This window comes from Passer domesticus, chromosome 2, assembly GCF_036417665.1.
Source record: "Passer domesticus isolate bPasDom1 chromosome 2, bPasDom1.hap1, whole genome shotgun sequence".
NCBI lineage: Eukaryota > Metazoa > Chordata > Aves > Passeriformes > Passeridae > Passer > Passer domesticus.
In genome coordinates this window covers 23,593,017-23,665,105 of record NC_087475.1, presented here as the reverse complement: position 1 = coordinate 23,665,105, position 72,089 = coordinate 23,593,017, and the positions used below count along the sequence as shown (strand labels likewise).

Sequence of the window (72,089 nt, the reverse complement as noted above, 5' to 3'; positions counted from 1 at the left end):
TGGCAGATGCATCCCAGTGGTAAAATTATCTGCAAACAGCCGCTTGTACACGAACTTGTCCATGGTACAAGAGCAGTCCACAGAGTGAATTCAACACAAAGACCTCCCTGAATCACTTGGATGTTAAGCCCTTACCTGTTTTGCTTTACAGATGGACAGTTCTTGCCAATATAGGCACAACCATTCTTGTTCTGCAGTCAGTCAGCAGACTTCACACGCAGAGATATGTACAGCTTCCCCTTGGGTCAGCAGCCATGACTCGCAGTGCAGCGAGAAAGCATTCAGTGGGTACACCTGCATTGGTAAGGACCATTTTCTGTATTATTAAGTTGTAAGAATGTTGTGAACACCCCATGTGTGGAGACGCAAGTCTGGACTCCATGTTCTTAGAAGGCTGGTTTATTATATTATGATATATATTATATTAAAATGCCACATTAAAACTATACTAAAAGAATAGAGAGAAAAGATTGGTCAGAAGGCTTGAAAGAACAAGAATAGAATGCATAACAAAGACTTGTGACTCTCAGTGTCTGATGCAGCTGCATCTGTGATTGGCCGTTAATTAGAAACAACCAACATGCATCAATCACAGCTGCACCTGTTGCATTCCACAGCAGCAGATAGTTATTGTTTACAATTCTTTCCTGAGGCCCTTAGCTCCTCAGGAGGGAAAAATCCTAGCAAAGGATTTTTCATAAAATATCATGGTGACATACGAAGGATCCCTAGAATTGTTTTCCTGCAGGCCAAAGAGCATTTCCCAAGGCTTTGAGGATGTTTCAGGATTTAGCTTAAAACTCTTGATGTTTGATTTTGAGGTGCAAGGATGCTTTGAGGGCAAAGGCAAAGAGACAAGTCCATTCAATAGGATGTATACAGACATTCCCATTTCAGGTGGTGTCAATGCCTGTTACAGGGACAGTTTTTCCTTAGGCCCTCAGAGAGGGTCTGTGACTGCATTTGACATGAAGTTTTAAAAGAATTTTTTGATCCAGATATATAATGTACAAAAAAAAATCATTGTGATTTCTCCTCTCTTTCCATGTTTATATGGTTTCCCTCCTTTAGAACTTCTGTGAACTTTACAGAAAAAATCTTTTGCTATGTATGGGTGATGTGATTGCGAAATTTTTGATTGCATTTGCTGGAGACAATTTTCTGGTAGATGCTACAATCTTTTTCTTACAACCTGATTTAAGGAAAAAAAAAGTGAAAGGATTTTTTTTTCCCACGTCTTCCCATTTCTTCTTTGAAATCAACTAATTCACATGTAATTTACTAATTCACAGGTCCTTAATGTGATTTTTTTGGTGCAAATCATTTCCTCAGCTGCCTTGGGCAGAAGTGCGACACTGGCATAATTAAGGAGACAAAACTTATTGTTCACAGTTTGCAAATAATATGACATGTTTACATTTAAAAACCAGCCAATCAAACTGCACTTCCTTAATGGTTACCTAAAGACCACGTGCTAGAACTAGCATTCTGCCTCCCATTTTAGATACACTAGTGTTTTACAGTTAAATGATGGACTCCATGAACCAGTTTCAGCTAGAGTTTTCTTTATGGAGAACATTTAAAGTTTTATTGCTGTTGGGTATTCTACTAAAAAAAAATCTGCAAGATTATTTTACAGATCTGACACAGCTGACCAGTCCCACACCACAAAAACAATATAATATTGATACATTAAACTAATCTCCACTAAGAAGTTATTTAATTAACATAACTCTCCTGCATCCCAAGATTTTAATATTAAATTCACTTATGGTTCATATATTAAAATGATGAAGATATTTAACTCCATATTTGCATATTCCCATATTTTTGCTTTTGTTTTTTCAGCTTCTCCACCAGTTAAATCAGAGAAACAGTTAATAAAATTCTATGTGTGAACTAGTGTTCTACACATTTAAGTTCTGCAGTGGAGGATTTCATATGGATAGATATATTCTTCTGTCTTTGGCAAACAGCAGAGACAAGGTATTAATTTGTATATTCCAAATATACTTGGTCTATGCATACAAAACAGTGCCCTCAAAAAGCTTCCATTTTATGAAATCTTTTAGCATTTCTTTTAATTCCAATCTAAACTCACTTTTATATTTAATCTTGTTGATCATTGTGATTATGGTTTTGGAAACTTATTTCCAATAAATTATTAGGAATCAATCTGTAAGTACTAATTCTAAGGAATGCGTTTCTAGCAGGTAACATGCAAACAATAGAAATTAAAAGATAAAGGTTTTAAAAACGTTTAAACCTTTAAAAAGATTCAATTAAAAATGTTGTAAGGCCTTTTATTTTTGTTTCTTCTTTAATGATAATGATAATAATAAATATTATTATTATAAGTCTCTGTTCATTTATTCAAAGCTTACAGTGTTTCAGGCATTCTAAATTTGGCCTGAGATATAAAGCCAAAGTGATTTGATTATGACACAAGAATTTTAGGTCTGTAATAGTGCTGGTTTTCTGTTTCAAGTAAACCTTTACTTTCTAATGGTTTATTTTTTTTCCCTTTATACTTCTCATCAATTTACCTAACATAGAAAGATAATTTACTAATGTTATGTTTAAAATAAATAATATATTTGGGTGTCATTATTTTTATCAACACTACAATAAAACATGAATGACACAATAATGAAATCAAGTAATGATCAGGAAAAGAAATCTTAGTCTCAATTACACAGTGTTAGATATCTTTCTTCTAGAAGATAATGAGAACTGTCATTGACCTTATTCAAGTCACTTCTCACATTTAAGGTACTTTTTCATTTAACAGGTTGGGTCAATTCACAAGATTTAATATTGACTAAGATGTCTGTTCTTATTGGCAAATTAATAAGCTCTTCAGTGCTAAAGGTGACAATAGAAATGCTTGGATTCCTCCAATTTCAGATTTAGAAACCTTCAGTTACCACTTCTTACTACACTCATTAGACTTAATTGTGGTATTTGTTTAAAACCTCAATTTCATGTGCAAACCTGTCTGTTCTTTACTGCCATTCTCAAACTGCCATATATATTTACTTAAGTGTATATTTACTTCAGTATTTAGTGTAAGCCATGAAAACTGGTAATGCACAAATATGGTCTTCATATGACCAACTAATTTCCTTTTTTATCCTAGTGTGCAGAAATCCTCTAAGTGAACAAAGCACCAAATCCAGTTAGCACTGAAATACCTTTTGCTGTCTTAGATATGGAAAGCTGAATCAAAAAACCTGCTGAAAAAGGACAAATTTGTAAATTGTTCCTAAATTTCCAGTCACGTGCCACAGCCATTGGTCAAATAGGGGCAAATATATTTGGAGACAAAGGCTTTCTGTTGTCCCAGAATCCTCAGTCCAATGATTTTAATAGTTGCATAATAGTATCCAAGATAAATAAACTACCAATCAAGTAATACACTAGCAGGTTTATTTTTCAGTTTAAAAAGGAAGGATTGTGCAAAATATGGAATAAGGAATCCTATAAGTGCACCAGAGTATTTTCCAAAGAGCATAACTGAACAATAGTTCTGTGTTTTAAGAACAGCCATACCTGTGAATCCTTCCTACCATGGATGGCAATGCCGTAGTAGAAGGAGCAAGGGTCAAATTGACTGTATAGAAGCAAAGGTTAAGTGCAGGTTTGCAGAATTCAGTGCATGAGTTGTTCACCTACTGGCTGCTTTTAGCACCTAACTTAAAAGCAGTTCTCAGATCCTAAAGTTAGAAGTTAATGTTCCTCATTTAATGAATGGGAAGAAAAAAAAAAAAAAACGGAAAAGATAACGTGTCCAGAAAATGAACTTAGTAATAAAGGCAGGTGCTTAAATTTAAACTGTAAAATCTCTCTGCCATTTTACAACATTTTATTATTGAGTTTAAATTAGTTTTTTGAGTCTAGTCATCTACATAGCTACAAGAACAAACTTTGTTGGCAGCTGAACAAACTGTTGGCAATCTGAAACATACAGTCAAAAAATTTATTCTTAAAAGAGAGGTTTTACTTCAGAAACATATAGCTTAATTCTTCTATCACCTATTCTTCTTAATCTGTTCCACAAATATCTTAATGTTATTTGTATTCAGAACATACATCCTTGGTGTTACAATTACACAGTGTCTTGGTTTAGGGCAATTTACACTCACAAATGTGAAAAATATGAAGTATCTTCAATAACCAACCACAAAAAATCTCTGAAAGTTTTTAATATTTATATCTTTTAAGATGAAGAAAATTAACTAAAGAGAAAATTTGTGTGCTGACTATTCTGCTAGTTTTTTTTCTGCTGTTAAGGAAAAAAAATGATAAAACAGTGCTGCTATCACACAATGTTTCAAAATATGATTTTTTAAATATTAACAAACATAAATTCGGATTCACTGCTATTTGCTATTTCTGTGGATATGAGTATTTTATATAAATAGCTTCCAAAGACTAATTTGATTGTCAACGTAGAGACAAATAAAGCAAAATTTGTGCAGCACTCAGATGATAGCTTTCTAACAGCAGTTTATGCAGCTGACAATAAACGATGGCTGAGATACCCTTAAACTGCACATGTGGGGCAAAGCACCTCACTGTCCTGCTCAGCCTCCTGGCAGACTTCAGTATTCACCATCCCAACATGTAATTTTGTGGGTGGTTGTGATTCAAACCACAGCTGCACAATCAGGGTTGGAAACAGTGCCTCATCTCTCTTGCTATAGCTGCATGGCAGAAAATGAGTAGGAAGGAAACCTAACTCAGACTATGCACGTATTCAAGAAAAAGTTCTTCTAAACCAGATCCCTTTTAAGACTGTTCTGGGCAGCATTACACAGTCTGCATTCATGTAGGATGAGGACAGATTTTACTGGGACCTGAGGTTGGTTCTCTGCTCTTCTTGCAATCCAGTTAACAGGGTATTTCACTAAGGCCACAGGCTTTGTGTGAATCTAATGTTGTAGGATTTAGTTCAGCCCTTGACTTTAAAGTCTTGGCCTGAGCTGATTTTAGATTGTTTTAAGATAAACCTAATGTAAACCCAGCTTTTTATAAGCAGTGTGTACGTGAACCAAGCAGTGCAAAATCTCTATGTCCAGGGATTGATAATTGTCCCCATTTGGTTATTGTCCCTGTCACTGGAGAAGACATGGTATATGTCTCTTCAATGACATGTAGATAATTTTGCATTAAGCTGCTAGCATACCCCCTAAGACAAAACTCATGTTCTCTGTCTAGCTTATCAGAATGTCAATATCTCAAATAAACTCAATGACTATATGAAGGACCTCACAGGCCACGTCTGTTTTGGGCTATAGAAAACAGCTACATTTCAATACTATTGTTACTTACACAAAAAATTGTTATTTCAAATGGAACATACAGGGTATTTTCAGAGTTTTGTGTTTAAACAGGTCAGAATTGAATATTTCATTGGAATTTTCTGTCTGTGTATATAAAATGTGAGCTTTTTTATTAAAAAACCCATAAGTTTCACTGGTGTTGATATGTTCCTCTTGGATCAATTGGCTCACTGACAAGAACAGTTTTAAAATAAGACTTCAGAGAAGAAGTTTGGGAGATGCTTATATAATGCCCAATTGCTAAAGAAATGCCAAAGTAATTTTTAAATAGTGGAAAATGAGGATGGAAAGAACAGATGGTTGTCCTCAAATTTGTACCCTTCTCACAAGTGGCATGGAGCTGCCCTTAAAAAAAAAATTGAAAAAAAAGAAAATCAAGTTAAATTATTAAAAATAGATCTAGAAAATGAAATATCAAAGTACCAAAATAACTCAGATTTTGAAAGCAAAACCTCTGAAATTTGACTCCATAACTTTACTTTTTTCCAATTTTCTAATTTCACAAACTTCACTTCGTAATTTATTAAATCAATAATAATGTGTAAAACTTCTAGTTCCTAGAGCAATGAAAAATGGGGGGAAAAAGTTATTCTAATAACTATTAGGTAAACATTAATGGAATTAGATAATCAATGAAATATTTTATTGTAATGCACTGAGGCAAAGATATTACTCATAAAAGGGCATGTTATTTTTATCATAGACTACCATAAGTGAAGGCAGAAAGGGCACAATTCAAGCATTTTGAATTGTAACTTCATGTAATACAGGAGCATTTACAGTACCTAATGCATCAATGCCCAAAAGCAGATAAGGCACTAAAGTTCACACATCCAGCCAATGGCAAATTTGATTAAAAGTCAATTTTAACAAGGTTTCCATTTCTTTTGCTGTGCCTTGAGGACTGCCGTTCCATTTTAAATTAACATTTTATTATGCTATGTGGTTTTTACAGTGTTATTAGATTAATTAGCTGATCTTGTTTACTTAGATTGAACTTTTATTTGGTTTTGGATTCAATATTGAGTTCTGTGGATAGAAATTCCAATTGTAATTTCAAAGTGAATATGCCTGTTCTTTTTAAAAGTAGTTCTTTACACTATATTTAATCTATACCAATTGTATTTCTTAGTGAACTCTCACATTCTTCTAATGAGTTATCATGGTCTACAGCTGTGGTTACCAAAGCAGTCGCCTCCCTAGTCAAGTGGAAAAGCAAATTAAAATTTTATAGTCCACATATATGAGATTCAGTCTATTCAGTCTAAAGGAACTATTTAACACAGTTCCTTTTAGCAATTCAGAAATTTTATTTTCTTCTCACCATTAAACATTGTGCCATTGCTTAGCTGCTTTAGAGGCAATTAAGTACAAAAATATTAAAGCTACATCACTAGCACACTATTTGTACTTCCACTGCTGATGCATTAAAATAGACATTCTATTCCATGATAGTTGTAATCTTAATTTTCTCTTAAAACTTACATGCAATATGAGTATAACTGCATTTTTTTCATAAACTAGAGGTAGACAGCCAATGACACAGGACTAAAGAGAAAGTAAGATGTGGTCTTGTGGAAGGTATTCTGTTCACTTGTCAAGCAATAGGAGATGTGGGGACATAATTTTGATCACATTGAATTATATCTCTCATACTTGCCCAAAAGACTGATACCTTTGACTTTCCTGTGGACATTTGAAAACTAAGTCTGTTTTGTCTATTTATTTTCACTATTTTAATAAGACAGAGAAGGATTTAAGTTATAGCTAGCACCAGTAGGCAAGTTAGAATTTTATTAACATATAAACTAGTGGACATAAAATCCCAACCAAATAAATTTACAGTGTATTTTGTTCATCATGATTGCTGCAGATTTTGTGGGTTTTCTTCCTGAGAAAACTATTGTCTGCAAAAACCTCCAAATCTAAACCTTTTCAACTGCTATAACAAACTCTGGAGATGGCCGTTTTATACCAGACTTGTGCAGTTAAACTTTAAATCAAATACCTTTTTTGGAAGTCTGATCTTTACAGAATAAATTAGAAATTTAAGTATAACTTTTTCAGTAAAATAAAAGGTATATTGGAGTTGTCTTTTGTTCCACCTTTCATTATATGGACATAATAATATAGGAGTTATTCTGCCTAATAGCTGTCACAAAAAAATAGGTTGCAGTTTGCCAGCAGACCTACACTTCATTGAAGATCAGAGAAATCAAAATTATTGATAAGTCCTAAGAAAACAAGAAAAAATGTAGTCTTTCCTCCCTCTGTTTTCAAAAAGACAATTCTGAATACAAGAGGAACAAGAACAAATAGACAATGTAAAATAGAAAAAAAAAAGGCAGAAATAAGCAGTTTTCACTTTCCCCCCTGGATTCCCAAGGAAAGCAAAAAAAAATCCTGTTCATACAGCTCTTCCTGATACTGTTTATGTCAGAATACCTAAAATATGATAAACAAAGGGGAAAAAAAGATGTAAAAGTACAAAGAAGGTGAGAAGATGAAAGAGACATCAACATAACTACTTTGGTGCTCTTTGGCTGTTTAGAGATCATATTGTATTACCCATTCCCATAACTTGCTGAGAACATGCTATGGCTGAGACTGTCATTGCCCTGCAGCATATCACCATATTAACAAGAAAGAAAATCCATCACTTATCTAGATATGGGATCAATATCTGTGAAATCTGACAGAAAAACATAGTATGGAACTGAGTTAATTTAATACAGAATGATTTGGTCTTGGATTACAGTAACAGAGAAGACAATATCTATCTTAAGATTTTGTTGTGCAAAGTATTTTTTAAAATAACTTTGAATGGCACAATTGGCTGTTGATTTTTGCTATTATCAGTCAGCAGTAAGATTCTGAATTCACCTCTTAGGTTCTAACAGCAAATTTATACTTTTGGTGAACAATTGCAACAGCCAAAAATTCTTCTTGACCTTAGGTGGACATTCCAAAGTCATTCCAAAATAATCTGGATCATAAAATATTGCACAGCCTTGCCAAAGAGCTAGATCTTAATAGTAGTTTATGGAATCGCTGAATTGTTTAGGTTGGAAAAGACCTTTAAGATCAAGTCCAACTATTGACCCAACTCTGCCAAGTCCACCACCAAACCATGTCCACAAACACCACATTTACTTGGGTTTTTTATATGCCTCCAGGGTATGGTGACTCAAACACTTCCCTGGGCAGCCTGTTCCAATGTTTGGCAATCCTTTTTGTAAAGAAGTTTTCCCCGCTGCCCAATCTAAACCTCTCTTGGTGTAAGTTGAGGCTACTTAATTTTGTCCTACACTACACTCAGGCTACAGATCCCTTCCTTTTTGGGAAAGCAGCCCTAATTCCAATGTGGCCATTCTCAGGTGCTTTGTGGTTTTTTAACACATCAGTCACTCTTGTGTTGCCACCTGGATCTCCATCCCTGACCTTCACTGAGAGGGCAGGTTGAACCACCTTGTTCACACAAATTGGATGAATAAGAAGTGAGAGATCCTCATGTAGTAACAACTTGAACAGCACTTTTTGGTTTTGGGTTTGTCATTTGGTACTTTTAGGTGATTGGTTAGCATGTGCTTTTAGAAAGACAGAGGTATGGAAATAATGTTTATTATTTAATCATGCCTGAGTTTCATTAAAGATTTATTTTAAGTTCTGCTTTTTCTAATTTGCCTATTTGGTACTTCTGTAAACTTTTATGCATAAGTGAAGAGGACAAGGTTTACCCCACCCCACTTCCTCCTTATTTCAACAGAAATTTAGAACACTGGAAAAGACCTTTACAGAAGTTCAATTAAATGTACTTTGACACAAAAAGTGCACTATTTTCATAAGCACATACTGAGCCCAGTAAGGACAAAAGCTAATTTATTTTTTTATTTATTTTACTTCAGAGTTTGCTTTTAGGTAATTTTTTTGCTTGTTTTCTGAAAGAACAATTAAAAAGTTTTGAACAAGCAGAGTAATAGTTTGCCCTTTCATGGAATGCCTCATATCTGTTACAGATTTGTTAATAGATCTTTTTTTTCCTTTTTTACCTTAGAACTCACACAAGACAGAAAATTAAGATGAGGAAGGGCCATGTACAAATGCCATAATCCACAGTCTTTAAGTTACTAAAAAGTGTAGCTTCTTTAAGTAGTAACACAAGCCACTCGAAAAACCCAGCATTCTGAAATACTTACTCACAAAATCAATTTCTTTTTTGGTATGCTAATCCTTGGGCTGAACAAATTTAAGAAATATTTCTTAATTTTAAAAATAAGATGAGGGAAATGAAGATAAAATCTTAATTAGTAGTAATAGCAATAATAATCCCGTGAAGTATTTTTCTGATGTATAATAAACACATCTGTTTCTTGTTGTCCATGCATTCAGTGTGTATGTGGGGGAGTATTTATTAATAAATCAGCTTCTCATTTAGTTTTCAATGCCAAAAATCCCTTTTAACAGCTAAGTATTTCAAACAACATACACATGCTAGAAGCTTGTTATGATTGGTCTAGTAGTTTGATTTATAACTGAACTTCATTTGATATACTCAGTGGTTTGAGTCACTGATATCTACATAAAGTAGTGACTTTTTTCAATGTATGCAATCATCAATTTAATTTACCTCACTCCTTTTATTTGTTTAAACTTTGTTGCTAAAGAAAACAAACTTTGTCCTTTACATAAAGGACTTAATTTTACTTACATCCCTTGTAATTGTAATAGACCAAATTACCAATGAGTTAGAACGGGCACTTGAACTTAGTGTTTGTACAAGGTTTTTAGGAAGCTGAAGTTTTTAGGAAACAATATTATTTATCCATTTGTGAAATCCACTTATGTGTGGATTTGGTATCTGCTAGTCTTTTGGTATCTGCTAGTCTGGCTGTGGTGCAATACACAGATAAATGTCAAAATATTGTTTTAAAGAGACATGTCCAGTAGATACTATTTACATATCTAGGGTACACCACAACTGGTGAGAGAATTAATTGCTACAGGCTCTTTTACACAGCAACTAAAAATTAAAGCATTGATATTACTTGCTTTTATTTTATTCAAACTCTTCTCACTCAATCTCTCTTCTTCCTGGCTTGCCTTCTTTTACCTCATGTACCTCCAATTCAGACTTTGGTGAGTAATTTGGAAACAGTGAAAACCAGACAAAGTAAGCATGATGTGATGTGAGGATGAATAGACATTTAATGTGACTGGATGTAACATGGCATACCCTGCTTCTTCTGTAGTTTCCTCCCGCTCCAGCCATGAAAATTCTTTTATAGCTCTTGAGTGCTTATGAAAGAAAAGAATAAAATGGAATTAAATTTCTTGTCTCACAAGGTGAATTTGCAAGATAAAAACAGTTCAGTAGCCTGCCATCCAATTAATTTATCTTCCAAAATTATTTCAGTGATCTTTCTCTTAAATTTTGCATATAATCATTCTATAAGCATAGTGATACTAAAGAAATTCCAGCTGTTGTTTAATATTAATATTCAGTTCACCACTGACTGCATCTTTATGCATGTTCTTAAGATGCAGAGATATCCAGACCTTCAGCTATAGTACACTCCCATTAAAACAATCATCAGGAAATTCTAAACTATTGGTTAATGATTTTTTTCTCTTTGAATATTAGTATAAAACTTTTACAATATTTTTTTTCCTTTTATATATCATGAGGAGATGAGTGAACTGACTTTCCCTGTCAATGAAAAGGAAAAGTGATTTTCAAAAAAAGAAGAAAAAAAGCTGCTTTTAACTTCCTTTAGGGGGTACCGCAACCTTATTTTTACTGTCATTTCCCGAAGGCCTTCAACAATTTTCCACAAAGGCATTTTAGAAAAGTAGTAAAAGATAGTCTTGTCTGGTTTTGTCACATTTATGACTTCACTTGTTATTTGATTTCTTTTTTAACCTTTTGCATTATGGCCTTTGTTTTAGCTTGTGACAAGGCAGAGAGGAGAGAAGAGATAAGAGGTTGAGTTGCAAGTCTTCTGAGCATTGTGAGACTTAAACTCAATGCATGAGGGTGTTATTAAGGCTACATTTGGATTGACTAATGTTTTTTTTATCTGTAGTATCCTGAAAGAATTCAGCAGGAAATTAAGTAAAACTGGTGATTTTTAACTCAGTGTTTTCAGGTGGGAAATAAAGCGCAAGACAAAATTGGAATTGTTAATTTACCTGACCCTAACAGAAACATAGAAACCAAAATATGGATTATGAACAGAACACAGAATGTTTCACTACATTTAGGTTTATTATTATTATTATTATTACTATTTTTAAGTGGTAACATGAGAGAATGATAGATATATTATTTCAGTTTCTTTTCTATAGGACTGTGATAGCAAAATTACTACAGTTCTTCATAGAAATATCCATTCAGCAAATAATTTATGTACATTAAATTTTCCTTCTTAAGGAGAATAAGACTTAAATTCAAACTCCCTTTCACCCCCCTTTTCATTCAGGGACACAAAGATAAAGTTAATTTCTAATGGAAATACTGGCAGGTGTTCTTTCTTTAGGTAATAAAAAATTATAATACAAATTATTCCATCACACTGGCCCTGAATGCTTATTTAGCATGCCAAGATTTCTCATCATAAAGCTAATTGTCCCAAAATTTAGCCACTTAAAAATAAACTTTGAATCATTCCTCTCTAGTCACTGCCAATGGGCTCTCCTATCGTAAAACATGAGCTTGTCCCAGGTGCCCTTATGCAGATACTTGAGCCACCCCAGGTGCTGCTGAGTGCGAGGTGCCAGTGAGTCTCTGGCTGTGCCACAACTTCTGGGCACCTCCTTGCAGTGTCTAGAGGTACTCTGTCCAGGCATTTAAAAGCATCTCAGTGAACCAGTGCATATTTGTAGGCAGCTGGACTACAGGCTGCCTCTACCTCACAGACACTGCATTAATTGCTCTCAGGGAGTGTGTATATTTTTGCATTGTCTATAGCAGAATAATAGATAACTCAATTACCTTGAATATTGTACCACATTATTAAAGTTGTCATATTCTTGTGAATTATAAATATAAATATTGAATTGGACTTTCAAGCACTGCTTACATCTGAGTAATCAAATAGGGGTCAACAAGGTAGAATAAAACTCAGTTCTCTTTCTGACTAGATTTAAATTTAGAGACTAAACAGAATACCTTAAATGAGAAATTTGAACCTTATACAAAGTCTTCAATGAACAGTTTCAGCACATTTTAACAGTGCTTCCTTAATCAATGATAGATAGTGAAAAAGTTGCTTCGTCTAGTCTCCAAATTCAACTAAATGTACATGTAAAATTATTTATTACCTCCTTCAGTGTAGCAAACTTTAGACTCCAGTGATAGTCTAAGGTGAATGGATTTCTCCTATTTATAATATATCTCTTATTTCTTTCTAAAATAAATTAATTTTATAATTTTAAATTTAAAAACTTTTAAACCTTTCTTTCATCATTATGTTCCATAGGTTTTTTTGATCATTTTTTGTCTCAGGTAAGTCTAAAATATGAAACCTTTCAACAGACAGCTTCAGAATACAATTTAATAAGCAAATTTATAAAGAAGAAATAAAATAACACATACATGAAGTAGAGCTTCATCCAGCCTGCCCTTGAACATCTGTAGGAATGGGACATCCACAGCTTCCCTGGGAAAACTTTTCCAGGGACTTACCACCTTCACAGTAAAGAATTTTTTCTTAATATCTCATCTAAAACTACTCTCTTTAATTTGAAACCATTTCACCTTATCCTGTAACTTCATGCTCTTGTAAATAAGCATCTTGCTCCATCTTTCCTCTAAGTTCCCTTCAAGTACTGGAAAGCTGTAATTAGGTCACTGTTGCAGGGTGTTCACCACTACAGGAGGGCTTATCTTCCTGCCCATCTGCTGGTGCAATAGCTCAGGGTATCTTCCCCCTCCCATGAATTTGCTAACTGGTGAAATATCTCAAGCTGATACCTGTCTGCTAGTGAGTTATTTCTGGTACCATGGAGGTAACATTCCCAGCTGACAATAAATATCTTGCCTTGTGAGCAAGATTGAAGGAAGATGAGCCTGAATTTCTGACTGACAAACACTTCACTTTACAAACTATAAAAGATACACAAAACTTTTACAAGCAGAAGTTTTCTTCACATTCCCTGGAAATGTGTGGGGCTTTCCCCCAAAGTCAGGACTCTGTACTGTGATTACTCTCTCAGGAACTGAGTGAAAGGAATCTGTATATCCCATCATCAGTTTGGTGGTGAGTTACGTTGACTTCATGCTATACTATTTCAATGCTAGCTATAATAACACCTTTATGTCGTGCACTGTCTTATGCAATCACTAGTTGTTTGTTTTAACCTGGGTAGTAAGTAACTCTGTTTGAGGCCATTTATCTGTTAATCTCTTACCTGTTCAATAAATAACTCATAACAGACCTTATTGGCCATCCTTAAGAACTTGTGAGCCAAAGTGGTTTAGGAGCGGATCACCTGGATAAAGCTGCTGCCAAAAATCTGAACCTAAGGCAGGCCTTAGGTTAGACCATCACTCAATCTATAACAGTCACCCTGAATCCTTCCTTTTTCCAAGCTGAACAATGTCAATTCTGTCAGGCTTTCCTCATAGGAGAGGTGCTTTATCCCTCCGATCAACTTTCTGGCTCCAGCCTTTCACCAGTTTTGTTGCCCTTCTCTGGACACACTCCAGAACCTCAATGTCCTTCTTGTGAGGAGCTCAAAACCTAACACAGGACTCAAGTGCAGCCTCACCAGTGTCAAGAATAAGGGGATGATCACTGCCTTGGTCCTACTGGCCATGCTAAACTGATACACGAGGAGATGCTGTTTGCCTCATTGGCCACCTCAGCATATATTTCCTTACCACTAGTTGCCCTTCTGGTCTGTTTCAGGAGGAATGACTCTCTTAACCAGATGTAGAAATTGTTCATTGTCTTAGCAGAGTATGACAATATAAGTTAGCAATAAGTAATATCTGTGAGAAAGAATTTCAAGACAGAAAGAGACTGAAGAAAAACTGAAGAATGTTAATAAAAAAGTCCACTAGTTAATGTTTTGAGTTAGCTATAGTGTGTACTATAACTAGTTCCTTTCTCATAAGACTGATAGTAGTATCCTATGTAGTTTTCAGTATGTAAAACAAACAAATTAAAACCAAGGCAAGACCAAGGGGGGAAAAAAAAACAAAAACAAAACAAAAAACAAGGGGAAAAAATCAATAAACAAAGAGGAAGCATCTTAAGAAGCAGGGATTACAATTACAGTGTTCCTCTTTCTAGATGAATACATTAACAAAAATTAAAAACATACATACATATCCATTCTCTTTCTAGACCTATATGTTTCTACTGCAGAACAATGCATAAGATGCTTTAATTTGTATCTATACAAATTAGGTCATTACCCATTCTGGTTCCCTAATGATAGAAATAGCAAAAAACTTTTACTTTTTGTCAGATCTGCAAGTGCTTTATAATGAAAAATGAAAGCTTAAGTTACACAAAGTAATTGCAAGGCTTTGAGACTGCCTACAATTGTTGATAAATTCCTTCTGCTGGAAATACTTGTATTTTTTATTGTGGGTTTGTTGTTTTTTTTTTGCTAACCCTACGCCACAGGTCTCTTCTGCATAACAGGCAGAAATTATGGTTTGTTGTTTTGTGCTGTCAAAACTTTAGCAACCTGTTCACCTGATACTACTCTGGGGGATCAGTAGCTGCAATGAATTAGAACAATGTAGTTTATTTGTCAGAACTTGTTCTGAAACATTGGTATAGCAAACAAAATGAATAATAACATGCATATTGAAACTTTGGGGTTTGAATTTTATAAATATTTTAGAAGCTTTACACAAAATCAAGTTCCTCATTTTCACATGTTGCAAATTATGGCCACATCGCATGCCATCATGAACAGATAAAAAGGGATAAAATTCCTCTTTTGCCAGTGAGCACGACAACAGCTACAATACAATTTGATATTTGATGTTTGTTGTTGTTGTTTTGTTCAGCATTAGCTTAAACTTCAAGTAGGTAGTAAACAGAGTAAAGACTGAATTATAGAGGTGAGTTAATTAGGAGCTGTTAGGCAGCAGGTTTGAACAGATGCTGTTTTTACAATTCACTCTGGCAGATACAGGTGTAGAAGGAATAGATGCAGATTACAGGGATTCATTTTCTGTAACTACATGAGATATATGCTATGTTCTACTTCTGCCCTATTCTGTCATCTTACTACATTAATTTGCATTCCTGACTACATTTTGTGCTAAAAATAGCAAGTCCCAGGACAGATAAAGCCTGTAGAGAGACTTGGCAATTGGTTAGATCTGATTATTATATTAAAATGGTAAAATTCACCTCATTACACAGAGTACTTGCCTCAATTATTTATCCCATTAACCTGAGGCTAAAGATGCTGCATATGATACCAGCTTTTCTAGAGACTAATCTCAAGGGATCTTTTTCAAGGTTAAAGGCTTGCCATAGTATAGACTGCAGAAATGCCACTATTATCAAAGCCTGACATATTTTTTCCTGGTTTTTAAAATTAAATTTAAGCTTCAGCATATACTGTTTAGAAATAATGTTTCTACAATGTGTTCTGTTAGAATTTTAAGTATTTTTAGATGCTCATATTATGAAGTCACCATAGAGAACAATTTAGACAGTGGGGCTGGAAAACTAGTGAGGATATTCCAAGGGTTTGTGGTGAGGTGCTGATGTTACCCTGTTCTAATTTTGTCAAAATTCTGTTTTTCTGCCCATGTGAGAACTTTGACTCAGGATTCACATACCTCCTTATGGCTTTTTTCCATTTTTCAACACTACTTTCACCATTTTAGAACCTTCGCTTCCTTGAAACTGTCTCCTACCAGATAAATGTCCTACTCCAAAGGCTTTTTTTCTCATAGGTCCCAGTTTTGCCACCTTTGCCTCCAATTTTGGTATTTCTGGTATACCTGGGTAATTTCATCCTTATATTTTATTACTGTCAAGGCTGCAAAGCAATGTGTTCCTTGCATGGCTCTGCTTCCTGAAGCTCCTCTTCAGTTTTCTATGAAATTGGAGCTTTTCTTCCTTGAAAGGTCCCCTCTTCCTGCCTTGACAATCTATTCCTAACAGTGCTGTGTGTAATTTTAGTCAGTTTATCACACCATGTTTGTCACTGTTTACCAGTAGTTTCCCATGCCTTGTAAGTCCCCAAATCAGGGCCTAGTCACTTAGTAAGTAATTTCCCTGCAGTGCTGCTAAATTCTAAATTAAAATTGCACTGAATAGAAGAAGCATACCGGGCCACTTTTGTGATAAAAAGTCACTTAAAATTAGAAAAAAATATTAAACCAATGAACACCTTTTGTCTATTGGTTTAAATGGCATGCGACACTGGGAAAACATCCACACACATTTAAAAAGTATGCATCCGCTCCTTTCTAAAGAGCAGACAAGCAGATAGAAGCAGAAGACAAAAGCGAATAAATGGAAGAAAGCAGGAAGACAACTAGAAGATTCAGAAATGAAGAAGACAGTGGAAAGATAAGAATGAGAATGTTTCTGCTCATAATTTAAGAAAGACTCTTCCTAGTTTGGCACTAGTTGTATAATAAATCATATTAGTCCATTTTTTTGCCTGCAAGTAACATATGAAGGTTCTTCTGTGCAATTAAGAATTTCTTCCACGGCTCTCTTGTCTTACTAAATAATTCAAGTTCCTTTTTTAACAAGGCTTGTCTTGTAGCAAAGTACAGAAATCATTCCAAAAGGTGATGGCCTGATTAAATTATCCTCTGCTAATTTTTTTTATAACAAGGACAGAAAAAGTACCTGTCAGGCAATGGTGGCCAAAGCCTGATCCCCACGCACAGGGGTGGGGGAGCCCTGGACCAGCCCCTTCCCACTGCCAAGGGAGCCCCAGGGGAGAGAGAAAGGATGTTAATAAAAGGCTGGGCCTGACCCATGAAGAGTAGGAGATGTTCCTTGGTGTGGGAATGGGTGACAGAAGGGGCTGTTGGTGTAAACTGGAGCCAGCCAGTCCTTGTGCACAGCTGTGCCTGTGCTGCACTGGTCCTGTCTCCCCTAATTAAACTCTCTCTGTGATACCTTTCCGGGGCAAGGGGTGGGATGTCAAAGAGACATAAGGAAAGGGGAACTATTTTACTTCCAAGTTAGAAGTAATCAATTTGTTCAGATAGTCCAACATAATGGACTTAATTTCTTTCCAAAGATGTAAGCATTTGCTTTAAACAAAAATACAGAATATTAACTTTGTATCATGATAACCATAACACTGTCTTATATGCTACATTCTTTATTCATATTCTAATATCTTAGAAACACAATAAAATGAATTTTGAATGTATTTGTGAAGTAAAAGTCACTATTAAAGGATTACAAATAAACAATACAAATCTTTTTAAAGAATGCTGAAATTTTATCTGAGGCTAAATGCTAAACCATTTTAGAACTCTAAAAAATTTTCTTGCTTAATTCTGTTTTAATTATTGAAAAATTTAATCCATTGATCTTGCATTTTCCCATCTGCATGGAGCAGTTTCTAAATAATGAAATGGAGTCTATAGAGTCCATTCTGAAAGCAAAAGATAATTTCTTAATTTTAAATATCAAATTAGATATTTTTTAATATTTATTAAAAGTCCAAAAGCTGTTGAAGACATATTACTGTATCAGTTGATTTCAGCAGGTTTTCAATCAAGTCTTCAACAACAAGAAATGATTATAGTGTCTGGCTGAAATATGAGTCAGGCACCCCTCAAAGATTTATTACGGAGTCTGAATAAGACTTGAAAAACTTAAAATCATTTCAGTAGAGGCTTAATCCGTAAAAAGCTAATTTGGTACCGAATTCAAAAGCATTGCAAAATGTCTGAATCAAAAAAGTAAATCTAAGGAACTATCTACAAGATAAATGTTAGAATATCAGGCTGAGGTTCAGTTCTATATTCAGTCACATAAACACAAGCTTGTGTCTGTGTAGGGTGGGTGGCCCTGTTATGGAGCAGAGAAATTGTCAGTGCTGTTAGTAAGGTGGAAACCACTTTCCTAAATGTAATCACATTTCTGGCCTCCTTCTGCTTCTACAGAAAAGCTTGGGTGTCCTGTGGGTCATGTATTGCATCTCTTAATGCTCACTTCATCTATCCCTCTTCTGGCACATCCCCTGCATTTATGCAGCAACATCACAATCTTATTAGAGCTTACAGGTCTTGCAAAATACCCAATGCAGGCATTAGCTAGAAGAGAAGTTGAATAAATCTCTAGACTCCAGAGACAGATTTGACTCTGTTGTCATTTGAGACCTACATGGTACTTTCAAAGAGATTTTACAGGCTGTGTCCCATCCTGAAAGAAATTTAATACTGCTGTGTTCTGTGTTAATGTGATTATTTAGTTGTTTCATTAATGAGTGCCCCAATGTAGAGGGATATTCTTGTGTATTTCCTTTTGAAAAGAGAGATCTGGCATTCCTGTGCAACAGCTGAGAATTAACTGGGAGGAATGCACATAAGGCTTATGATAAGATAAAGGCAACACATTTCTACATTGCAAAAGTTTCACTTAGGTTAATGCTATAATGAGTAAAAATTCTGGCCATCAATCAAGGCTTGACTAAAGCAATCATTAAATGGCAAAAAGCAGTTGTTTCTTATAGGTGCATATGGTTCATTGCACCAAAGATAAATAGTGCAATGAAAAAAATATAATAGTCAAGATACTTGTATAGACAATTGTGCATAAAGTACATGTGAAAGTGTTTAATTAATGTATAAGGTTTTCTGACAAACACACTTAGGAAACAATGTATTATGCTTCTGAAAGGGAAATAAGACACACGGGGAAATTTCCATGTACTAAAACTCAAGTACAGAGTTCTTTTTTTCAGATCTGTATTTATTATTCCAGATAGACACTCTCCTAAAACTGGAGAGATGCTGAAGCGGGAAGTTCATTAATATGTGATCTGAATACAAACTGCCATTCTTAAATAAGGGATTGAGTCTGTCTGCATTCTGGTACTCTCTGGGAGCAGATACAGCTGATGAACTTATCTTGCAATGTAGGGTGATTGTGCCATTGCATTTAATGAAGCTGGCTGAAAAAGTTCTATTTTTCATACTGGAAAACCTAATACTTACAAAATAAAGAGGTTCAGGCTCTAGGAGGTTTCTGTAGAATGGCACACTTCAGCTAAAAATCTGGCAAACAAAAGGGGGTGTCTCTAAAATTTCAAAACTGATTTCTTTTATACTTTTAAGAATTATGAGTTAGATACTGTATTTTTAAAATAGAAAAAGTTCAGAGGTTTGCTGAAAAATCTGGGCTGAATATTTTATTTTATTTTAGTTGCTGGCAGGTAGTATATTCTAGTAAGAGACTATTGCAAAATGTTATTAATTTTACTTTTGGCTATCAAAATCTTTAATCTTACTCTACCACTTGGTTTGACAGCAAAACAAATTCCAAACACATTTATAGTTAATTTTTTTTTTTAATATTTGAACCAAATTCATCTGCTTGCATATTAAAGACAGGAATAAAGCTGAAATGCCTTAGTCTGTCACTTCTGAGATCTCTAAGGTTTTCATCATCCATCTATTTTTTTAATGAATTTTTTTAAGATATTTCAGTTAAGATCTTTCTCTGCTTCCAGCTTCTGTCCCACTAGTGTTAATTTGACATGATTCTTTATAGTGTCTCTCTTGGTCTTAATATAAAACACCATTCATGTAGTGGCACCAATAAACACACCTCTACACCACAAAAATAACTAGAAAGCTCTCTTAAGTCCTCTTACTTTTTTGACCAAAACAGTTATTTCTAGTCTTACCTTTAACTTGTAATGGTGTTGATAAAATTTAGAAATAATCCAAACCAATCCAAATCATAAATAACATGGGAATAGGAGTTAGAGGAAGAAAAAAAAATAGTTTGAGTCTTCTTCTAATGCCAACACCAGGACTAAGGAACAGAAGAATATGAGAGATAAAAATATCTGTTACTCCAGACAAGCTCGTCTGTTGCATACATCCTTCAAAATTCAGCTTAGGTCCTTGGACCAGTTTGTATAGCTGGGATTCACATGATACAAATACATAAACACAGGCAGGACAGAGAAAGGAATGAGAGCAGCCCTGAGGAGATCTTGGGTGTGTTGGTTGGTAAGAAGCTCAACATGACTCAGCAATACATGCTTTACAGTCCAGAAAGACAACTGTGTCCTGGGCTGCACAAAAAGCAGAGCAGGCAGCTGATCAAGGGAAAATATTCTGCCCTTTTATTCCACTCTGGTGAGACCTCACTGCCAGAGACTGAAATATTATGGTTTATGACTTATACATTTTCATGAAAGACTTTTGCCTGTTACAGCAGAACTGTATTACAAAATCTGCACAGGAGACCACCATGCCCTGACTGAGGCCCCACACTGCTCACTGATGAAAGTGAAATAAAGTAACAACTCAGGTCTGGGGACATTCACAAAGCACAAGCTTAGCTGGAGACCACAACCCCAGGGCTATCAGCTGCCAGGCTGGCACAGACCCTCACAGCACTGGGTGGGGGGAGAGGGGCTTTGGGTGTGTTTTGGAAAGTCTCTGGTGAGAGGCAGTGACTGCCCATCCTCTCCTGTGCAGAGGAGCTCATCTGAGGGGCATTTCAGCCCTGGAGAAGCTTATCCACAGCAGAGGGGTGTAATGGCCCATTAAAGAGCCCCCCAAAGGGGTCCCCGACCCTATACCAGTGATGATGCAACAGATCCCTTGCAACAGTGCTGCAAGGGACCGTGTCCAACTGGACCCCTGCAAGGGAGGTACATGGGCGTTCCCACCTGACCCAGAACGTATATTGTTCCACTGAATTCTCTACTCTTCAGCATTGCATGGGGTGGCAGCTGCAATGGGGGACACTCACCACCAGAAGACCAGATGGAGGGGAGCAACAAAGTGTTTTTGGAAGTCCTGGAATAGTGATTTGCTTCCACCTAACCCCTGTCACTCTCTCCCTGTCCCCCCAACCCCCATGCACACTTCTTTTTCTATTCCTTACTTTCTTTTTTTTTCTTCCTATTTGCCTCTTTTGCTATTAAATAAATACATCAATGTATTTTTGGCACCAACATCTAACTTTATTTGATTTTACTCATCTTTTTTGGGTATATTTTGAACTTTCAAAGTTTTTTTTCCATTTTATATGCAGAGACTTGGTTTTCTTTGCTCTTCTGGGTTTAAACCAGATCATAACACCCACCCACAGTGCTGCATCCAGCTTTAGGGTCCTCAACATGAGAAAGACTCTGACTTGCTAGAATGAGGAGGAGGTCATGAAGATGATCAGAGGGCCAGAGAACCTCTCCTATGAAGACAGGCTGAGACAGAGGAGGTTGTTCAGCCTAGAAAAGAGAAGACTTCAGAGACACCCTTTTGTGGCCTTTCAGCACCTGAAGGGAGCCTGCTAGAAAGATGGGGAGGGACTTCTGCCTGGGCTGCATAGGGACAGGACAAGAGGGAATGGCTATAAGCTGAAAGAGGGCAAGTTAAATTAGATATTAGGAAGAAACTCTTTATTGTAATGTTGGTGAGGCACCATAAGAGGTTGCCCAGAGGGGCTATGGATGCCTCACCCTTGGAAGTGTTCACGACCAGGCTGGATGGGACATCCTGGTCAAGTGGAAGATGTCCCTGCTCATGGCTGAAGGGTAGGAATAATACGATCATAAGGGTCTCCCCAAACTATTGTTCTATGATTTGGGCAACAATAAAAGTGTGGGCATTGCTGCTGTTCTGTCAATATTCACTAATTTTTTTATTTTTTTTAACTTTTCTTGTCTTTCTAGTAATTGCTTTGAAGATTAGTTTAACATGCCTGGAATTTTTGATGTTTTAGTTACCACTAACCCAACCATGTTGCTTAATTTTTTTCTTATCAATGAGGATATAATTGGTTTCCATTATATAATAATATATAATACATATTAAGACACATTTGTCTGGTTATTTGTCAGAAAAGCAGGCAAACGATGGTAACAATTTGGCTGCATACCATCTGTATAAGAAATTCAATAAAAAAGTTAACCATTTTGACCATTAAGTCTAACATACAGACAGAATATGGTCAAACACAAAAAAAGAATATTCCTCAAAAGAGCAATTATGGCAATATCATCCTCACACAGAAAAGAATTTATGACTACTTTTACTTACTAGTATTTTCACTTACAACTACTATTCAAGCTGAATAGCTTTTGAGATTTTAAAATTTGTGACTGCTGTGTTTTAAGCTCATCCGTTTTCTCCTCTAACATAGATAGATTCATCAGTAACTTTGACTAATTCACATCGTTTTCCCTGAATTATTTTGTTAAAAAATTGTATTAATAGTATATCTTATTTCCATATTACTTGCATGAAGCTGTGCTCTGAAAATTATTTTAATCTAAATGTTTTAAAATTGTGACCTGAAATACTCAAAGAATCAAGTGCAACTTTTTTCCCACCCAAATTATTCTTGATGCTGTAGTATCCATTTGCTATTTTCTTTCAAGACATAATGATGAGGCAGCAATAATTATGAATTCTGGTTTAATTTCATTTGCAAATTCTATGTAGTTTGACATGGAAAGAGAAATATTTTTCTAGTTCTTGAATTCATTAGTATATTTCAATAGCTATGCTATAGTATACATTTGTGGGTTATGTGGTAATCCATTAAATTATCATTATTTTAAAATGAGATTTTGAAAAATATTAAAACAGTTTAAAAAGGAAAAAAAAGTCAAAAGGTTTATCAAGATGTTTTATTTCTTAGAGTTACTTTCCGATTGCTTTTCTAGTCTTTGTAAACAGAAGTGCGTATAAATGGCCATTTCTGATGAAATATTTCTTATTTTATTCACTTATTGTTTGATGTTGTCCACTTAGAAGTTGCCTTCTGCTGTAAATTCTTTATAACATATAAACTTTCAAAAAGTGCAAAATATATATAGGCTGAGCATTTTGACATTCCCCTTACACATTATGAAAGCTCTGGGCAGAAAACTATAAAAGGTGCTAATAAATCAGAAAACAAACACCGAGAAGGTCACAAAAGAACATTTTACAATTGTGATTGCTAAAATATATGAGGCATTAAAATTTGAATTCTACATTTGTATGACAATGTCTGTAATGAGAACAGAAAATACTATGAGCCTAATCTATTCTCCTGCCAATTTAAATATTACTGTTACCCAGTTGTTATCTTGTACTTCCCCTACAGTTCCATAAATAGGGAAGGTCATAAAGATATGAAAATGCATTACTGAATTTAAACTTCTGACATTTTCCTAAATTGGCAGACTGAGAGAATACATGAAAAACATGGTATAGCTTTCTTTGAAGGAAAGAATTTGGAGTAACAGTTAACCCATCCATTATTTTTGTGAGATTTTCACTTCCCTGTTAATTTCAGATCATATTATCAAAACATGTAATTCATTTCGCATTTGACAATTAGTATTAAAAACACCCCATAACTTTTCTCTGATGATTCTCTTTATATGCTGAGGCCATAACTCTGAGTTAGTTTTGTTGCTGTTTTAATAAAGGACATATCTTGCTTACTCAGGCTTTTAAGTATTTTAAACCTGGAAGTTAAGTCTCAGTTTATAAATCTTCAATGAACTGGGACTACATCCCAATATTAACACTCAGAAAATTGGTTCTCTCAACTAATATGTTGCTTTGCATCTGAAACAATTTTGTTAACTGAGTTCATATATTTGAATATTTATAAACCTGGAGAAATGTTTAAGTCACCCATTAACAACATCATGGATTCATGCATTAACGCAATGAAACTACATGAAGTTATATAAATTACAGTCCCTACATATCGTACACTACAGAACCATTTTTTCATATTTTACAAGTTCAGCAGCAATCATTTCTCCAGGGCCTGATCTCATCCATATCCATTGTTCTTTGCTTTACATCTCAGTAAGTACAGTCTCTTTCTGAACATGGTGGTTATATGTTTACAAATAATGAGATGTGTATGCAGAGAGCAGTTGTTGCTATCCAGCTGTTTGTGAGACAGGGTCTGACTGCAGAAGTTGCTTTGTTCTGATCACTGTTATTGTGGAGATAGATTATTTTGAGATAAATATAAATTAACTGTAGCATTGTATATAGTCAAGGAGAATTGCTGTTCCTCTCTAAGCCAAGTTATTTATAGCTCACTGAGAAGGTTAACACACTAACAAAATCTTCTTTATAATGACATTTTAACTCCAAATGTACTCTCTGAAACATTTACATGGTTCAGTTATCCTTTACCAAAGTTCTCATCTAGTCTGAACTGGAATCATTCTACATATTTTCTTGGATTTTTCTCTCATGTTTTACTGACTCTTTTATTTTTTTTAATTGTCGTGACTGTTTTAAAATCATTTATGAATTATATTTCTAAATTCATCAGGGTAAGTGTAAAGCAAATTTGTAAGAGGAGCTACTCTGCAACAAAATAATTAATTTCCTCACTAGTATTATGATGATATTAGTTACCTTCATATATTTGTTTTCCAAATTTCTGAGGAAGTGGGAGGCAACAAGGATCTCCATAACTGTAATATTAGAAGCAATTAATTAATTACAAGAATACCTAAGCCAAAGTCTCCAATACGTTTGACATGCAAGAGCTTTTTTTGTTACTTGGAATGCTAATTAGAGCCAAAACATGTGTTTCATTCTCTTTGCATTTGGATTCCAGTCCTACAAAAATTTACACAAAAGAAAAAGCTTAAATGCATCAGTATACAGCTTCCCTTATACCATCAAGTTTTCAGTGTCAGAACTATAATTTCACTATTTAAAAAACAATACTAAAAAAACCCTACTCTAATACACTTTCACCATTTTTTTAGCATTTACTACCTTCAGTATTTTTTTCATATTCTTTTCAGAAAGAGAAGTTTATTCTTTATATACTAAAGTTTAGGGCTGCCTTTTTTTTTTCTTGAAAATATTGACTTTTGTAGACAAATATCTTTGCACTTTCAAGATGGCTGGTCATTTCTTCACTCAGATAAAAAACATTGATTTTGTACGTAACATTCCCTTCAGGACAGAGCCAACCAAAGCAGTATCAGTGATGTGACAGAATTTTAAGTGCAATACAATTGCTCAGTGTAAATGTATTCTAAGCCATTATTTGAGGACAGCTTAAAGTCTGTGTTTCATTGCCCACAGGGCATGGATAGAGTAAAATCCAATCAAACACCTGGAAAACTCTGTTCTTCACAAGATCTGAATGATAGAGGTTAGATTCACAGTAAACCCATCTTTGACATAAATATCCAGGCAGGATTTCAATTACAGTGACTTTACTATACTATTTGCAAAATTTTTCCATGATTTCCTTACTTTTGTTCCTTTTCAAATGTAATTTTGAGTAGAAGAATTTCAAGTTACTGATGACTATCACATTGTCTCTGGTAATAATAATACAACTTTGAAAAATTTTACATTTTTGACCCTCATGTCATAATGAATTGGAACATTATGTTCATATTATTTTATGACTTCTCTAGTAAAAGGCTAAATTTTTTTCCTGCTCCATCTGTAAACCACAGTTTCAAAACATTGCTTTTAAAATCTGAGAGGTAAAAACAAAATACTGATACATTTTTTAAAAAGTTCCTCATTTTCCTATAAAATCTGCATCATTTAAAGGCACCCAGTAAGTGATTGAGGTCAAGAGTTTTATGGGCAGTCATTTGAGCTGACATCAGGAGTTTGAGCAGCATTACTTGTGAATAATATGGTTATTTAACATGCATTTCAATAAAATCCTCCATGCAATATATATGACACCCATAAGAAACCTAAAGAACAGAACAGATATTAGTGTTGTAATTTCTTTGATATGCTGGTGTAATTTATTTGGTCACCCAGATAAGTTTTTTGAATTATTTGTAACTTTTCTGGTTTTGTTTCATGCCATTGTTGGTAGGTCTGTTAAGCAATTGCATTCTGAAAGTTTAGGCTGTTGCAGTACCTTGTCAGGTAATATGATATTCATCAAAGAGTATATTTATAATACATTTTACTACTTCTTTAATGTACAACAAGCAGAACAAGAAATAATACAAAAGATTATATAGAAGTGACTCTTGCTCTTTTGAAAGTGTTTTTAATTCAATCATTGAAACAAAAATAAAGATTCAGGAATTAATGTTCAATGCATTTTTTTTCCCTGCAGAGTTCTCTCAAGTTTTTCTATTTTCTTATAAGATTGAACAGAGAATAATCAGCCTTCTTCTTAACAACAGATTTCATGTACTGAAACAAATGAAAGAAGTGCAAAGTCTTAAGATAAGTACATAATTGTCCATGAGAGATTCATGTAGGAGGTTTTCCTAGTGAGATATACCATCTAGCTGCCTGTCATTACAATTTATACCTTTTTTCATATTTGATCATAAGCTCTCAGAGAGAAAACGTATTTTCCAAATATATGCATATGATATGAAGCAAAGCAATCTGTGGGCATGATGAAACACTGTACTTCATTAAACATTTTCACAGATGGTGAACTTTGTTAAAATTAGATTTTCTAACATAATAGAAAGCAACATTGCTAGCCAAAAAAGCAAACAAAACTGTTAATTGAAATAGTTAAATTTTTCAATTGCATTAAATAATACAGTTGTTTTGGAAGCAAATATATTTGGAGTCTTTTTATGCTACTTACATATATTGCATGTGTTTGGAATAAATTATGGCTTTGTTTAAAGGCTTTTCTGTCAGAAAATGCATTAAGCTTTAAGCTTCCCTGTGGCCTCCAAACAGACTGATGGTTATCTCAATAGTCTTATCACTGTCAAATTGTAGGAAGGATCAGAAAATCCCTTCCTTGTGGTATAGTTATAGAAAAAAATATAGGACAAAAAGGAATTGTGTCATTTTTATAGATGCAAGAATGTATGTTTTGCAGTCCTTGTCAGTATGACTCTTTTTGCTTTTGTCTTTCCAGATACAGAACTCTATCTTTCTTTTGATTTCCCTTTTTTTTCCTTTTGTACAATCAGTTATTTTCAGAGCACAAAAATCATAAAAAAATAATGAAGTGATACCTCAAAGGATGGCATTTTTATGTGTTGCAGGGAGAACAGATTGTTCATTGGCTTCATATTCAATACTATTCTTCCTTTTCTTTCAAAGTGTACCCATGATGCTTGTAGCAATCAGTGCTGGAATGAACTTCACTCTCCTGCTCCCATGTTGAGACAGTCTCTGCATAGAATGATATGTACTTTCCTTTTTATCTCAATCTCCTACACTATTTAAATTGTTTGAAAAAATAGTTGATGCTTGTTATACAATATGATAATAACATTAGTTGTAGTATTACATGATGACTAAATATTTTTTGTAAAAGAAAAAATATTTAGTCATCATGTAATACTGCAACATTGCATAAGAAGAGGATATTGGGCAGAAAGCACAAGCTATAGTCACCTCATTTTCAAGTACATTTTAATATGTTTTTTCAGAACCAAATGCCTTTGCAACTAAGAGGGTTATTATTTTCACTGAATTTTGGGTCCAGTACTAATCAAGTTTTCTTTTAATGAAAGAGATACATTATTTTAATGAGATACATATTTAACCATTTTTTCCTTCAGTAGTTTGATACTATCATTGGTTGAATGAGTTGTCCTTAATGAATGTATGAGCTTGCTGTCATCATGTCCTTATGCAATTCTTTCCTCATGACTAAAATCTTTTCCAGAGAAGACACTGTAAACTTGATATTTGGTCACTCGTGGTTACTAACACCTTCTAGAATTCCCATCAGATGCAGCCCACAAAGATCACTGAGTTTGGAATTCCGAATAGACATAATGAAACGGTTTCAAAATGTTGCTTGGAAAAATACATCTCTTATTGTGAAATATCTAAAGGTAGATTTTTAGGACAGCAGTAGTGCTGTTATGATCAGAGGGAATCAGAAAGGAAGATCCTCTGAAGACATAATTTTATTTTCTGTATGCAATCGATGAAGTTTTTTCAGATTTGACTGAGTTTACAGTGAGATATTTTGAACACTCGAAAATTGTTACCTAAAGTTCACTCCCATTAAGCATAAACAGAATAGTTTAGCATTTCTTGTAGGCAGTGAGCCAACAGATCTGTTCAGTTAATCTGTCTCCAACAGTCCCTGTTTAACTGTACTTATAATGAGATGAAAAAGGAAAAAAAAATAACAAAAATATTCCTCCCCTCCCTAACTATCAGAAGAAAGCCCTAACAGTCATGGAAAGTTTATTCAGCAAATTTGCTGCTGTATTAAAGACACTGCTTAAATAACCAAAAATTTTCCCTGTCGTATCACCTTAGAAAGACTGAGCAAAGGTGTAATTTCAAAATTTATAATGTGCTAAGTATTTGAGAGAAAAAAAAATGCCAGTAGAGGTAATGTCAAATGCCTGTGCTCAGAGTTGTAAAGCAGTAAGATGCACTGTACTGAAATAGTTCTTTAAAGCATCTTGGTATTCCTGTGTATCAAGATAATCTTTACAAGGTTCAGATTGCTGGTTTTAGTAAAATGGAAGTGAGGAATAGCAGAACAGGAAAGCTGAATGTTTCTTGGGGTAGGAAATTCATCTCATTGAATATGCATACTTAGAACAGATATTCTGCTAGGATATTTTTCTGAAAAATTAAGTACTTTGAGAGCTTCATTCATCTTACCCTCACACAGATGTCTAAAACAGGTCAGATTAATACCTGGCAGGTGTCTCTTGAGCATAAACACAAAGGAGAAACTTTGATTTAGGCTTCTCTATTTTAGACATTGAGGATATTCCTCAAACAAAGAAACAAAGAAACAAAAAAGACCATGAAGAAGGTTTGAGATTATGCTATATTTTACTCTCATCTTGCTAGCATGAATCCTGCTTTACTATATCCTAATTTGATCCCTCAAAATACATTTTTTCTAGCAGGTATGATTTGATATTCTGAGGGAGTTTTCCCCAGCAGTCTCAGCTTTGATTTTGGTTATGTTACATCTGGTTAGATTCTATTTATAAATCACTTTACGTTTGCTGGTTCTCCATTCCCCATTCATTGTTTTTCCTTTGTAAGTGAGTGAACTGCAGTTGTACTAAATGTTAATAGCTATGTATTTCCTTTTTCTTTCTTTCCCTCAGTGAGTACTGTGAATAAATGTAAGACATTCTGCCAGTGGCATTGGGGAGGACAGGAGCTGAACAAGATTCCATGAAGTATTCTCTTTGGAACAGCTTGGATCTCTGAAATCAATATATTTTATGAAGCAATAATACTGAAAAGAATTCCCTCCACAACTATGCTCAGGCTTCTTTGAAGTCTGAAAAAGTAGTGGGGTTTTTTTGATATGAAATGTTATATTTCTTTATCAAAACATTCTCTTGAGAACCGACCATGTGCAGGGTAACAAGGATCTATGAAGGAAAATGAGATTTTCACTGCAAAACAAAAGTTCATTTCAATTTCTTGAGGGAATAGAGTGAAAAGAACGTCAGCCATTTGTCACCATTGCAATTTCAGGAAAACAGTTTACAAAAAATTTACAAAAGGTTAATTACCTATGGTGGGAGTGATTTTGACAGCTACCTGACATAAATCAGCAACAGTATATAAATGTGTGCAATCGATATTTGATCTAGAAATCTTAAATAGTGATCGGACACATTTTTACTGATTTTAAGTAATAAAATGTGTTGAAATTATAACATTTCACAGTAATATAAGTATTAGTTGTGACAGTTATTTGTGAAGAGAAGCTAAACAATGGTCTTTCTCTCTGCATAAAACAGCCAGGATGTAGGGATTAGAAAGATCTTTCACTAGCTAAGAATGGTGCAGGCCACAGAGAAGGCAGTTATTCATTGGAGAAAGGACTGAAAGTAACCATAATAATCTGACATGAATTATTAAATTCTTTCTTTGAATTTAAGCTTAGTGTGCTGCAGCAGATTTTTCTAGGTAAAAGATTTCAACACATTGGACAATGGGGGATATGGAGATTTTTTTGCTTGATTTTCTTCTGGAGGGACTTTTTTATCAGTTTGAAAATTCCTGTTTCATTCATGATAGGCAATGGTACAACAGACAGGACAGTTTCCCTCCATGTACTCCTACCACTCTTTATGAACCACAAGCCTACAAGAAGGGGAAAGAGTGCTTGAGTTTAATTTTAATTTCAAAATATCTCTTTATAGAGATATAATAGTGTGTGTGATAATTGTAAGAGGGAATTTTGAATAATAAAAGTTAGTACTTTTAAAGAGCACAGAAACTGAAATGATATTGTTCTGACGTGAAAATGAGATTAATGCAAAAAGACATGAATCCTATAAATGTTTTTAAAATGTTTCTGTGGTCATAAGATTTCAGTGAAGAAATTTGTTTCATTAGCAGCACAGCAAGAAGAAGCAGATTACTTTCAGTTTTGCCTGGTTTGCTACCTGTCACCCTTTCCTTAAAGCAAGGGTAACACTAATTCTCCCTTCTGCTCTCTGCTGTCACCAGAAATTCTCTCCACTAAAGAAAAGATAACAGATGATACAATTTGGCGAGAGTTATGTGCATTTGTCTGGCCAGGAAAAGAAGCTGTTCTTTTGACACAGCCAGAAAAAAATAGGCATGAATTGCATTTCCTCTGGTTTCTTCCTCAGTGAAGGCACAAATCTGAGACTCCTCCAAGATGCCAAAAATTTTCAACAAGATTATAGGGACTCAATTATCTTTGAATTATCTTATAAATACAGTTTGAATTGTTTACAGTCTATCACAAGGGGGATCTATAGGCAAAATGGATAGACACACAATGGTATTGAATACGCCCGCTGTTCCTACAAATTTTGCTAAAATTTCATTTTAATTTTAAAATTAACACATAAGTATCTGTAAGTGAAATTTGTAAATCTATTTAATTTAGGGTGGTATCATTAGTCTGTCAGGAAACATTTATTACGCAGATCAGTTCTGACTGAAGTCAGACCATTTGACTATATTGCCAGTGATGCAAGAAATTCCTTGGCAAAGCTTCTTAAAATTAACATCAGGAAGGTTTCCAAGCTTGTGTTGATTTTGGCCTGCTACTCCACTTTGCTCTTTTGGCATGAGAGACTTACAGGCCTGATCTCAGGTCCCCACACTAGAGGTTGTCACTGTTGTAGCAGCACATTTGCACAACAATGAAATGCTGTTTTCATTCCCTTTCTTGGATTTGTTCTTCCTTTTTTTTTCTCTTTTGTCTTTCTAAATTTTATTTCAAATTATAAATTATTGTCATTCTCTATACAAATTGTTATTATACCTTCCCTGAAACATCTTATGTTCCATATTAATTCAGATATTGACCTTGGAGCTGGTCCATTTCCTACGTTCCAATTTTTTTCTTGTTGAACTAACAAGACTGAATAGTTCATTCTCACAGGGAAAAAAAAGAGGTTAAAAAAAATCCTCACATAACAATTGTTCTTTGGCATGGAAAGAATGCCAGAAGACAAGAGATTACAATGGTACATCCCAAAGGATTAGTCTAGAGAAAAGAACCCTATTAATGTAACAACAGAAGAGGTCACATTCAGTCTAGCAGACCAAATGCAGTGATTGAGACCAATTGTACTGGTTTTTAGACTAAAAGAAGTACTGTTTACTTAAGAGAATATGTTAGTGTTTGCATTCTCATTTAGATGAAATGTCAAAACAAGGTCACTTGGTTTGTTCATCCGGAAGGAGACTGAGGGGAGACCTCATTGCAGTTACAATTCCTTTTTAGGGGAAGAGGAGCGGGAGGCACTGATCTTCTCTCTGGTGCCCAGTGACAAGACCTGAGTGAATGGCCTGAATTGTGTTGGGGTGGTGGGGGGGGGGTTAGGTTGCATATAGGGGGAAAAAAACTCTAGAGGGTGGTTGGGCAGGAACCGGCTCCCCAGGGAAGTAGTCACAACACCAAGCCTGACAGAGGTCAAGAAGTGTTTGGAAAAATGCTCTTAGGAACATGTTGTGATTTTTGAGGCTGTCCCGTGCAAGGCCGGGAACTGGGCTTTGATGATATTTGTGGGTCCCTTCCAGCTCAGGATATTTTATGACTTTATCAAACATTTGATTTTCTGGGCAAGCAATGGCACACAGACACACATTTATAAGAATTAATGTTTATCTATGAAAACTGTTGAAATCACAGTTTTGTTTCAACAAACTGAGTTTTTCATGGTTCACTGGCATAATTCAACATAAAAAGGGTACTGACTGAATTATCTGGAACAATCTGAGCACTTGCAACCATTTTGCTATTGTTTTGAGAGAACCAAATTCCTTACGGCTTTGATACCAATGAACAATGACTACCAATACCCCCCAAAAAGAAAGTGCCTGAAGTAGCACCCTTAAATAAGAGAAATAAGTAAAACTCCAGTCCTTCATGTCAAGGACTCACTTCTAGGTCCAAAAGTTACAGCATTATCTTGGCTAACATCTCTCATCACAGAGTTACCTTAGGGCTAGCATAAGTCTTGCTTAGAGATAGCAAAGAAATCAAGGAGAGAACTAATGCTAATGTAGCATGGATGATTATTGCAATGTTTGATATGGTTCAGTCTCCAATCTTCTACTGCATAAGGACTCATGAAAGAAAGAAGAGGAACAATCTCTCCTGGCTAAAAATAGTGTAAAAACTACTAAATACAAGGTACTGAGTAGCCAGGGAGCTATGCTGACAAGAGTCTCCTGTATCTATGAGAATTACAACATGGCTGCAATCATCATGAGAACTGAGGTTTGCACAGCCTACCATCTTGGCATTGTTCAGCAGGTTCAGCATGTCTTTCCCCAGCATGACTTTGGGGAAACCCTGAGTATGATTAGAATTGAATGTGATTGCTTTTTTCATATTCTACATTTCTGTGATTTCAAAGCTATTTATCTTAAGATAGAAACTATAAAAGAAGAATGGATAAATGCTAAAGTTAATTTTGGCTCTAATGAATTCAAATACTTCAGTACAGGCAGCACTGAAAACTTTTTAATTTTATTTTTACCTTTTTATTTAGTATTTTTTTCCTGAAAATCATGTAATGTAATTTATTTTATGTCACTAAAACTTAATAATATTTCACCAATTTTACTTCAGACCATATGAAAAGTCTATCATTTTCATCCCTCACCCCATCCTATCTCCTGCCTATCTGTTTTTGTTGTTTTTTTAAGAAAACCAAACACAAAATGTATTTGATAAACTGGAATATCTGTATTAGTCAAATTATACAATAATGATTATGGCAATATTTACTCATTGAATTATACTCCTAATTCTCATAATTACTATTCAGTATACATCGCACCAAATATACAGAAGAAATATGACATTTTTGTTTCACTATATGTGCTTCAAAATATAGAGTTTGTGATAAAACTCAGTAATAATTAAATAAAACTGGGCTGAGCAACACTGCCTGAAAAATTTGTAAATGAGCAGAGCAGAGATTTGTGATTTCCACGCACATTGCAGATCACTGAAATGAGATAGATGAATATCCAAAATGTCGTACTGTCAGCACTTGACATGTCAAGCCAGAAGAATATGTGAGTATGAAAACTGTAAAATACCTTAGTATCTAAATTATGGTTCATAAAACTGGGGAAAAAATTCCAAAAATAAAATCACTTTCAACCTCTATGCACTGTTAAATGAGATACCCTCTGTAGCATCCCTCCATATTAATGCTAGGAAAACATTGTCTTACCTCTATATATATTAACAAGTTTGAATTGAGTAATCTAAATAGTTCCATTGAAAATCTAAGAAAAACCTCATGGGTGTCATATAAATAACTGATCATAGAAAATATTGGAATAAACAATTTATACCTTTAAAAACCCCAATCAAACAACCAATCAAATTTCATCTGCCCCCTCCCCCCAAAAAAACCCAAACAAAAGAAACCCCCAAGAAAACCCCTAAAGACATTCACTTGAAACTTCCAGATGATCTACAAATAAATTAGATTTTCCCCACCTGTTTTCTTCCCATGTTCTGAAAGGTTTAAGTACATCCTCATCATTTCTTCTGGTTTTCACTTGTTTAGCATTTACTTTGTGTTTGCACACATGAAAGGCTTTGTTCTGTTCCAACTACTTACAAGATGGGCACTTAGCATGTAGGAAAGTGAATGCAAGAGAGGAGGCTACTTCATATCCCTGTCCCAGTTCCAAACAGTACTGAAGACGTAGATGGATTCTCAATGTAAGCATAATGAACTTTTATCACATAATCTACTATTAAAATATTTTCCACAAACAGACCTGGACTGTATTAATGCCTGGTTCTGTTTTCATCAGCCAGTGTTTTTCACTTGTTTCAAAGCTGTTTGGCTTATCATTTCAGCTTTTCTAGAGAGTAGTGGGGACTTGATTTTGGCATGAGAACCTCATGAAGTTCCACAATCCTAACCTGCATTAGGGCAGTCCCAAACACGAGTACAGACTGTGAGAAGAATTCATTGATAAAAATCCCCAAGGACTTGGGGGTTCTGGTGGATGAAAAGCTGGACATGAGCTACCAATGTGCACTTGCAGCCCAGAAAATCAATATCCTGGGCTGTATCTAAAGCAGCATGGGCAGAAGGGTGAGTGAGATGATTCTGCCCCTCTGCTCTGCTCTTGTGAGATCAAACCTGACATATGGTGTCCAGCTATGGCATCACCAATAAAATAAAGAGGTGGGACCTAATAGAGCCAGTCTAGAAGAATGCCACAAAGCTGGCATTCAAGCATCTCTCCTATGAAAACTGGCTGAGAGTTGGAGTTGTTCAGCCTGGAGAAGAGAGTGCTGCAAAACATTTCAACCTTTCAGTACTAAAAGGAAGTTTATAAAGAGAAGAGATAGTGATTTACACACAGGCAGATAACAACAGGACAAGGAGGAGCAATTTTAAACTAAAAGTGGAGAGATTTCGATTAGATGTTAAGCAGATGTTCTTCGCTGTGAGGGTAGTAAGGCACAGGAATAGGTTTTCCAGAGAAGTTGTGGGTGACCCATTCCTAGAGTGTCCAAGGTCGGATTGGATGGAATCCTAAACTCTACCATATCTGAAATCAGCACAACGGTGAAAGTAATTAACCATGTATAATATTTGCCAAAGTGGTTTGAGAAATCCCCATTCATAGAGGTATTCAAGGCCCAACTATAAAAGGACTGGGGATTCTGGCCCATATTAGTATTGACTCTATTTTGTACACAAGGCTGGCTTGTGGAGCAGAAACCTCCAGAGAACCCTTCCCCTTTGTTTATATGATGGTCCTATAAAACGGCAAGGGAATTTGACAGAATGTCTAGTCCTGTGATATTGAGGTATTTCTTAATATTCTGAATAATATTTTTGAAGTATTGCAGGTAAAATTATAACATGGCTGGGTTTTTTTATGGAGTTTTTGATCAAGTTACAAGTAAGATAAGATCAAAGAGAGTTTTGTTACTGATTGGAAAGTTGTGGCAAGAATGGGTAAAATATCTTAGCCCGTATTTCTCACAATAATGCATGTTTATTCATATCTACCATCCTTTCTTAATCACAGCTGGAACACTAAAAAGGCCGTACACTGTTGAGGCGAACACCCCATGTGTGGGGACACGAGGTTTGACTCCATCTTTCACAGAAGGCTGATTTATTATGTTATATATTATACTAAAATGCTACATAAAACTATACTAAAAGAACAGAGAGAACAGAGAGATCAGAAGGCTACAAGGAACAAGAATAGAATAGAATAGAATGCATAACAAAATCCTGTGACTGCTCACAGCCTTAGCACATGTGGCTGTGATTGGTCATCAATTGAAAACAATCCACATGGACCAATGAAAGATGCACCTGTTGCATTCCACAGCAGCAGATAGTTATTGTTTACATTTCTTTCCTGAAGCTCTCATCTCCTCAGGACAGGAAAAATCCTAGCAGAGGATTTTTCATAAAATATCATGGCTACATTACACATCTCCTATTTTGAATGAAGTTATCACATGCAGCATTGACCATATATATGCAGTTATATTTTTCATACATTAATATGCAGTATTATGTAATAAATTATTGATTTTCACTTAGTGGGGAATATTTTGCTCATTGGTATTGCTTTTTAATAAGCAATCTTTTAAAATTAGAGACTTTGCATACTTTAGGTGGCACTGGAAACTTTTGTAGCAGGAGTACAGCACTCACAATGTTGTGAGAACCACTGGGGAAGGGAATCTCTTTCCAGCTGAGGAAGCCATATTTTATGAGAATATAAACTCTGCTTGTTTCTGTTGCTTTTCATTAAAATTCTTCCTTGAACTAAATGCAAATTGGACAATAACTTGAGGAAGTTATCAAAAGAGATTTTCTAAGAGTGTGTGTATATATATATGTATATATATACATACACACATAAGAATAATTCTAACCTACTTATACATAGTTTCTGGGTTTTTTCAATGTGTTTTCTGTGATATATGCACATATATTTTTCTGAAGATAAATTTACAAGCTATTTTGGCTTTAAGAAAATTCAATTCTATTCTTCAGTATATAGTCAATATAATGTGCTCTGAATGACAAAATTGTAGCATTTATCCTACTCACTACTACATAGGAATTTTTCAATATACTTGGAGATTCTTCTTTCAAGTGCCATTGCATATACCTTTGTACATTCATATGCCTACAGATGTAGAAATGAGAGCATCATACTTTTAAAATTGAAAAGTGTGGTCCCAAATGAAACAATTCTGCTTTGTGCTAAATATGAATTTGTCAAAAGAATATAGATTTAAAAAGATAAGTTATAGAGATACATAGTCTATATGTAGCCCAAGCCTTCAATGCAACTGCATGACTAAAGCTGTGTTATCTAATGAGGAACTGAATGTATCTGTATATAATTGCATCATCAGTGACAGAAGAGAACAACCAATCTCACAGGTCTTTACTGTAGGTAGGATCACTCAAAAATTAGGTTTGGTTCAGTTATTCAATATACTTGCTAATGTGTTTTTAAAAAGTAATTGATGATACTTAATTGTGAAAGCTGTGACTTTAAAAGGGACTTAGGGTTCATAGTGAATAGTTACAAGACCAAGAGTTACTGCTGCAGGTTCCTGGGTAAATAAGCTGATGAGCTCCTTTTATTAATAACAAGAGAATTTCTGTCTGCGCAGTGGTGATATATTATTTGACCTGTGGAGTGACAACCTTAAAAAAAATAGAAATTAAAAGGTAACATTATCCTGGTCTGTGAAGGCTCAAGCATTATTTTTACGGAAGGCCAAAAAAAAAAAATAAAAGTCTATAAGAAAGAATTTTTCAGAAAGCACTGCGTTCTTTAATCATCCCTTGGTGGACATCATTTCCATCTGCAAAATTTTAGATATATTTTTATTTCTTGTATTGTATCATTAAACTCATTGAGCCATTTGCAATATCCACGCTGAGTAAAATATAAGAATACAATACTGTCACTAAACATAATACATTATAATGTATTTCATGCTTTCCAGTGAAAATACATTTTAAATAAATGAATTAATATATATATTAAAATGAATATATATATAAAAATTCAAATGAATTTATATATATATTAAAAGAAAAAATACACTAGAAAGCATTGGATAGCACATTAGAAAATAATCACTAAAAGCAATAATAATCCTTATACATTGGAAGAAATAAGGCTGTCAATTTACGATGGAGTCATGTTACATTTGTTGCCTGAAACAGTGACTTGAGTGCTTCAGACTTAATGTGAACATGTATGATAGCATTCAGTATGAGGCCTATATTTTCCTGATTTTTTTTGGCAGATGATGTACCTCTTCATGCCCCTTTCTTGTAGCCCTTAATATCCCTTAATGGTTTCAGGTCCAGGTGAGCTTTGGCTTTCTGAACTCCATTACTGCCCTCAGGAAGTGTTCATTTATTGCCCCGTCCCTGGTCATCTGAGCCTATTTCCAGTATACTTCCTGTTGATGTGTGACTTTAGTCAGGAACTCATTGTGCACACACTGGGAGCTCTTGCCACCTTGCCTTGACTTCAAGGTCTTTGAGGCAGCCTGTTTTTGAGATTGAAGGAGATGATCCTTGCATGTCATCTAGGTCACTCAGACCCTATTCTCTCCATGGTTGTATTCCTTGGGACATTTTCAAGGAGGTCTCTTCTCTCCTTAAGTCCAGGGCTGTGGTCATGATATAGCCCTGCTCTCTCCTCACAGGAAACTGAAGTCCTCTAGGACTTACGGTTGTTTTTTTTTTAGCATAGAGTCATATAGCATAGAGCTATATAGCTATAGCATATATAGCATAGAGACATATATTTCATAAAATTTCAGTGACAAAGGAAATATATAAACATCTTAAGACATATTTTCTATAATGTGACTATAGGAAGAGTGTATAATAATATGCAAGAACAGAAATATGTAATAAGTATTAGGAAATATAATGTAGAGTAATTAATTTTAATCTGATTTTTTTTCTACCAATATATAAAATACACAGCTATGAATCAGTACAAATGTACATAGACCTCTTTCAATCATACTTGAATTCTAATCTTTCAAGCTACTCCAACTCTAATACAACAAAATAATATGTCCCAAATACCTCAATAAGAAAGTGCTTTGAAAAATTTGAAGAATGTGAAGATTTTGATACAACTGTGCAATATCCCATTGTTCCTTATGTTGTATGCTTCATCGTGAAAAGAAAGTAGCATTAAGATACATGAGAGCTTATTCTTAGGAAAGAAGTTCTCGGAAGGAAACTGGAATATTAATTCAAGCAAAAGAAAGTGAAAACAAAGAGTGAGGAAAAGCACTATGTTTCAACTACACTAGCTGGAATACAAACTGTAGTATATAAATGGAATTTGTGCATGAATTATTTTTTGGACCTTTTGTCCACTCCATGCATAAAGAGAAGAACATTAATATAAATAATATACACACTATTGTGTATATTGTTTATATTAATATTCTTCTTAATTAACAATTAATAATTGTTAATATACACAATCAACAAATTATTCAAGAAGACTTCATGAGGTCATCTTTTCAGACATGCACTTATTTATAAAAATAATAGATTGAATGTAGACTGACAGAATGGCCGTATAAAGTGGCCATGAAGAACTTCTGCATATTACTTTACCAACAAAATAATCTTAATGTCTTTGTATTGTCACACAAAATTAACTCCATATTTACAAATATTTAATGCTGTGAAAAATGGATCATTGGCAGCACTTACTTTGAAGCATCTTTAGTCAGACCGACTTGTATAGTGTTCATAATCTCTAAGGTAAAAACATGCTGAAATTAAGCTGCTCACTGAATTCCACCGGAGAAACCTTAGCAAAAAAAAAAAACAACAAAAAAACCAAAAAAAAAAAAAACCCAAAACAACCAACCAAAAAAGTCAAAACCCAAACAAACAAGTAAAAGTAAACCCACAGAACATCTCTAAAAACAACAATGTGAATTTAGGACTGGACAAGCATGAGGGAAAAAAAACTTTAAAAATGTTTTACCTTCCTTTTGGTTCCTGTAGAGATTGATATATAAATCTTGTTAAGATAGAACAATGAAAGACTGACACTGAATTTCTTCCAGTGTTGTTTATTTTACCTCGTAATACAATTCCATTAGGCATTCTTAAAACCTGAATACATTGTTTCACTATCTGAGAGTCCAATGCATTCTCTGAAGACTTGCAATGAAATCCTCAAAAGGACAAGGTGCAGATGTTTGGGATATTTTTTAGTGCTATTGCTAAGAAATTGTTTGGGGTAATTGGAAATTTACCATGGCAATTTATTTAAAGTTCAAATGCTGAAACCATTACCCACACCATCATCATATTACATTTTGATTAGTGATTTGTATTTCTGAATTATTGGCTGACTAATTCTAAAACTGTAATTCAGCCTCTGTTGCATGTACTTGTCTGAAATCAGTATGAGTTTAAACTGCATAGTGAATTCAGCAAGAAGTCTTGATTTTCAAACATGCTTGGAGACCTATCCAGCAGTGTACCCAGTCAGAGACTAATTTTTTTTTCTCTCATTTTTAAATTTGGTAAGCTTTTGAGTCATATTGCCACTGAAAAACTTTTTTCTCCTCTTTCTGCCTTTCTCATCATCTTTCTCTTCTGTGTCTGCTCACAGATCTTCTCTTTTATAGTCTATTTAGCTTTAATCTGCCAATTAGTTTTCTCAAAAAAAATCTCATTCTGGGGTCTGAAAAAAATTATGTTTATCTGTGAGCAATTTCACCGTGTTAATTAATACATGAATCATCTCCTGAAAAAGTGATGTAGCTATTCAGATTTATTTTGCTTTGCTGTGGGTTTTTTTTACAAAGAAAACAATTTCCTAAACTGCACAAAAATTTTCTCAGTTTAGGAAATATGAGTAATTTAAGTGCTTCAGAGCTTATCTTCATACAGTGCAGAAGTTGCATATTGCAGGGTTAATATTCAGCCTATTCTATTCTGTAAAGATAATTACATTTTCTGTGTAATGAGAACAGATTTTTAATAAAGTTGTGTGAACATAGATTAACAAAATTACCTATATAAATTGCTATCTGATGAGAAAATATGAACAATGGAAATTGTAGTGGTTGAATAAGAACTTTCAGAATTTCACTTTTGATAGTTACTCATTTCAGAAATGACCCTTCATTTAGAACTATTTGGATATTTTTGGTATGCTACACTATCTCTTTTTGAACTCTTGGATTATAAGGCATTATGAAGCCTAATATAATCTTACTTTATTCTTATTTTGTCTAGTGCAATTTTATATTTTATGTTTCACTGTTTAAACAATGGTTTGTCTTGACCAAAAATCTTGTATGTAAAACCAGCAAATCATTTTTAAAACAGACTTTAGATGTGACTCTTTCTGAACGAGTGATTAGAACCTGTTCTATACTACTTTGGTTTTTTTCAGACATTATGTATTTTGGAGAAAGTAGAATCTATTTTATCATTGAGAAGGCTTTCCAAGTGGAAGTGAGTTAATCCTTTACTTTGACTGCTACAATACATTGGGGTTTTTTAAATAAAATATAAGAGTCTGAGATTTCAAGGAAATACCTAGCAGAGAAAGGAAAAATTGGGACTCAGCGTTTCAACAGTTGTGTTAGTAAAGCCAAAACAGTTCTTTTGTAACTTACTTTTAAATTCTAAGATCGCATAAAAGATATAGAAGAGCACTTTTTTGGCAGCTCCAATGTTTTCTTACTGATGTTTATATAAATCTTCATGATTACCTTAAACAAGGCAAATTTGTCAAACTGTCTGGATAATCTACATATTTTATATATTAAAAAAGAAAAACAAGTTGTCTCAGACATTTATTCTCAGACAAAGTTCAGATAAATCCAATATATGAAATGACTAATGCTTTTTGTCATGAAATCTCTCAAACTATCAAAGACCTGAAGTTACTAGCTGAAGTTAATAAAACACTAACTTTATATAATGCATTGTCCTGTGCTGAGCATTGGGTGTATAGTTGAATTGTGCAATTTCTGTCTATTACTGAAAAGTGTTATTGTTTAAAAAGTACAACACAAACTGTGCCAAAGATGATGAGTCCATCAACGTTCCCAACAGCTGAGAACTAAATGCTACACCATCTGCTTGCTGAAATAAGATGGCATGCTAAAATGTTCTGGTGGAATACAAATTGACTGCCAGTTCTGATTGTTGCCCCTAGTAGTCAGGGGATTTTTTATTATTTCAATGCAGTTTGGTCCCAATCATCTTTGTAAGAGAAAAAGATCTTTTGAAAGCATTCCCTTTTACTGTACCTGTGAGAGCAGAATAGTCAGAGATTGATTGAATCTTTTTATGTACTTGATTTCCTTTTCCTTTCAGAAAATCAAATATAAGAATGTAGTATATAAATGCAAGTCAAAGTCAAATTAGCTGGCACAGATAACTGTTTTAATAGTAACAAAAAGAAAGAAATTAAGACTGATAGAAGAAAGTCAATTCCCTTCTGATGTGAATTATGAAAAGCTTTTGGGTTTGATTAGTTTTCTGAGAAAAGAAATAGCTAGCAACAGATAAAATGAGAACATGTTACTGCCAGAACTGCCTTTTCTGCATATATGCATTATACATTACACACTATATTGAAAAATTATGTTAAAAGAATGTCAAAGTTCGAAAGTTAGGGATTTCAGAATTAAGGATGACAGCATTCTCGATCTTCCTGCCTGTGCAAATACAATTTGATACAGTCTTTGCATACAAAATTAGATAACATTTTAGCCCACAACTCCTGTCTCTTTCAGTGAATATTAATTTTGATACAGTCATTGCAGAGAGCTTCCTTTTCTATTCGTATACACACTTTGTCTGCTGCCATTTGACGAAGCAGCTCATGCTTTTCATCTTCCAAATACTGTTTACATCTCAAATCTCTAGTAACCTATGAACTGCCTCTTCTGTTCCCAGTTTATGAACTGCCAACAGAAAGTGATCTTTATAGCCCGTACCATGATATTTTTCAAAACCACCTTTGTAGCAGTGTAAAAAAAAAAACTGAAATCATGATAAAGAACTCGATTTCTCCAAAGGTACTGCTCCATTTTTTCTACAGATATTTTGTCCTCAAAACAGATTTAATTTTATCTGAAGATCTCATGTGTATGTTTTTCTTTTTTTTCCAGCAGAAAAGACCTCTCAGATCACGGAGCTCAACCTGTAGCCTAATACTGCCAACACCATCACTAAACCATGTCCCTAAGTGCCATATCCACACATTTTTTGAACTCTCCCAGGGACAGTGATTCAACCATTTCCCTGGGCAGGTTGTTCCAATGTTTGATCACACTTTCAGTGAAGAATTTTTTCCTAGCATCCAATCTAAACCTTCCCTGGTAGGCTAATGGCTGGATTCATTATTGTTAGAAGTCTTTTCCAACATTAATGGTTCTACAGCATTGTTGGTTTTTTCAGGTTTTTTTATTAAACTTTTCATTTTTGCCTACTTTCTATGAAATGTGGATCTATATCACTTGGCTCAACATACACATAAACAATAAAAATGAGTAAGTAATGAAACAAAAAAACCCCAAACCACTAAAATCCAAAGTTGATAGGTTTTGCAAAGTTCATTCCAGAAGAGTTTTTTGAATGTGAACTGCAGTTCTTCCAATTGGCTACTATTGTATGCCAGGAAAAATCAACCAACCAAAGTGGAGCCTCTGCCTTCAGCAAACACTGTCAGGGAAAAGAGGAAATTGGATTGGGTGTCCCATACTTTTGAAGTAACTGCCACCTCCCAACTGCCCCACAGCTCTGGATGTGGCCATGTTGGGTCTTAAATGGAGAATAACATTTTTTGGACACAGTTCGAAATGGCATACAATAACGTTTTCAGTTACTCATGACACCATACTATGAATCTACTTTCATAGAAGTAGATATTAATGCTACTGTTCTTCATTGCTTTATAATGTCACTAGTATCTGAAAATATAGTAGAAAATAATTATCTCAAAATTAAGCTGTCCACTGTTTTGAAATTATATAGATAACTTGAGAAAATTTTCTATAAACTACTCTTTTGAAGTATTACAATGATCTGGAGTTGTATGCAAGCCCTGATAATAAATTTCATTTCAGACTATCAGCCATCTCTCAACCAGACTTCATCATTACCTTTCAATACAAGGATAAAATAAAGGTTTCTGCTATAGATATAGCTTTTGTCCAGCTGGTGATCAGGGAAGTGTAAGTGCATAAGCAGTGCACTTGGGTATGTTTTTCCTGGCTGCTGAGGAATTGCACAGCGAGTTTCTGTGAAGATTAAGGTAATGCATTGACTTGGGTTTGATAGAAGTCCCATTCACTTTGCAACAAAATGTTTCACTCACTGTTGCAGAATATCCAGGTAGGAATCTCAGTTCTGGAGATCATAAATGGAAATGCCAGGGGAAAAAAAAAGTTAATAAAAATTAGAGATTAGATTTAAATATTTCCAAGTGATATTTTAAAGTGATTTTTATCTGAAATATATTTATATTTGTTGTTGGTTCAAACTTCTTAATTAGTAATGTGTGAACACCTTATTTGTCTCCCTGAGGACTATTACCCAAAGAAGAGCTAATGTAGATTTAAGAAAACACAATAATTTTTAAAAATTTATTGTTTCCTTTTATGGCATCAGATGAAAATTGGTTGACAAAGTGCAAGCAGGAGAAAAACTTGGTTTTCACACCTCTAAATTGCTCTGGGAAAAGGCATTCTTGAATTTGTGCAGCTTTCCTTTAAACTAAATATCTTCCTCCTTTACATACACATCATATCACTTGAGGAAGAAAAATTCATAGACTTCAAAGGCACATTTCAAAACAACTAAACCACCTATTTATGTAAGTTTAAAGTCAGAGTGGCAAATATGGAAAACATTTTAAGCCCATTATCTAAGGATATAAGGGTTATTTTTCTGTATTTTTGCATATGCTTTGTATATGTTATCCTATATTGACTAATTTTTATTCCCCTCCTGGGCCACCAACCAGCTCTCTAGGAAGATTTTTTCAGGGTTTAACTATCCTCTTTGTGAAGAAATACTTCCTGAAGTCCAGTCTAAACCTCCCCTCATGCAGCTTGGAGCCACTCCCATGCATCCTGTCACTGGATCCCAGGCTGAAGAGCTCAGCACATTCCTCTCCATTTCCCTTTCCCAGGAAGCTGTAGAGAGCAATGAAGTCATACCTTGTCATCGTTGACTCAGAGACGACACACACTCATATCAGAAGGCAAATAGCAAAAGCCCCATTTATTTGATTCTCTCCCTTTTTATACCCTAGTTCACTACAGGTGGACCTAATTGGTCATTTAACCAAAACACCGTCACCTTTGGCTAACTAGGAACCACCCTTTTGGTAAACATCCTTATGGGAAAACAGCTTGTTAAAAAACACCACCTGTGGATTGTTTCCATTTGGTTATCATTATGTCTTTCCAGCTCCCTAATACCTCAGCCTCATTTCCTCCAAACTACACAAACTGAGAGTCCTCAGTCCTCCTAGGACTCTAGTCCTAGTCCTCCTAGCCAGCCTCTTCACTAGCTTTGTTGCTCTCCTGTGGATGCATTTAAGGACATTCACTGCCTGGTTAAATTATGCAGCGCAGAACTGCACACAGCACTCAAACTGAGGCAGCAGGAATGCTGAATGCAGTGAAATAATCACATCTTCTGAGTGGCTGGTGATGCTCTGTTTGATGCACCCAAGGTGGGGGTTTGCCCTCTTGGCTGCCCAGGCTCCCTGCTGGCTCTTGCTGAGCCTGTTGTTGACTAGCACTTCCAGACCCCTTTTTGCAGCATTACTCTCCAGCTGCTCCTCCCCCAGTTCTACTTGTATCCAGCATTATTCCATCCCAGATCCAGAATTTGGCACTTAGACCTGCTATATTTTATCCCATTAATCGTAGCTCAATGGTCCCATCCATAGAGCACCTCTCAGTTTGATGCAAACTTTCTAATGGTGTGTTCAACTCCTGCATCCATATTGCTGATAGAAATATTGACCAAAACTGTCTCTAAAATCAAACTTGAACACCACTGCTGGCTGGTTCCAGACAGATGTAAACTTGTTCACAACACTGGCCTCTGCCCTTTAGCCAGTTTTTCACTCCTGAATCCCCCATTAAGCAAAATTAGAAAGATTTAAAATATGAGTTTTATTTGATACCAAATAATTGACTGATCAGTTTTTTATGGTAAAAATTAAAAGTTGTTTTTTTTTTTTGCTTTGTTGAAATCTAAATTGTAAATTATCATTCTGTGTGATGGTAACAAGGATTGCTATATTTTAATTTTTATTTTACTGTCTTAGTGAAGACAGAGATAGCAATACAGCCAGATGTAGAGAGAGAAAGGTAAATAACTGCATTCCATAAATTATTTACATAGCTTTAAGAAAAACACCAATCTTTTGAAAACTGGATTTTTCTCTTCATTGCTTTTTGTGTTACTGCAAAAGAACAAAGAGGGGATATTTCCTGTTCCTATTTCCTTTGTTATTTATCTTATCATTATCCTAATATATCCATAAATAAAGTATACCAATTGCCTTCTTAAAATTTCATATCTCTGCTAATTTCTGTAGATTTGTTCTAGATCTAGCAAGAATATTGCAGGAAGTGTGTGCCTTTAACTTAAATATTAAATTATTAGCATGTGCACTGTATTTTCAATGGAAAGAAAAGCTTTCATACCTGAATTTTCTGTTTGTCATATCTCTTAAAGTATATTAAAGACATTCTATCACAGAGCAACCAGTTTAGGAATCTGCGTTGTAACTACTTTATCTATTTTCTCTGTTTGTGTGACTCTTGGATGTTGTTTTAGTTGGAAATGTGGACAGCGTGATCAAGCACTAATCAAGACATTCTATGGAGTTTGGAAAATTCTCACCAGGAAGCCTTGTGAAGCCAATACAGTTTCACAACTGCTCTGCTCTTTCACGCTGCCTAAAAGAAGGCCAAACTGGCTCTCAAGCCACATCCAGATCACAAGATTTTTAATTGTATCCTTCTGGATGCTATGGGAACTTCTGGGCCATCCAAATCTACTTTCCTTTCTCAGTCTTTATGGCTTATTGTGCATAGAACTAAAGACAGAAAAAATTGTATCAATTTAAGAAACTGACTTAATAAAAAAAAATTTAGAAAAATATCCTAAACATTTCTTTACATTGAGAACAAGATAAAGACCACATTTCCAATTTGGGGACCTATCCTGGACTGAGTTAAACTTGCGTTTTGGGTTGTATTTATTAATCCTTAGATTCCACTACTGATGTCTACAAAGAATGCAAACTACAAAATCATATTTGATTATATCAAATATGAGTATATAGCAAATCTACTTAATTCTTTTATAGAAAAGAAAAGACAAATTTTCTCTATGAGGACACAGTACTTTTTTAAAATTATGAAATGTGTAATTTACTGATGAGAAATATTTACTCAAAAGAATAGTGTTATACTATTATTATTATTATTATTATTATTATGTCTTTCTCTTTCTTTTCAATTATGTTCAGATCAATGATCTGACTGAGCACAAGGGGATGCAGGTATATTGCAGACTTGTACAAGAAAAAAAGGATACTTGTAGGCATGGCAGCTGCTGGTTAAGGATTAATGTAAATCAAAGCCTTTAAAATCTAAGACTGATACAAATGCTGCTAGCATGGCCCAGGAATAGAAGTGCAGCTGTATGAAACATGTCACAATGCTGGAAGTAAAAAAAAAGCAAACCAAACATGACAATTAACCCAAACAAAATAGATTTCTTAGGTTCATTAAAAGTATGTGACATCTTCCACATGTTTGTAATAAACCTGGAAAAATGTGGACTATGGTAATGAACCTATAGCTAAACGTAGAAGTAAAAAAAATAAACACCAAATGGTAAATAAGTAATTTTAGATTTTTTTAGGAAAGAATGTCCCTTCCAACCCAAGACATTCTGTGATTCTATGGTTTTACAAATTAATCATAAAAAGATAAATGAATTGGGCAATGGTCCATGTCAGGACAGTCTTACAGTTGTGATTAACCAATAAAGAGTACAACAAGGATGAAATACTAATGCAGTAGTGGAGATAGCTCCTACTGCAATTAATATGAATATAGCTGGAATTGGACACTGAGGAGGTAACATGATTTCTATCAGAACATGACACCTGAAAACCTGGGAAAGACTATGGAGAGGCAGACAGGCATAAATCCGAAGTCATTTAGTAGTGGCAGAAAAATATTAGGTGCCTGTTTTGAGATTACTGTAGAAAATTATGCACCTATCACTCAGGCTACCTCGGAAAATAAAATATTTTTTGTGTAGAACAGAAAATTGAGAGGGCGTGCCACTGAGAGCAGCAAACAGATTTGGTTTTGTTTTCAGTTTGAGTTTTATATTTTTCTTAAACATCCAGTATGGCAAATACAGAGGCAAACTTCACAATTTGCATGTGAACCATGAAAAAAAAAAATTGAAATTAAGGGATTAATTACCTATGTGTGTAGATAGGCTTTCACTCATCCATCTCATAGGAGGAACAATGGTTTCTGCATATCTTGGCTTCAACATTCCACACTTGAGTAATAATTGTGTTTGTGTGACCAGGTTTTGGTAACATCCCCTTTTGAGTACAGGGGTGCCTTGTGTGAGAAGCTGCCAGAAGGTTCCCCCATGTCTGACAGATTCAAAGGCAGCTGGCTCCAGAATGGACCCACCACTGGCCAACGCCAAGCCAAGCTGTGATGGTGGTACTGCCTTTGGGATAGCAGATTTAGGAGGGGCAAAAAACCTCGGCAGCTGCAGCTGAACAGAGAGGACTGAGAACATGTGAAAAAGGCAGTCCTGCAAACAGCGAGGCTGGTGAATAAGGAGGGGCAGGTACTCCAAGTGTGAGAGCAGAGATTCTCCTGCAGCCCTGTGTGGTCTGTGATGGAGCCGAGATCCACCTGCAGCCCATGGAGGGCCCACACTGGAGGATGTGTCCCTGTGAGGGAGGATGTGAACTCTTGGGAAGCCCACAGTGGAGAGGGGAAGAGTGTGAGGAGTCCTCCCCATGAAGGGGAAGGGGATGACTGCAGGCCCCATTCCCCATCTCACTGCAGTGCTGGGTGGGGAGGGAAAGGTAGAGAATTTAGGGACTAAAGATGATTTGAGGAAGGAAGGTGTGCGGGGAAGGTGGTCTAAGAATTTTTTGATATCATATTCTACTGTGATTTGATTGGTAAAAAATTCAATGAACTTCCCCAGAAATTGCATATAAAATTACATATTAAACTTCTCATTTCTTCCCTTTAGAAAGCAAATATTACTTCTGTAATAGATCATTACCTTATTTCACTAATATTTCTAGGGAAATCATGGTGACTACTTGAATCTTCATGCTTCTCCAAATTGTCACTGTATTACTGTATTTTATTCTCCTATTGAAGAAGTGGGGTGATGGTGTACTGTACTGTTTTTAGGTAATGACATTATCCCAGACTGTCAAAGGGAGTGTTTTACTCAGACCTCACTATGAAAAACTTCTTGCTGTAAAAGAAAACTCTTTCTGTATCATGTATCAGAAAGTGGATAATCAATGAATATAGCGTGTCTAAGAAAGAATGCAGGTGGACTTCCCTTGGTCAAAAATTTCATAGACTATTTGCATTTCTAGGAAATGAAAGCTCAGTTTTATTACTCATGAAAAATGTGAGAAGAAAAAGGTCCCTGACTGAGTAGCCATTATTCTGTGGAGAGAGATCTTGTTAGTTTCATTCAATATATATCAGACATCTTTCTGGTAAAACTTCTCAAGTTTAGCAGGATAGAATATTTATTTTCTATGTAAATTTTTAGTACCATTATATTTATTCTTTGTGCCTATTAAGTGTGTAGAAAATTATCTATGATGTGGGTCATGCTTTCTATAATAATTTTTGTATCTGGATGATAGGTAAGATTGCTTATACAGTTTTGCATTGAATTTACTGTTTTTCACTCTGGGGTAATAGCACACTTCATAGAGGCATTTGCATCGAGCTGTTCAGAGCAAGCTGGGCTGCTTCTCATAAAATGGAAGTGTATACCGTCCTGATTGTACCCCTTTTCATAGAACCACTGAAGCTTGTTTCTTGTTCCTAGAGTGATATCCAGTCATGTTGATCTCAAAATTAGCCATAAATTTCTCTGGCATATTAAATGTCTTATTCTTTCATAGTCCTTTTGCGAATTCCCAAATCATAGTTATTTCTTGCTTTAGGGCAAAATTTGATCCATGCATTGAAGCAGTTTTCTGGTTATACTAATGCTAGATGAGAGTTTTTGAAGGCACTAGTTTTGTGCTATTAAAGAGTAGCAAAAGCAGGCTATTCTTTCAGCAGCTTTCGATTTAGAGCATTGAACAAAGTTACCATTCAGTCAAGGTTTGGATACAAATACTGAAATGGGACATGGGATCCCCTAGCATAGATCTGAAAGCAAGGAGGAATTGTTGTTTAAATGTGCAGCATGTCAGAAGGAACTCCTGACAAAGTAAATCCCCAGTGAAAACAGACCATTAATCTTGTTCAATATTAATGAGTTTGAGACATTAGTGGTAAACTACTGTGGGACAACACCAGCACTAGCACAACTTAGGAAAGAGGTATTTCAGTGATATATTGGAGTTAGTAAAGCTGAAGAAGCACTATGTTTTTTAATCTTGATACAACCACTGAGATGCCTGAATATTTGCTAAAAATGCTGAATGAAGTTAAAGACCCAAACTGCAAACTAATAGAATGGTGAGAGCCAATGTCCTGAAGAAGCAGACACAATCTGTCAATTTTATATTTTCTTTATTTCAATAAAAAAAAATAGTCATTGAAAGAAACACAACAATTTTTAGGGAATAATTACTATGACCAAAAATGTTAATAGAAACCAAGGAGGTAACAAGGATAATTATTCAAAAACACCTCTTCCCTTCCAACCCCCCCCCCCCCCCCCCAAGAATTAAAACTGAGGAGAAACTAACCTTCCTCTCTTTTCCGTACAAAGAAGGAGCAAATGAAAACTCATTTGTTGAGGTCACACTTTGAATACTCTGTTCAGTTTTGGGTCCCTTACTCCAAAACAGAGACATTGAGGTGCTGGGACATGAACAGAGAAGGACAACAGGACTGGTGAAGGGTCTGGAGCATAAGGAGTCCTATGAGCACTGATAGAGGGGGCTGGGTTTTTTAGCCTGGAGACAAGGAGGCCTGGGGGGACCTTATCACTCTCTACAGCTGCCGGCAAGGAGGTTGTAACAAGAGGGGGTCAGTCTTTTTTCCCAAGTACAAGTGATACAAGAAAAAATGGTGTCAAGTTGCACCAGAGGAGGTTTAGCTTGGGTATTAGGAATAAATTAACTGAAACCAATGGAGATCTGGCACTTGATTGCACTATCCAAGGAAATGGTGGACTCATCATCCCTGTAAGCATTCAAAAGGCATGTTTATGTGGTACTTGGGGACATGGTTTAGAGGTTAACATGGAGGTGCTGGGTTAATAGTTAGACTCAATGGTCTTAGAGGTCTTTTCCAAACTGAGGGATTCTGTGGTACTATGAAAATTAGGTGCTTCACACTGTTTAACTATGCCAGCTAAGCCTGTTTGGAGAAAGGCTGCTCCTGTCAGTCAGCCAAGAGAGGTGAAGGCAAGATAATTGAGTATGTGACTGCAAAAGAGTTCATGTCAGTATAACTTACATCAAAGTTATGGACTTGGAGCTGGTATTAGTTGTAGGCAGTAGCTGTTCTAATTTAGGAGTAATTTTTTTTTTTTTAATTAACAATTCTAGCTGCCACAACCACTCTGGAAAATCTTTGAAGGCTAGACTGAGTCTGAATCACGAGATTTCTAACTGATAATAAAAAATTCCCATTACTGTTTACTACCTTTTGTAATATGATTTCATCAGTGCTTACTAACCAGAAGGGGTAGAAGGGCAATGAAACCCTGAGTGACAAATCAAATTAAAATACAGCGTACACAGCATACAACATGAAATCAACCACACAGCTTTCTTCATATGCAGCTGTAGAATTACTTATCAAAGATGTGTGTGATTTGTTTTTTGATTGTTTGCTTTCCTTTTTTTTTTGCCTACAGCTTTTTTTTGGTGTGTGTGTATCATGGGGGAACATCTGAACTGGTAAAGAAGGAACAAAGATTCATAAGGGAATGTTAGTTAAGAGAGAGTTCAGTGTTGTACTGAAACAGGAAAGATTCCCTTTTGTATGTGTGACCATTTTTGACTCTCTTTTTAAAATTAATATGACTCAATTAAAAATTTTTGCATTTTTTACAGTTCTTTTTATATTCGTTGCTTGTTTATAGAGAGAAATGTTTTATGAATTTATTAATTCAAGTGGTTTAAAATTGTACTTTTCAGTGAATAAAAGTATATCTAATTTTAAAAAAAGAGAAGAAATTAAAAGAAATTAAAATAGAAAGAAACAAATTAACGCAAACTCTGAACCATGTCAAATGTATGATTTCTATGTGAATATTCAAATTATAAATATGCTATATGTCTTTAAAATTTATATTTTTATAGTGTGTAAGAAATATCATGTGGAAGATGTGATACTTTAAACTCACACATAAATAATTATCTAACTGTATTATGAAATTGCTTAGATATACTTTTACTGAAATAATTATAATTAGGCTCAAAGTAATGCACAGAGGTACAAAATATTTTTTGTTCCTTGTATAAATTATTTTTGGTTAAATGTCTGGTTAAAATGATGAAATGAATAATCCACACCTGTTATATTAAAATGGTTCTTGAAACAGAAGTAATTACTTTGCAACTCCAATTTGAGTAATGGGTGAATGCAAATGAAAACTTTTCCTGATGTGATTCTGGTATTGGTTTGGTGCTTTAATTTATTTTTTTAAACTAAATTCTCAAAAAAACCCTTAATTAGGATTGAATATAATTTTACTCTATATACTATTTATTTTATATAATGATATTGCATGTTTTTAAAAAAAGATGTCTGTATGCAAAATGATTATTCAGTAAGTGGCAAGCTTCCTCTACTTTGGTACACCTATAGTTGTGATCAGAAGTTGTTTAGAAGCCTATTGACTAGTACTTGAGACAAAAAACTATGTGAGATCCTACCTTAAAAATTTAACAATATGCACAAACAAGTTCCAGCTCCTAGGAATATGGTTTGACTCTAATTTAATTTTAGAGATGTAGCTTTTGAATGGAAAGTGGCCTATTACTAAAATACTTCATACATAATTTATTCACTAAAAGAAATAAAAAAAAGTAATGCATTTCTTATCAGCTTTAAAAATTTAAATTTTTTGGTCTTTCTATTTCCTTCCTTCCTTCCTCCGTCTCTTCTTTTTTTTTTTCTTTTCCTTCTTGACATTTTTTCTCCTTTTATCTTTCCCGTTTTGTCTCTTCTTGAAGTGAACATTTCAAATGGGGTAAACATTCTTTTCTTTCTGCTGGGACCATATTTCACCCTTAATGTCAGGAGCTTGCAAAGCATTTTAATTTTCACCTTGTCAATCTGTGGAGGCTGAGTACCCAGACTTAAAAAACATTATTACTGAAAGTCAGAGGGGTTGCAGGATGCCAGGATGTGGTGGTGAAAGCTGGGTTCTGCTAAAGATTCTGTCATATACTTAATATATGAACTTGAATAACTGCAGTTGTATCTCCTTTTGTGTTCCTAAACTTTAGGATCTAAAGTGCACATTCACACTTATGGTTCGTTTTCAGAGTACAACTAGGTGTCCAACAGCACAACTACATTATATGGTTTTGTCCTACATTTACAGCAGGCAAATCTGTGACTTTCATAGATGAGATACCTCTGATACTACAGTTTTGGTGTGCTTTTTCACCATAAAAGTACATAAAACAAGGAAAGCTTTACACCACAATCATTTTGATCCTGAAACTCATGTTGCACAGATTCAGAGAACAGTTGGGGTTGGAAAGGATGCCTGGAATTCATTTAGTCTAATCCCTCTGCTAAAGCAAGTTCACCTGGAGCAGGTTAAACAGGATCACATCCACCTGGGTTTGGAACATCTCCAGTGAAGGTGATTCCACACTGTCTCTGGTGAGCCTATTCTGTTGATCAGTTATCCTTAAAGTTTTTTCTATATTCAGATGGAACCTCCTGTTTTGGTATGTGCCTGGGCACCACTGTAAACATCTTCTTGATACCCACTTTTAAAATATTTGTATATTTTACAATAATGATCCCCTCTCAGTCATCTCTTCTCTGGGCAAACAAGCCCAGCTTTCCTTGTAAGTGAGGTACTCCAGCCTCCTAATCATCTTTTTAGCCCTCTGCTGAACCCACTTTGTCTTTCATGAACTGGGCAGCCCAGAAATGGACAAAGGATTCCAGAAGCAACCTCACCACCTCACTCAGACCTGTTTGCTACACTCTTCCTACAGCAGCCCTGGCCTTTTTTTGCAACAAGAGCACATTGGTGGCTCTTGGTTAACTTGTTGTCCACCGGGATTCCCACATCATCCTCCCCCAAGCTGTTTTCTAGCTGGTCAAGCCCTAAACTGTATTACTGCATGGGATTATTACTTCCTAAGTCTTCGTATTTGTCTTTACCTACCTTCATTATGCTCCTTCTCTCTGTCCTACTCCTCAGTTTGTCCAGATATTGCTGAATGGTATATAAGATGCTCCTCACAGATTCTATCATCATTGCTGAAAGTACACCCTGCCCCTTCATCCCGACCATTAATAAATTAATTTAATAAGATCAAACCCAATACTGATCCCTGGAAAACATCATTGCCTGCAGACATTCAACTAGACTTTGTGCCACTGATCACAACCCTCTGAGCTCTGCCGTTCAGTTCTCAAACTACATTACTGCTCACTCATCTAACACAGCCCCTGAGTTTACCTCTCAGGATGTTATGGGAAACAATGTCAAAAGCCTTGCTGAAGTCAAGGTTGATAACATCTCCACTGGTCTCCAGTCATCTACCCTGCCAGCCATTCCATCACTGAAGTCTATCAGAGTACTCAAGCATGACTTCTCCTTAGTGAATTCATATGAACTACCTGATAACTTTCTTTTCCTCTACAGGCTTAGAGATTTTATCCAGGGTGAATTGTTCCATCACATGAAATGAAGCTGACTGGCCTGCTATTTCCTGAGTTATACTTCTTGACCTTCTATAAGAATGGAGTAACATTAGCTTTCTTCCAGTCCTCTACCCATTCTCCACAACTCTTCAAAGATGACAGAGAGCAGCTTAGCAATAACATCTGCTGTCTCCCTTAGCACTCTTAAGTGTTTCCCATTGAAACCCGTGGATCTGTCTAAATGAACTCTAATCTGATCTGCTTTGAACAAAGGAAAATCTTCCTTTCTCCAGATTTTCTCTCTTGCCTCTAGGGGCTGAGATTCCTAAGGGTTGGCCTTATGAACAAATGTAAGAAGGCATTCAGTAACTCTGGTTTTGCTGTATTCATCAACAAGGTACCCTCCTCATCCAGTAGTGGGACCACATTTTCCCTAGTCTTTCCTTTTCTACTTATGTATTTGAAGAATCCCTTCTTGTTTTTTACATTACTTACCACTTTTGATTCCAAACTGACCTTAGCCTTCCTCATTGCATCCCTGTCTACTCTGACAATGTTCCTAATTCCTCCCATGTTGCCTGTCCCTTTTCTTACAGTCTGTAAGCTTCTTCTGTTTCAATCTAGCCAGAAGCTCCTTGCTCATTCATACAATTCTCTTTCCCCCTTTGCTTGCATCATTGGGATGTACCGATCTGGAGCTTGAAAGAAACGATGCTTGGATATTAACCAGCTTTCTTAGTCCCGTGATACTCCACCAAGCGCCTCCACCAAGCACCTCCACCTGAAGAGGCAAACATCTGCTCTCCTGAAATCCAGTGTAAAAAGCTTGCTATATGCTCTCCTTACTAATATAAGGATCTTGAGCTCTACCATTTCATGGTTGCTGCTGCCAAGACTGCCACTGAGCTTCCCATTTCCCACCAGGCCTCCTTTTTGGCATAAACAAGGTCCAGCCTAACACCTCTCCTTGTTGGCTCCTGTGTCTCTTGGAGAAGGAAGTTCTCATAAATGAATTCCAGGAATCTCATTGATTTTTTATGTCCTGTTATGTTGACCGTCCAACAGATTTCAGGGTAGTTAAAATCCTCTATGTGGATCAGGCCCTGTGAATGTGAGGCTGTTCCAGTCTATCTGTAGAGGGCCTCATCAGCTGAACTCAAGAGAGACTTGTCAGGAAATAATTATCTAAATTTTTAAATGATATGTCAGATTTTTGACATTATGAGAGATGAAACAAAGTATAAGAACACAAGAAAAAAATATTGCTGGTTAGAAACTAAATGTTGGAGTTCTACAATCAGCTCCATACAATTTTTTTCCTGGAGCCTCCTTTCTTGCTGGCTGTCATGCCTGTTTCATAGTGCCTGTTTTATGTTTGCTCTTGGTGCTCTGTTCGTTGACCAATTTGAAAGATAAATGAAGTATTAGAGAAGCAAGAACAGCTGAGACACTGGCTTCATCAGAGTGCTTGGGGACCATCTTCAGCTTTTGATAAGACTGTCACAGCTTGTGATTGCATCTCATAACTGTTTCTTAGTTACCGCTCACAATCAAATTCAGAATGCAGGGACTGTGGGAAAGCCAGATAATGACCTTGGCAAGTGTCTAGGAACAGAACTGAGAAATTATTTACAGCACTTGCCTTCAAGGGATAATTTGGCAATAGAACTACAAAGCAGGTTTCTATGGGCAATGCTGAAATTAGTAATAGACTTTTAAATATTAAAACCCCCTAAAAATAACCACAGATGGAATAAGGGAGAAAAACCTCTGGGACCTATTTTCCACCTCAGCTGGCAACATACAATTCTTGGTTTAATAACAAAAGACATCTTATTAAATTATATTAGAGTGAGTCTGTTGCTTAGTGCAGGTGTCAGGCTGGTAGCCTTGCTAACACCTACTGTAGCAACACAAGCTGCTATGAAAAGCTAGCCAATATTTCAGTACAAATGACATGCATGTATTATCTCTCAGTATTCTGAGATAATCTAATTAAATTTAATGTTTGCAAAAACTGCCTTCAAAGATTTTATAATATTCAGGTATATTTGCTATACATATCAATATCAAAGATCACCCTTTCAAATCTGTGTTTAGAAATGAAAGGCCATAAATAATTCAATGTGATTTAATGTGGTGACAGTCTGGGTTCTCAGATTGTAAGGACGGGTATGTGTGTGTGCAACAAATATAATTTCAGACCATACTTCTTCAGTTTATAATAAATTGATTTTTCAATTTAAAAAAAAATGTTGTAATACTGCAATGGGAAAAATATTAATCACCAGTTACTAAACTGAACATCCAGGACAAAGATCTCCAATGTTCTCTTTTATACTGGTCTAAATATATGCTAACTTAAAAAAAAAAAAGGGACACTGGTTACCTAGTGTTTTAGTATCATTAGAATGAGTTTACGAATATCTGTGGCATATGAGATGATGGGAAAAATTGCATTACAGAGCACTGAATTTAAAAATGACAAATAAAAGATACAACAATACACAAAGTAGTGTAAGGAAATATATTCTCAACTTTTTATAGACTGTGAAGGTTCCAGAAGATCATCAATTTCCCATAAGAAAATGCTCTTCTAAACATTGCTGTTAAGAATCATCCACTTCTGTCAGGATTAATATCATCCCTTCTGACCTTGTTCTGAAAAGCTTTACAGTGCGTGGCTGGGGAGCTTTGGCTCTAATGAGGCAAAAATTCTCTGAAACAAACTTATGTACCTTTTTCATCAATCTTTATACTTTTTTCTACTCTCTGTTCAGCCAAATATGGTAAAAAATATAATGAATAAGATATATCTGAGAGAGTCAAAACTTGCTATTTCTGCCTACTGAAACCACCTTTAGAATGACTTTCAAGTGGAAGTGCTTGTCTCTTAGATTTTCTTTTGTTTATCATCAGAAAGTACTGAATTTTGCTGGGACAGTGTTGTGGTTGAAGTCTAGCCAGTGACCAAGTACCACAAAGCTGTGTCTCCTACCAGTAGGATTGGGAACAGAATGGGAAGGGCAAAAGCTAGGAAATTTGTGCATTGAGTGAAAGACAGTTTAATAAGGAAAGCTAAAGCTGTGCACACAAGCAAAGCAAGGAATTAATTTACCACTTCCCATTGGCAGACAGATGGGTAAGGACCCATCACATGCAATGGTGACTTGGGAAAACAAACATTGCAAAGATCCCCCACTTCCTCCTTCTTCTTCCCAATTTACATACTAAGCATGATGTCCTATGGCCTGGAATGTCCCTTTGGTCATTTGGGGTCACCTGTCCTGGCTGTGTGTCCTCCCAGCCACCCATGCCACCCCAGCCTCCTCGCCAGTATGGCACTACAAAAACCAGAAAAGGCCTTTACTCTGAGTAGGTTCTTCTCAACAATAACAAAAACATCTCTATATTATAATCCCTTTGTATTCAGTGCAAGTTCAAAACATAGCCCCATACCAGCTGCTGCAAAGAAAAATAACTCTACCTTAGCTCAAACCAGTACAGACAAGTCATTCAACTAGCACTGCATTTCTGAGCTGATCCAAGTATGTATTTATTATAGGAGCTCCCTTTTTTTGTCTCCCTGTTCATCTTCCTTCCGGACCAGTTGTGAGCCGCAATTATTTTCTCATTAGCTGTAATTGCTTGAAGGATTTCTAATATGTATTAAGACAGACTGAGAGGATTTATTATCTTATCATGCCGGGTCACCTCGTATGTGCTGCCATTTATTCACCTGGTATGATTATCTTACTGTAATCCAGTACCTCACCACTTCTAGACTACAAAATACAAGCAGGCTTTGCAAAGAATAGTTGTAAGTAATGAGTGCTGAAGGAAGGAGTGGCTGTGCTATTGCACAAGCTTACTTATTCCCTTTCTTTTCATTTGTCATTAGCATACTCATCTTTTCTCTTTCCTCTCATGAATGTTTCTATTGCTAGAGTTACTAGGTTTGACTGCAGTATTTCTTGAAATCCCTGGTCTTCTCTGCATAGCTTTTGACTAAGACCCAGCAGGACACTCAGCTGGTATGGTAAACATTACAATATTGTCGTCACTGCAGTGCCAGTCTGTGGCCTTCAAACACATTCACGTAATGGCAAATCACCAAAAACTCAGAACTGTGTTCCCTGAAAATCTTAATGCTGTCCTAAAGTAAGGCATTTTGTCAACAGACAAATCTATTCCTTCTTTCTTGTTTTCTTAGTCTTTAGGTTAAATCTGTTCAAATCTTGACCTTTTTTCCCAGCCCAATGGGGAAAATTGTAAACTACTCTAAACTAACACAGTTGTATGGTTTTCAGGAATATTTCACAATTAATATTGGGTATTTGTAAGGACTAAACCATGACATTCTGCTGTATGTAGTGCATACAGATTTTCACCTGGATAAAAGGAAAACAAACTAAAACAAATGAACATATAAAACAGTAGAAAAATTGGATTGTAGGGAACCTCGAGGCTGAATTTAATCATAAGGACTCTCTATCCTGCACAACCTTCATTCAACTTTGCCTTGTCAAAGTCTGCTAGTAATTTCATGCTTATATGGTGGGATTATGAATATGGTCATTCATCTGTGAATATCAGGGATTCAGGTGAATTAAAAGCTCTTCCACAAACATTCATACAACAAAACAGCTGTACAAATGTCCATGATGAAATTCAGATTGAAAAGAGTACAAGGGTAGAGCTTAATTTCACAGCTCATTGAAGTCTTTGAGAGTCTTTAAAGTGAATCCAATGGGTTTGTTCAAAGAATGAAGTATTATACAAGAGTACTCAAATATGTCCCAAAGGCTATAGAACTTTACTCACATTAGAATGATAAGTAGATAGACATGACTTAGATTTGTAGAACAGCTAAGTGAGGTTATGGACATGAGTAGGTTACCCTGGAATAACTAATTATAATGTATTAGCTATTCCACAGTAATAGCCTTTTTGAAAATACTCACCCTGAAGTAAACAAACCACTGTATGACGTGGTATATGCCCTGAGTGAAATGAGGTTAAACTTGTTCTAGAGTAGACAGAAGACAGATACACTACTGAGAACTACCTATTTCAGTTGTCCCAAATAATAGCTTTTTGGATCTTGAGGTGTAATTTTGACGCTTTTGTATTCTAGAACTTTATAGTTGAGTAATGTCAAATAACTGGATCAAATTTGCCATTACTGAGACTGAGGATGAAGAAAGCATCTGAAACAATTATGAGATTGAAGCTTTTATAAAACACTGAAGAATTTAAAAAACCAACCTGGCATTTGGCTAACAAAGCAGGATACCGAAATGGAACTAAGGCAACATGTGCATTCATTTAACTATAAGTGGTTACTGTGTTATAAATCAAGGGGAGCAGAGTTCACCAGTCCAATGTGTTATTATTACCTTAACATATTTGCTCATCGTTCGGCCATGACTGCTGCAGGAGTAATTTCTTTTTCAGAAAGCAGTAATTGGAAAATTGTTCTATATTTTAGCAGCCTCTGTTATAGGACTTTTAAAAGTAAGTTATTAGCACAGTTTTCAGTGTTAATTTCCATTTTTATTACATTTGTTCTGCTTCTGGTCTAGAAATCTACTGAACAGGTGCCTATGGGCCATCACTATGCATTAAATATAGATAAGAATATATATAAGAGTATCTGAAAAAAAAGGAAAAAATTTGATTGCATATCAAATTTACTGTCCCTTTTTGAAATTAATGCTTTGTTTTACAGATTCCTGGAATAAGAATATGGCTGATGAATTGTTGCCATGTATAGGTTTCAGTACCATTTCATAATCTCTTTTTTAGATTCAGGCTCCAGACAAGGAATTTTGTACAAATTATAGAAAAAAACAAAAAACAACAACAACAACAACAAAAACTTACATAGAAAATATATGTATACACAGTTATATGTATATGTACAATATACATACTGTACATACTGAAGAGGTATGAGATTTGAATTTATTTTCCTATGCCATTTATCAACAATGTTATCTGGTAATCATATGCCGTATGACATTTAACAATAAAAATCAATGTTGATATTATGTGTTAATATTAGGGGATGCTACTTACATGATGTTTGCAAGATGCATACCTGTAATAGTCCTTCTTTCTTGTATTAATAGCAAACTGTTGTGTTAAGGCTATTGGAATAAAGCATAAAATAAATCCCCTTCATTTGCATCCCAAGGGATATGTAAATTAATGTGTTAATAGGGTTTAATGAGGGTCCTGTCAGAATTTATAGTTGACAAAAGAGGTAAGATAAACACTTAGGTCCTCCTTCATGTCCTGAGGTGGAAATAAAATGCTCTCTGACCTTCACCAGGGGGTCTTTGTACACAGCCTTATCTCCTTAATGAAGCAGACTTAGAATAAGGTGTCCTTTTCAGGGTGCAAGGAGAGGGGCTGTTGGCTGGTACAGACATGCAGTGTTGTTATGGGCCTCACTTGAACATCATCAAGTGGAGAGACAGCCTCTTCTCTCCAGAAATCACTCAGTTGTTAGGCCCTGCTTGAGCCAGGTGTAAGATAAACGAGGGGCCAGGCTCCTGTTTATCTAAATCACTGTTGTCTAAATCACTCTCACCAATTTTTCAGCTTTTTAAAGGAACACTAGACAATTCTGACCACTTACCCCACTACTGCAAACAGGTCTTTGCAAAGTCAGTCTTAACTTGCAAATAGAATGCTGCTTGTAAGTAAACTCCTTCAGGGCCAATTTTTTCTCCATGTTTCAGTGATGAATATGTGCTCTATTACGTTATTATTTGTGATTTAGCTAAAGAAAATAAATTGATTAATTTCTTTATTGCACAAACAGACCATGGGTATATAATCAGATGACACATTTTGTTGAACAGGGTTTTCTATTTAAGTGTACATATATGTAAGCCAGAAGATACTTTTAGTTAATTAAATTTTAAGTGTAGTCTTACATTGCATTTAAAGGAACTGTCAAATGAATCTTGATAAAGAAATTAGTATTAGAGTAAGATAACTTGGTAACAAATTTGTTATTTCTGTCATTTCTGTCAATGTGGTTGCAATATTCCACTAAGATCCAATATCTCTGTAATAATAATATAAAATTGTAAGGATAGTACTTTTATAAAAGCAACAAGAGAAAAAAAGAAAAAAAGTAGAAAAAAGAAAGAATTGAGAAACACAACTGCCCCACTCCCAACACTTCCCAAATGTCATTCTGTTGGTAGGAAACATTTAAAAAAAATAGAAATTAAGTTTTCTTTGACAGTCATATCTTGGTATTCAGAAAACAGCTTTAAATAACAGGAATTTTAGTGAATAAGGGAAAAATTGTTGATATATTGAGATATGTGAACCCCATAGATCCAGTTCTATGCTAAGGTATTGTTGGTAAAAAACCTTTTTGTGAGACATCCGCTGTAAGCTATAGACTCAAGAAGTGGAAATGTCAGTAGTGCAAAGAATTTTAATGTTCTAACAAATAAATACACCTTATGGTATCTCTGTGAAAAGGGCAAAACTAATACTATTATATTTCAAGTCAAGTATTTTCAGGAATATGTAAGAATTGATGTCCCCTGCAGTGAGAAAATGATGTGGCAAACCACCTTTGCTAAGTAGATAAGGGCACAATGTACAAGAACCTGAAAACCATGAAGGTTGGTCATTGTGTACTGACCAATTTACTCCAGCCATGATATTTCATTATAGAAAGGCTATTTGATTGATGAAAAATAAGGCATTTGAGAAAGAATATCCTAAAAACATGTATCACAGAGCTACCTATACTCATGACACAGGCAGAGAAAATTTGCTAACTTATGTGTGCTCATGGGACAGATAAATAGATGTATGCAAATGCCAATCAACATATGGAAATATGAAACAGATGGAGAATCCTGGACAAAATTTAAGTACTACATCAAATTGCTGTGAAACTGACATTTTACTGCAGCAGCATTACAAAACAGAACTTTCTTTTCAGGCATATTCCCTGGATATAATTATAGAGATGTAATAGAAGTGATTTGTACTGTCATGTGTGCATCAAAAAAAAACCCACTAAAAAAATGGTTTATGTACATTTCCTCAGTAAATTTGTGTCTTTATATTCAAACTCTCTTATGTAGACAGAAAATAAGATTACCCTATGTGCACATGCACATACATATGTGCATATAGTGCATGTGTGTGCATATATGTGTGCATATATATATACAAAAACAATTTTTTATTTTTTAGAACAACTGTCTTAACAATTCAGTTGAATAATCATTGCTAGAATAGACCTATTTTTACAGAAAATATAAGAAAAGAAAATAGCACAGTCAGAATGCTTCTATAGAGAAAAACTTACTGTATAACTCATAGTATAATTTAAAAAAAACATGCATAATTCTTAGTCTCTGTGCCTTATCCTGGTTTTATTCTCACCCTTTTTTAAATTTTTCCCATGCAGCTACTGCTATATGCTGCACACTGTCTTTGATTTTTTGAAAAGCCCTCCTGTCATTCCAGGTATGCTTTTGTCTATAGAACATCAGTCATAAATGAGTAATTAGGGTTCTAAATGTCTTTGCAGAGAATAACTGCTTATTACTGCTATCTATATAAACTATGGTTATATAACATAAAGCTGAGCTGATACAAAGGAAGGCCCATCTGAATATGATGAAGAACTTCTTTATTTTGTGACAGTACTGCAATAGTCTCCTCAGAGAGCTTATGTCTGGACACAATCCTGTGCCTTGTGCTCTAGGATGATCCTGCTTGAGCAGGGAGGTTGGACCAGGTGGCCCCCCGTGGTTAATTCCAACCTCATTCTGTGATTCTGTGAGAAAAAGAAAAAATGAGCCATAGACACCTGATCAAACATAAAAAAAAAATTAAATCATGATGCAGGCAGAAAAGTTCAGACAGAGGAAATCTGATGAAACTCAGAAGCTTTGCAAATTCAGTATGAAGCATTTTACTAGCAATGACAATACTGTATTACAGGGCCACATTATGATAGTGTTTTCATTTTTTATCACTGAAGAAAACGGTTGATCACAGTGATGGGTAAATATTGAATTGCAGTACAGATAATGAGAAAACAATATACTCTCAATTTAAGGAATTGTCTGATACCAGAGAACTCATGTATACCGATAATTTTCATGTGTCCTGCTGCTGCAAGTCAAGATTTTTTTGGAAGCATTATCTGTATAAAGCTATTATCTCTGAAGTTAGCCATGGATGGAGCACAGAGGAGCTAAAGGGGAATTCCTAAGCAGCACAAATGATTCAGTGTGAATTCATATGGATTATTTCACAGAGAGAGGGAGAAGAGAGGTATCTTTGCTCATATGAGAATCTTGCCCAGAGCTAAGGAGTTGAAATATAACATTTGATAGCCTTAGACTAATATTGCCTCAGACTCAATTTATACATGCATAGATCCACTGACAGTAATACCAACACAACCCACACTTATATCTGTTGAGACACTAAACAATACTGTATTGGAAAATAGAACTGTTGGTTCAATGTGGATATCTTTTGTTTACATGAATGTAGGCAAAAGAAAAATACTTGCTGTTGAAATCATGTTCATCCAGTAAGATACTAATTTATGATTTGTAACATATTCCAAAGGAAATAAAGTCCTTAAAGCCCAAATATTAGTAATGATATGAAGACAGCAAATAAAATGTAAATAATACTGTTAACACGAAGTACTTGCCATTATTTTTTAATTAATAGAGCTAAAGAAGAAACTTTTTCAAATTATTTCTTTTATTTGACAAATTGTGCAAGTATTTATGAGGTACCTTTGATGACAGGAACAAGAGAAAAGCTTTCATTTGAACAGACTCTAGTGGGGTGGTATAAGTGTTCTTTCTCTAGGGCTGGCTACAAATCATACATGCAATCTCTAGAATATGTTGACAGCTGTCTGCAAAATAACATACAAGAGAGGCAACTTAAGAGGTAATACTTACAGAAAAAGAATACACAAGAACTTGAAAGACATAATCAATAGTCAGTTCAGACTGTGTGTTGTAAACCTACCACCAAATGCTTAATATAGCCACAGTTTGGCTCTATGACACGACTGATTATGAAGAGCCTGTAGTTTCAAATTAATTACTAAACTGACAAACTACTATTCTTAGGCTATCAACACAGCAGTGAAAGACAGATATGGAGAGAGGAGATGAGAGGGAGAATAACTATTAAAAGACAAAATCTGTAATGGTCTAAACAAATATCAGTGGAAAAGGATAGGTTAAGACATAATAACATCTATGGGATAGCAATAAACCATGCTGGGGTTTGAAGGAGGAATTAGAAAAATCTTTACATGGAAAGTTCCCACAGGTTTTAGGATTATCACAGTATTGTCTTTACTGTCAGAAAAAAAAAAAAGTGCATTCTAGATTTGAGGATTAAAGGATATGGTACTCTCTGTACCTACTCCAAGGTGTGCCTACACCTGTTTTCATTTTTAGCAAGTAAGATGGGGTATTTATAAATATGCATTGCACAAAAATATTTATTGGTTCTTTGGAAATAAGAGTTTCTCAGGTAATCCTCCTCATGCATACAAAGCAATATATGCATTTCATAAATAGGTAGATAAATAGACACGTGTGGGTAGAAATAGGCAGGAATTTAGAATAAATGTTGTGCAAACTATCTACCATTCATGCTTGACAAATATACAGAACTTTTTTAATTAGAGAGATCTATGCCTACACACAAATACCTTGCACACTTAAAAAGCCACGGGTGTGCAAAATAAGTTCTTATATCTGAAATCACTGTTACAGAGCCCTCTAGAGACATTTAGCACATCTTGGAATGTTGCTGTTAAGAAGTTTTTCATAGCTAACCTCTAAGGTCTGTGAAAACCTGTGCTAATGACCTATCATGCTTATTATGACACATTGCAAAAATACATTACTCTCAAAAATAACAGATGTTATGTTTTGATGTTGAAAAAAGTACTTTTTTTTTTCCTGTGATGGAGGCAGTGGGGAACTGCTAACCAGCACTGTGGGCTGAGATTAATGCTGAGAAATTGGAATTTTGTTTTGAGTGAGTATACTCAAGGTGCAGCAAGCTTGAAGGTGGTATGACTAAAACTGGAAGCAAAATGTCATTGCTTTTTATTACAGATTTCCTACTTATTTCCAGTGCCTCCTATTAAATTCAGAGAGAAAATATTGATTTTGCTGGAAGTGATTAAGTGTAAGACAGGGTACAAATAGTTTGTGACTATATGAATTACGCATTGAACTTTAAAACTTTAAACTTTAAAAAGCAAAGCCAAGTACCTGACACTGACAAAAGCACCTGCCAGACATTCTGTCTTGGCCTATTGAATGCCCACAGTGCAAGACCACACTTGGATTTACACAATTTCTGGCCAGAGGTAGAACACCTCCTTGAAGACAGGAGTAGTCTTCTACAGGAAAATATCAGAATTTCTCATAAGACAACTTCAGAGAGTAATTCTGAAAATCTAATTTAAAAGTGAAATATTGTGTCACATTTAAAACTTGACTATACAATATCCAGAATTTACTTCTCTCAAGCTTACTTTGGATATAAACACATATAAGTTATCTCACATAAGTAGTATGAGATAGGTCTTGTGCAGTAATTCTGTATTTTATCCACAAGGGGAGGGAGGGAGGGAGGGAGGGAGGGAGGGAAGGAAGGAAGGAAGGAAGGAAGGAAGGAAGGAAGGAAGGAAGGAAGGAAGGAAGGAAGGAAGGAAGGAAGGAAGGAAGGAAGGAAGGAAGGAAGGAAGGAAGGAAGGAAGGAAGGAAGGAAGGAAGGAAGGAAGGAAGGAAGGAAGGAAGGAAGGAAGGAAGGAAGGAAGGAAGGAAGGAAGGAAGGAAGGAAGGAAGGAAGGAAGGAAGGAAGGAAGGAAGGAAGGAAGGAAGGAAGGAAGGAAGGAAGGAAGGAAGGAAGGAAGGAAGGAAGGAAGGAAGGAAGGAAGGAAGGAAGGAAGGAAGGAAGGATTTTTAAAAAGACAAAACTACAGGTACACTGAACTTGAACAAACTGTGAACAGACTTCATTGCATTAAATAGAAATGTTTCAGAGGCAGCTTACAGAAGTTTTCCTTTGTGTGTTTTTGGTTATTTAGGCAGAACAGTGCTGAGGGGAATTAGAGACCAGGGCAAAGAAATAGGCAGTTTTCTCTTGTTCCAAATGCTTTCTAGAATATAATAGGTGTGTGTTCCATTATGGAGGGCATTATTACTGATAGAAGTGAAACTTCTAATGATTAGCTACACTGTAGAAAACAATACAATCTATAGTAATCAGAATTCTCTCTCTTTTTTTTTTTGGCAATATTACTTAATATAGTACATTATTTAAAATATAAATATGTCTAGTAATGGGGAAAGCAGCTACTACAGAATTCTAGCATTTTCCCGACATAACAAGATCATAATGTTTTAATGTGCACCATGACGTGTAAAATAAAAGCATAGATAGAAAACTTTGACAACCTTTGGATTAAGTGAGTATTTGTCATGGTTTTAAACACAGCTGGAGAGAAAACACCACACAACTTCTCTCTCAATCCTCTCTCTCTTCCCCTCCCCTTTCCCAATGGAATAGGGAGAAGAAACAGAGCAAAACTTGTGTGCTGAGATAAGCACAGTTTAATAATTGAAAAGAAAGTCAAATACTATAATAATGGTAAATAACAACAATACTGATAATAAAAAGGGAAAAGTTATTCATAGTACAATTACCCACCATTCACTGAATGATGACAGATGCAGCTTCCTGAACTTAGATCAGCTTCCCTTTCTGAGTAACTCCCTCAATTCACATCCTGGGCATGACATTCAGTGGCGTGGAATATCCCTTTGGTCAGTTTGTGTCATATGTCTCAGCTATTCTCCTTCTCAGTTTGGTTTTTCCTGCCTCCTCACTGGCAGAGCACGAGAGGTCCTTGACTTATCATAAACTTGACTTGGCAAAAAACCATATTATCAGTGTGTTATCAACACCATTTGCAGTAAAAATCAGGAAACCCAGCATTTTAACAGCTATTGAGAAGAAATTAGCTCTACGCTAGCTGAAACTGGGGCAGTATTTCATGCTTTCTGGAGTCATAAAATGCCAACTATTTTTTAGTGCAGTTCAGTTGTGTAGTTGGTTATGTGTTTATATTTCTTTTTTTTTTTTAATTACCAACAGATGGTATTCAGAATACTGCGTCTTCAAGAGAGTTACTGCAAAAATTGAAAGTTACCCAAAATTAATTACTGAACATGGTCAATGCTAAGGTTTGATTTTTCATGTTAAAACAAAAAATAAAATTATAAAATAGTATGAAATATCTATTAAATATTTAGCCATTTCCGTTGCCTTAGCTTTGCATGTCATGAGTTCATCTTGAACTTTGTATGAATAAAAATGAGCAAAAATTCTCTCAGCAAGATTCAGTTCAAGCTGAGTTATGATCAGCTTGAGAAATGGAGATTTAGAGAAACTTAGTTTTTTGGTTTTTTTTATTGAATACTTAGTAATCTTCAATTCAAATGAATTGAAGTTTACAATGCATGCACAGATCTGTAGTGGCTTGACTGGCTTGATGCCAGATGCCCACCAGAGCTTCTTTTCTACTCCCTTCCTCCACTGGACAGGAGAGAAAAAAATATAATGAAAAGCTCAGGGTTTGAGATAAGAACAGAAAGACTCAGCAGTTACTTTCACAGACAAAACAGACTGAACCTGGGGGAAATGAATGTATTACCAATCAAATCAGAGTAGCATAATGAGAAGTAAAAAAAAAAAAAAAATCTCAAAATAACTTTCCTTCCCCCACCATTTTCCCCAGGCTTAGCTTTACTCTTCTCTGCTCCCCATCAGTTGCACAGGAGGGCAGGAAATTGGGGCTGAGGTCAGTTCATCTCCTACTGTCTCCATCACTGCTTCCTTTTTGGGGGGAGGATGCCTTACACTCTTCCCTGCTCCAGCATGGGTTTCCTATGCAATCCTCAAAGAGCTGCTCCAGTGTGGCTCCCCTGCAGAGTCACAAATCCTGCCAGCAAACCTGCTCCAGCATGGACTCCTCTCTCCATAGGGCCACACATCCTGCCAGGAGCTTGCTTCACCTCCCATGGGATAACAGCCCCCATCAGACATCCATCTGCTCTGGCATGGGGTGCTCCAGGGCCTGCAGGTGGATCTCTGCTCCACTGTGGAACTCCTTGGGGGTGCAGGGATGCAGCTGCCTCACCGTGGTCTGCACCACGAGCTGCAGGGGGGTCTCTGCTTCGGTGCCTGGAGCCCCTCCTTGCCCTCCTTCTGCATTGGCCTTGGTGTGTCTGCAGGGCTGTTGCTGTCACTTAGTCTCACTTCCCTCTCTGACTGCAATTGCTGTCACACAACATCTTTTCCTCCCTCTTAAATCTCTCGTCCCAGAGGTACTCCCACTGTTGCTGATGGGCTCAGAGTTGGCTGGCAGAAGGTTCATGTTGGAGCCAGCTGCCTTTGGATCCGTTGGACATGGGAGAAGCTTCTGGAAGTTGACACAGAAATCACCCATGTAACACCACCACTACCAAAACCTTGCCATGCAAATGCAATATATTATGTCAGAATACCCTCAAACTATATTTTAAAACATTCACATATACATTTTCAAAAGAAATGGAATCAAAAAGTCTTGTTGTTACACAGGTCTTCCTTTGTGAATATTTAAATAAGGAAATATTTGTAAAGTCATATTCATCATAGGGTACGTGTTTGTATCGCTATTTTAGAGCACAAAGTTCTCAATGCACAATTGTAAAAACAGTCAAAACTGTTTCAGTTCAATTTTCAAACAAATAATAGTCTTTGGTCAAAAGCATAAATGGCACATAGAGTAGTTATGTAATTATTTAAAGCCTGAAAGGGTTTGGAGATATATTTTAAATATACTGATATACCACCATTAATATAAGCATCATACATAATATATATTTCTTTATAATAGAAGAAGCTAAATGCTTTTGCTTGGATTGCAAAAAAATTTCCAAAATGCAAAAATAATTCTATTTCTAAAATTGTCATTCATATGACAAAAACAAACAAGAAAACTTGAAAGAAATAAATTGCAATTTCATGTTAAATAGTCTCTTGATATGAAAAAAAACCCCAAACAACCCCCCCCCCAAATTATGTTTAATTTTACAAATCATATAAATTAGCATTCCTCAAAACATCAGTGGATACCTTAAAAATACAGTAGACAAAATATTAACTTTTACGCTACAGCTACACATTTGCTTAGAATTCAAGCCTTGAAAGAAAATAGCATTTTTTGTTGTCTGGATTTCACATCATTACAGTAATTCTACTCATTCCTGCTTGCTATTACTTACTAGCAGCATTTGGCAACTTTCAGTATTGAAATGCATATGTGTTCCAAGAGAACTTCCAGTTTTCCTTTATTTTACCTCACCTCTTCTTCATCAAACATGTTTGCCTCATTAACCTCAAAACACTTCATACGTAGTGCACATATTTATCAGACTTTCAAATGTGTCACATGAGCTGTCATAGTCATGCCCCAAATCTGCTTGCTTGGGAAACTCATCCCAGAGTTTCTGAAACAACCCAAGCCAGACAGCCCCCAGACCCTTTGCCATGCACACCATGTAGACTGAGCCAAAGGTTTCAAAGTTTCATGACAGTTTCTCCTCTCCTCTCCTCTCCTCTCCTCTCCTCTCCTCTCCTCTCCTCTCCTCTCCTCTCCTCTCCTCTCCTCTCCTCTCCTCTCCTCTCCTCTCCTCTCCTCTCCTCTCCTCTCCTCTCCTCTCCTCTCCTCTCCTCTCCTCTCCTCTCCTCTCCTCTCCTCTCCTCTCCTCTCCTCTCCTCTCCTCTCCTCTCCATTCAGCTACAACTTCTGCTTCTGTGGCAGCAAGATCCTTAATAATAATTCTATCCTATCAAGATCCTTAATAATAATTGCAGAAAAAAATAACAAACATTGAAAGGAAAACTAATAATTCCTTTAAAATAATTTGCACATTTAACCAAGTGCCATCTTCTTTTCCTGAAATAGAATTTCCTTCCTGTGTAGTTTACTAGAGAAAAGAGTACATCAACCAAGAATGTGTTTATTTCCCAAGTATTCTTTTTCCATGAAATGAAATTGCAGATGCTTATATACTAATATTATAAATATTCGACTTTGAGAATTTGTGATAATATTTTTTTAGGTAAAGTCTACTGTTTTATTTCATTATTGAGTCTGTCACTGTCACAACACTGTCAAGCAAAGTACCTTCTTTTTTCCATTTTACATTCATACCTTTAAAATTCAATTATCTACTTAGCAATTTAAATACTCCTGTCTTTTTCCTAGGTTAACATCTACATCATTTCATGTAACTACTGTTTTTTATCTCAGGAATGTAGCTATTCGACTTTTTTTCTATTATATAATTTAGTTTAAGAGTGAAGATTATTTCAGTTTTTCATGTCTATTTGTTCAATTTTTCACCTTCTCTATAATTACCTTTCTTTTTTAAAATAAAATTTATATGATTACAAAATCATGTTTGACAAGTGCGATCTGACCCTTCTGTCAAGATTTCCTTCTTTTACTCCAATCACATTGGTTTCCTCTCAGGCTTTCATTTCATTGGTATGATTCAGATGTTTTGCAACAACACAACTTTTTTTTTTTAAATTGTAGTGGTCTTAGAAGCAGACTAGGAGAATCAGATGACTTACCCTCTTTTCCATCTAAAGATTAAACAACTAGATGTGAACTGAGTGGTGCATCTTTCTGCCCATCGTCTGATAATTTTGAGTTAACAACCTGTTTAAGCTGTTTAAGCTTCTCACTTAGGGTCAAAAATAGGAGAAATGGTAGAGATTTGGTTGTGCTAACAAGTCAGTTGTTAAATAGTAAAATTTCTATGGCATCTAAGCTCACCACAGTGAGGAAAGAGATGAGAATTTCTAGAAGGCTCCCCAGTTC

At 35.4% G+C, this 72,089-nt stretch overlaps 3 long non-coding RNA genes across 5 annotated transcripts in view; 2 read left to right on the top strand and 1 right to left on the bottom strand.

The window, feature by feature from the left end:
* The window catches only part of LOC135295255 (uncharacterized), an 8,557-nt gene extending 6,575 nt beyond the window's left edge, over window positions 1-1,982 (top strand). For both annotated transcript variants that reach the window (XR_010357293.1, XR_010357292.1), the window contains 2 exons: window positions 152-302; window positions 1,849-1,982. This is a non-coding gene — a long non-coding RNA (uncharacterized LOC135295255). The remainder of the gene's footprint in view (window positions 1-151; window positions 303-1,848) is intronic.
* A 40,397-nt stretch (window positions 1,983-42,379) lies between these two features.
* Window positions 42,380-45,376, bottom strand: LOC135295252 (uncharacterized). 2 transcript variants are annotated; one of them, XR_010357289.1, is made up of 3 exons: window positions 45,185-45,376; window positions 44,126-44,372; window positions 42,380-43,685 (listed from the first exon to the last, which is right to left on the bottom strand). It is a non-coding gene; the product is annotated as an uncharacterized LOC135295252 (long non-coding RNA). The 2 variants fall into 2 exon arrangements; XR_010357288.1 differs by having other exon boundaries at window positions 44,341-44,372; window positions 45,185-45,282.
* Window positions 45,377-45,428: 52 nt separating this feature from the next.
* LOC135295253 (uncharacterized) lies at window positions 45,429-47,142 on the top strand. Its single transcript, XR_010357290.1, has 3 exons — window positions 45,429-45,705; window positions 46,309-46,351; window positions 46,824-47,142. It is a non-coding gene; the product is annotated as an uncharacterized LOC135295253 (long non-coding RNA).
* The last annotated feature ends 24,947 nt before the right edge of the window (window positions 47,143-72,089 follow it).